The 72,089-nt window shown below is 41.1% G+C and overlaps 3 protein-coding genes across 5 annotated transcripts in view; 1 reads left to right on the top strand and 2 right to left on the bottom strand.

Annotated features, from left to right (window-relative positions):
* Window positions 1-15,695: 15,695 nt before the first annotated feature.
* On the bottom strand, window positions 15,696-53,146 carry disc1 (DISC1 scaffold protein). Of its 2 annotated transcripts, none has more exons than XM_044046054.1 (14): window positions 52,522-53,143; window positions 47,301-48,178; window positions 46,771-46,840; window positions 45,183-45,339; window positions 44,351-44,444; window positions 43,849-44,081; window positions 40,950-41,004; window positions 39,466-39,568; window positions 39,103-39,291; window positions 31,901-31,961; window positions 25,527-25,770; window positions 23,175-23,219; window positions 18,896-19,019; window positions 15,696-16,991 (listed from the first exon to the last, which is right to left on the bottom strand). In XM_044046054.1, exons 1-14 carry the CDS (start codon window positions 52,580-52,582, stop codon window positions 16,765-16,767), a joined length of 2,541 nt encoding a protein of 846 aa, XP_043901989.1. In that variant the 5' UTR covers window positions 52,583-53,143; the 3' UTR covers window positions 15,696-16,764. The 2 variants fall into 2 exon arrangements, 1 of the variants encoding a protein (XP_043901989.1); XR_006361872.1 differs by lacking the exon at window positions 15,696-16,991 and adding an exon at window positions 24,428-24,452 and having other exon boundaries at window positions 19,001-19,019; window positions 52,522-53,146.
* A 2,778-nt stretch (window positions 53,147-55,924) lies between these two features.
* Window positions 55,925-61,124, bottom strand: tsnax (translin-associated factor X). Its single transcript, XM_044046540.1, has 6 exons — window positions 60,785-61,124; window positions 60,074-60,157; window positions 59,867-59,981; window positions 59,321-59,451; window positions 56,933-57,042; window positions 55,925-56,545 (listed from the first exon to the last, which is right to left on the bottom strand). The coding sequence occupies exons 1-6, from the start codon at window positions 60,798-60,800 to the stop codon at window positions 56,174-56,176; spliced, it is 828 nt and encodes a 275-aa protein (XP_043902475.1). The 5' UTR covers window positions 60,801-61,124; the 3' UTR covers window positions 55,925-56,173.
* Window positions 61,125-65,475: 4,351 nt separating this feature from the next.
* Window positions 65,476-72,089, top strand: part of egln1a (egl-9 family hypoxia-inducible factor 1a) — a 17,783-nt gene continuing 11,169 nt past the window's right edge. For both annotated transcript variants that reach the window (XM_044046539.1, XM_044046538.1), the window contains exon 1: window positions 65,476-66,490. In XM_044046539.1, coding sequence (XP_043902474.1) covers window positions 65,786-66,490 — 705 coding nt within the window. In that variant the 5' untranslated portion in view covers window positions 65,476-65,785. The remainder of the gene's footprint in view (window positions 66,491-72,089) is intronic.

Below are 72,089 nucleotides of genomic sequence, written 5' to 3'. Positions count from 1 at the left end.
ACAGGGGTGTTCCAACACCCAGTTTAATCAACAGTGGGTGCTGCTCAATGAACATGTGAGGAGAAGTAAATATGACTGTGGTAACATGGCTGCTCACACTGAGCTTCTGCAAGATGGAGTTCAGGGGACGCCCAAACCAAATATACAAAATGTTCCTTGTTTTCTTTGTCATTACCGCCAGCATGTTGTCCTTTCTTCTTCATCAGGATTACAGCTTACAATGACACACTCACTGATGATGCAACAATTAATAACATTAATTTGGTTGGGAAAGAGCTTTTCAGGTTTTGAACTTGTTTATTTTCAGTGTGAACGTTCCAGCCAGTTCAAAATTCTCTTAAGAAAAGAGTTTTTGTTGGGGTTGAGAATAGCTCTCTTGGATCTGTTGAGCAGACACTGTATACAGCAGATGGGCTCTTTTTTATGGGCCCTCAGGCTCAGTATCCAGCCCATCAGTTTCACATTTGGGGCTCACGTGTACTTTGTCAGCCATTTAATTCAAATATTCCTCCACTGGGCTTTCACTTCTTTCAGTCATAGTACTTAAATTAAATCAGTGGACCCGAGACCAGAACTCGTATGCTTTAAAATACAGCATTTACTCTGAAAATTATTTTTCTAGCATGTAGGTCAGTTTGTGTTTAGTTGGTCTTGTACTTTTTTCTTTTTTTTTTTGGTCCAAGTGCTGCCTTGTTTGAAAATGTGACAGGAGGAGGAGCACTCAAGGGCTACAAGTGGGTCGCCGAGGGAAGCTTTTAGCTCGCTTGTTCCTCCTCTGCCTTTCTCTCCTCTAAAACGCCCCGTCTGTCATCATCCACACCCGAGTGCTTCTTTATGGGTTGGCCTTTAGTGAAATGGTCCATTGTGCATCAGTCTATGAGCTCAAGAGTCCTGTGTGGCCCCTGAGGAAACCTACTGTCCACACCGAAGCAACAGCACAGACTAATATGTCAGTGATCACTGGCTTTTTTGATTTAAGACAATTAATCAATTAAAATGACCTTTGTGTTGAGAATGTGTTCCTCGGCATGCTTTAGACGCACAAAATTGTCCCCATCGTTCACTGTTGCCTCCAAATCCTCCCCCGAGGCTATTTTTCCCCATGAAACCAGTATGTCCACAGGGTACAACACCATATAATTCCCCTCTTCCCAAGGCACCACTAATCACCTCTAAATCAGATGCCTTCAGCAGTTTCACAGGACAATAGTGATACCACTGTGAAGCCCTGAGGCGGAGCGACATACAGGACAGGAACAGGAGGTATCTGAAGCAAAATTTGGAGCACCATATGTTTCTCAAAGGAGTTTTTTTTTAATAATAATTTCCCTGATATGTGAGAAAGAGAGAGAGCTTGGTGTTTGTGATACTGACATTTAAGTCAACTTCACATATGGCTACATTGCGTATGTTTATTCTTCTACATATTCTCTTTTAAGAATAGAATAGTCTTGGAAATTCAAGTTATCCACTTCTACTGAAAATTAACTTTTCGATCATCCAAGATGAAAAAAATTAAAAATAAATCAGGTTCTTAAAGATGATGTAATTATGTTCTCACTCTCACCAGGCAACCCGCTGAGACTGTCGAGTGTGACAGCATATGGCCATGAGGTGGTGAGGCGCAGAACCACTTGTGAAGCCAGAACTTGCTTTTGCACTTCCAGTTTTGAAAAGATTAAATATAATTTGTTATTTTAAGAGATTTAGAAGTGCATTTGCCAAACTTTTGCTTTAGGAACACTTGAGAGGCAGTGTTAGGAACAACTCTCTGCAACTCCAGACAGGAATGCTATCAGCAACACTGAGTTATTGTGTTGATGTGTTCTGACAGTGACAGCAGAGGGAATCAACTGTCACACTGAATGTCTCAGCGCAGCAGAGCAACCAACAGACCAAAAAAAGATTGAAGATATTTTCTCATCCAAAAAAAAATGCATCGTGTAAAAATCAAAGCTTCATTTACATATTTTATTCAATACCAAAAATAAATGATTTATATTGACTTTGGGTGTCTTAGCACAATCAATGCTTCTGCCTTGGCAAGCAGATCTGTGGATCTTTGGATTTGACAGAGAAAGGCGAAGGTCAGAGATTGTGCACACCAGTTCTACTCAGACAATGGCAGCACTGGATTCTGCTGAGGAGGAGCAGAAAGCCTCCAGGATCCCCTTTCAGCAGATGGGTGTGTGTTAACAGGACAGAGGCAATTAGGCCACCTATAATCCTCCATCTGCTTTACACCCTTCCCGTCCCATCAGCCAGTAGCAAGGTTACCCCCAAACCCAGAAGACGACTACCATAGCGAAAAAAGCCCTGACAGAGCATGATGAAACTAAGTAAACTATGTCAGCTGTTTTTCCCTTTTTAATTTCATTCAACCTCCTTTTCCCTGTTTTCCTCGCCTGCACCTGCTTCATTTGCTCAAAAGTTTTGTTCTCTTTCTTCCACAACAGAGCTACAAAATACTTGTATTAAATAGCACAGAATGACAAACATAGCTCAGCTCCACTTTTGTTGGAAACATGCTGGTATTATATACCATTGAGATTATATATATCCAAACCACAGATTTGCTCTATGTAATTAATCTGTCGAGTTCAGTACTCTGGTGGCCTCGGTCGGTCATGTTGCCACAGAACGATAACATGAATTTAGGTGGTAAATCCAGCTGTGATGTGATGTGTCATGGCCAACAGAGAGGAAACATCAACAGCAGATGGGTCTGAGCAGAATAAACAAGCACATCCTGCTATGATTCTCCAAAGTCTGTCCTCCTGATGATAGTCTTTAAGTGTCAGTATGCTTTTTAGGCTGTCAAACCGTATCAGACGTGCTTTTTCAATGTCAGACTGGAGGCCACAGAAAACAACTTTTGTAATTTTCCAAAACTGTCAATCTGACATTGACTTGATTGATTGGTTTCAGGAGTTGAAAGGATTTTGCCATGTTTTGAGGACACTGTTCAGCAGCTGATTATCACATTTATGCAAACAAATGTATTACATATGTCAAACAACTCCAGAAAAATAGGGAGCAGCTGTAACAGTGTGACCAGTTGGTGTACCTCCTGCAACATTTACATAAGTCCTGCTGCAATTATCTCTAGGTCTTTCTGATAAGGCTGTCGATCTCACAGGGCGAAAACTCATTTCTGTCACTGAAATGTCTTTGGGGAAAGAACAAAACGTTTTCCACTTTCTGAAATGTGAAGGAAACTGACTTCTTGATTGGATTAAATTGGTGCTAAACTGACCTTGCCTCTGGGCCTCCATTGTCACTGATGAATGTGCCTGCCACACATTTGCTTCCCTCTGTTAGAATCAGGCTTTTTATTTTCGTCGTTGTTCTGGATGGATAACACTGAGCAGAGAGGAATTCGTGGTGACTGAGCACATATTGAATATTATGAGACAATCTGCCAGATTCCTCTGCCTGTCTGCGAAAAAACGTGACATTTGCTTGTCCTATTGTGCCGTCTGTCACTCTAACTATCCCTTTTACTGTCAACACATCTGTTAATTACTGTTGTGTACATGGATAATGGGAATTATAATGTGCTTTAGCAGTAAAATGATTAAGTCGCTTTTATGGTTAATGGCTGTACAATTAACATGTTGACATTTGTGTTTGTTTTACATGGCAGCTTTAAATTCCCACAATATAGATAGATAGTACATATACTACATTATGGGCCAAACCTGCAGAGCTTTTTGCACAATAGCAGAACCAGGTTCCTTTGTACACACCTACTACCTCACAGACCATGTATAACAACAATATATAATTGTTGCCACTGCTACCACTGGTGCATTGACCTTCTGCAGTGATGTGAGGTCATATGGAGCACAGTTCCTGCCTCAGGACTCATCTTCCGAAGCTAAACGTGTTGTCAAGAGGAGACAGAGAGAACATACCAAGGATTCATGTCAATCAAATGAATTGTCTCTTCACTATTTTTGCGGTATTTATGACCTGGCACCCTGGACAATTATTTATTCAGCTGGAGAAAAAGTGAGTTCTTGAATGTGTAGTCATGTTGCTCTTGTGAAATGGGAATGTTTCCCCCTGTCTGAGCTCTATAGAGGTTTATTCAGATTTCATATCCAACGTCATTAAAAAATGAATTTGGACAACCTTCCGTTATCTTCCAGTTGTGTGTTTTCAGTGTTGTTTGAGCTCTGCCACGGTTTCTCTTACAAGTGTGGCAGGACGAGCCTGACATTTGTAAACAGTCACCTTCCTTTTTATTCCCTTGATTCAACGACTTTATAATCCAGCTTGTGTTTCTTCCAGAGTTAAATGCCATCATGCCTTTGAGCTTGTGTTTCACAGAACTGGTCTTCAAAAAGCATGGGTACAAAATGAGAACACATTCAGGTTACATACACTGCACTGTGTACTGCTAATAACACGTCATTGTGACTGTTGGTTGGTGGATGATTTCACACGGGTGAAATGCAATGTTTAATTGGCAGGATTAACTGAAGTGTGAAAAATGTAGGTGTGAAACACAAGCAACATTCTTCTGAGCATATTGGGAAACTGTGCGTTCTGCGGTCTGTTTTGGTTTCAGTGACCAGTTTATTTTTTACGTGACTGAAAGAAGCTGAATTCCTGTAATTCCACACTATAAGAAGACCAGCTGGCTGATTAATCTCTTTGACCTCCACAAGGTGTTTTTATAAAAATACATGCACAAGTGTGATCATATAGCTGCCTAACTGGCTCCTGCGGGACATATAGACATATAGAGGAGGAGGAGTTAACAAAACCTCCACTGTAGCAGCTAATGTTGCATGGAGATCCCGAGAGACGCCGTGCACAAGGTGTCGTTCATTTCCATTATCGTCGAGAGGGAATGCCAGTAGAGATATCAATCAGTCTGTGGATACTCATGTTGAAGCTGTCATGTGCCACCATGCTGGAGTGAGCTGTGACGGACAAAGATGGATGACACGTCCTGACACAGGGAAAATCTAACGGAAGAATAATTACCCGCTCCTGCACACCTGGAAGGTGCTTGAATTCTTTAAATTCAGTTTGCACTGGAAACTTAATAAAGCTCAGAGATTCATCGGGTAAATGTCCAGACCCAAGGACACCGCCGCAGGCCTGGGTCCACCTGCTACAGAAGAGGTCATGCTGTAGTAGAGTAACACCTGAGCCAACTGGATCATGGTTCTGTCAGTGGAGCTCCACTGCTTTGAAGAAGCAGCGTCAGGTGTCTTTTTAAAAGATTTATAAGTAGAACAAAGCTGCTCCCTGAGCTGCAGATCTGCCTACCTCTCCGTGTCATTAAGCCCAATTGGAGCAGTAATTGCTTATAGCGAGGCAGTCAACCACATGGTTGATGGATGGAACAAGACGAAATGACTATTTTTGGCAAAGCTCGCAGTAACAGGACACCAATACATTGTTGGTTTTTGAGCGACACTTTTAAAATAACTATTGAGCATACAAATGTAAATCAAGTGATCTGAGAAAGATGGGTCCCCTTTTTTTGTCCTCTGCTTCTTCAGCACAACCCTCCAGAAGGTTATTTTTCACCTCACCAACTCACCTGTCCCACAGTCGACTCAGTACCAGTTAAACTCAGTGGCTCTGCGGAGAGCCTTGTGCCTGCAGATGGTACAGTGGTGCTGATGGGGCACTGGTGTATACTGAAGACTGCACAGGGATGTGCAGAGGGGAGGGGCTTACAGAGGGTGAGTAATAGCAACACTATCTGCACTGTGAAATGTCGGGGTGGGGGGGTATGGGGAATGGATGAGTCAGTGCCATGGCAACGGAAACAAAGGGAAAGCAGCCTAGCTAAGAGACCTAAGGCAACTGTTCATGCTTTACCAGGATTTCCCTTATCACCAATAACAAGACGCTCACTGGGTCTGACAGTTCGTGAATGCTGGAGGGTAACATTGATTTCTATGAAATAATTGTAGCTAATTCCTGAATCAAATTCTACTGCAAAATTAATTAGATTCTACCGTGTGTGCGTGTGCGTGTGTGTGTGTGTGTGCGCGCGCATCACCTCCCTAGGACCTTTTCTGGCACAAACACTGACCTTGTCAGGAACAGTAGTCCTCATGGAGAGCAAACCCTCGTCCGACTGAGGAAGAACCTCATTGCAGAGGAAAGGGTTAAGTTTAGGGCTATTTGTGTTTGGGTTAGATTAAGGCTAGAGTTAGGCATTGACTGGTTATGGTTAAGGTCTTTGTTTAGGCTGTCCCAATGAATGGAATTCAATGCAGTATCCTAGGAAGAGTGGCTGTATGATTATGTGTGCTCTGCTGAAATGTTTACACATTTTATAATAGTCCATCTTCTTAATCAATAGTCCTGTCAAGGAAATACAAAGGGGGGAAAAAGGGAAACATACATGGGGAGGGATAGGATGTCCAAATTCTAGACAGCGGTAGTGTTCAATTGTAGTTGTTTCCACCGTGTCCATGACCCCAGAGTCAACAAGAGTCGGGTTCCCTTGGGTGTTAACCTCAACTTCACTGCAGGGTGAATTGCTGCTTCATAAAAGCCCCTGGGAGATGCCGCTCTACCAGCTGTATATTAATAAACATCAGAGGTCTCAATTCTTAGTACATCTGCTGTTTGCTGTTTACTTGTTTTGCCCTTGAAACAGCATTGGCTTTAATTCATGATGTCCTGGACTGGACAAGGACAATTGGGTTTGAGGACGACTGAATGCAGTTTACTTTTTTTATGTGATCTTGGGTTGTTTTTTTGTTTTTTTTTTATTTTGTTTTTAAAGAAAAACTGTTTTTGTAACATGAAGATCTCTGCAGAGCCGCAGCTGCTGGAATCAGTGAGCAGTTTCGGAAGCACAATAAACACATTCAGTAGGACTACAGCTTTTTCAGATCCTTGAAAAGATAAATACAACATAATTACCTCAGTTCTACATTTCTGTGTGTTTTGTTCAACAGATTACCAAACAATAGCATCTAACTATTGAACATTATAACCCAAAATGTGAAAGGATAGCTTACTGAATATAAAATGTATTTTCTTTTATTGGAACAGTAACAGCTGCCTGTGTTTGTTCCCAAAATAAATGCACATCAGTCTGAAATTCATCTGAAACCCCATTCTTACTGGTCAAAAAGAACAGTGGGAATGTATTAAATCAGAATTCACTCCTGGGTCAAGTGGCTCTGCAATGAAAAATGCTGGTTTTTATCTGCCTCGGCACAGATCAGCATGATTGGGAACATAAGACCGCGCAATTGTTTTCTTCATCTGCTCTGTTTTTGTCAGAGGTCAGAGCCATTTCCACTGCAACACTGTGACACACATTCATCTTCTGGCAGTTAGCGTTAATGTTTGTAGCAATCCTTCCTTTCAAAAAACTTAATTAGATTGAATAACTTTCAATCTCATTAATACATGGGTGAAGCAGGGGTTAAAATAAAAACAAAGGGCAGAACAATCACACATAATGGAAATTATGTTAATCCCCCTTTTTACGAAACAGAATGTAGTGCTGCTTTAATAAAAAAGTAAATACAATCAGGCCGGATAGAAAATAAAGGTTTTTTAGTTTTGCCTAGTGCTGTAAAAAATAAAATAAAATACTGGGCCAAAAAATGCTAGAGCTGGTCAAAACAGGACATGGCACATGTGAGCCTTCAAATGAAACTTAAAAATCTATGGGTCGGAGCGACTCTTAGCTGTTTCTGCTCGTACAAATATCTCAAGTCTTAAAATAAATCATGATATATCACAATTAAGTGAATATACTTGATCATGAATACAGTATAGTATAAGTATAGTTTCAATTATATGGTCTTGATAATATGACAGAACAACAATATAAGCATCAGCGGTTTCTCAATCCTGTTCCTGAGGACTCATTGCCCTCCATGTTTTAGATGTTCCCCAGCACCAACACACCTGAAATGAATGGCTCTTTATCAGGCTTCTGCAGCGTTTACTGATCAGCTGACCATTTGAATCAGGTGTGTTGGAGGAGGGCAACATGTAAAAATGCAGGGCACTGGATCAGGATTGAGAAGAAAACCCATGGTTTTATATGTATGTGTGACACAGAATCAGCGTCTAAACCATATGGCACGCAGAGTGCGACCATGATTGAGGTTAAACTGGGGTTAGGCAAAATGAATTGATTCAGGATATGCACTGACATAAGTGGGGATGAATTTGACTTGATCCATTCACGTTATGTGCCACTTTAATCAGTCGATATGCAGCCAGTGATTGAGTGTGAGGAAGCCTTCATCTGCTCCACATTTAACAGATGACCCTAAAAGTCCATGTTTCACTGGCCCTGTGGCTATTTATAGTTTTGAGAAAGTGTAATGTGAAGGGGAGCCACTGCAGGACAAAAGCACTGTTGTGATGATTTAATTAAACAGATAAATTAGGTTAATAAAAAACTGGTTTGAAGCCCCACAGGGCCTACGTTTTGTTTTGTTGAATTCTGGATTGATTTTAGGAGACACGCACATTTTTAACATTTAACATTTGAATTTATATTTTAAAGTTACTTTTGTATCACAGAAAGGCCTTATATAATACATCTCCACACATCCAACAATCCCAGACTAAACACACACACAGTTTTTTTTTTTTAACTTTTCCTTGGTGTCATCGCACAGGATGCAACCTTAATCCACTTTCAAGCTTTGAGATGAATATTAATGTTTCCATTTAAATTTATCTTGTCCCCTTTAGCTGTGAGTCTGCTTATGTAGGTTTACCACTTTCATTTCACATGGATAATTTATGCCGGACGATTGTCACGCAGATGCAGGCAGCTGTAATTCCAAACATTTGTAGCTGTACAATGTGATTAATAATTGACAAACGTAGAGGGGCAAACGTTCCTGTGAAACAGCAAAACATTTCAGAACTACTTTGTGTTGTGTGGTGAAGAAGCGGCGCATATTCCAACAGGCATCTATTCTCTGATGTGTGTTACAGCTTGCATCTTTTATAGATATACATCCTCCCCTACAGGAGTACTCTCGTCGCTCTCTGTTCGCTCCGTCATTCACCATTTCTTCCTCTCTTTTTCACCCGGCTTCCATTTTAAATTCCAAATGGCACTAATGTCCTTGGGCTGCTTTTCATCATCTGTTTGCTCCGTTAGTGCTGAAAAGGATGGGGGAGTTTAAGAGGTTCCACATACTTTAGCTGCTTTTGACACATTAATTAATATATTGCACATCTCATGGCTATGTGTGCTATAAATAGCACGTTAGGCTCTTGTGCAATATGTATACTCAATTTTCCTGTGTGCGTGCGTGCGTGCGTGCGTGCGTGTGTGTGTGTGTGTGTGTGACCTGTGGTTCTGAGTGATTATTATCATCACATAAGCTACTTTTGTAAGTCGCTTTGGATAAAAGCGTCTGCTAAATGACATGTAATAAGCTGGAAGTACGAATATTTTTATTTATATTTCTAGCAACTTTTACTTTTACTCCACATTTCCTCTAACTATCTTTGTTACGCGTTACTACCAAATAAAACCAGAAGAAGAAGAGTTATGTAATGGTCTTTATTTCTATAGAGCTTTTCTAGTCTTGATGAGCTGCTTTACATTATAGTTTTGCCATTCACCCATTCACTGATCTACCATGGCTCAATCCTAACTCCTCACTTTTTTAATACTTTTACTTTTACTTCTAAAACCTATTTTATATCATAAACTCACATTTAATACTTAAGTACAGTAAATGTCATAAACTTTAAGACTTTTACTGAAGTAATAAAAAACTGACTTCAACTTCTACCAAAGCCATTTTCTGGTAAAATACTTGTATTTGTAAGGTATTTTTTAAGGTGCTTTATACAAGAACGGAAAAAAAACAGTTGGTAGCAGTCAAATCAAATTTTCATTCACATACACAGATATATATTGTTACTATCAACTATCTACTAACATTTGAATGCTTCAGTATCAGATTCCAAAGGTCTACACAGTGACCTCTTTCAGCAGGACTCAACAATAGACAATATGTAAACCGAGTCAGATGTCAACCAAAGTGCAAAGCAGTAAGCCATTATGTAAAAAGACCTTATATTGATCACATTCAAAGCAGGTCATGGAGGTCAGCAGGAAATATATCTGCGGGATCTGACAGCATACTCTCACTACCATTAAAGGCTAAAACATTAATAGTCAGATATGTGAATACAAACCAGAGTTCATAAGAGCTGCTTTACCATTTTGCATTTTCAGTGGTGAGCAGCGTGTGGTGGTGAACACGGCCGTCTCACAGAGAGAAGCTGATTCCCTGATTCATATTCTGGTTTGACCTCCTTTCTCTTTGTATGTTTTATGTTCTCCCCATGCATGGCTTTCTCTGTACACATGCAGATTGGTGTTAGGATTACCTGAAAACCAGCATTGTTGCACTGTGTTAACTGTAAAAACAAATTTCATTGATCACTTTTTCTTTCTGCTGCTATAACACAAATAATGAATAACGTGTTATTCTATTCTATTCCGTGTCATTTTCATTCTTTTTGATATATATTTTAACACTATTCTCCTGCTGCAGATCAGTTTACTTCCCATTCCTCCACTGCCTGATTACGTGCCCCGCCTTCATTATTTTCACCTGTGTTCTATTTGCCACACCTGCAGTATTTAGTCTTCCCTCATCAATCATTCTGTGGCAGTCTGTTCATTCATTCACAGGCAGCCTTCGAGCATTTGTTTCCATTTTAGTCTCCAGTGTATGGCTGTTGTTTTTCTTTGATTCTGCCTTTGGCTTTTTTGCACCTTTGCTTATCCTGCCTGCCTTTTTGTTTTGTTTTGTTTTAGTACCAGTAAACAACAGTTGCTCTCTGCAACCATCATCTGAATGCCCTGCTTTTGAGTTCACTTCCTGGTCTAGCTGTTAACACAAACCATTGATAAAAGGACGATCCACTTTTATATCTCTGTCCTGTTCTCCACCAAGTTCTAATTGATATGTTGCTCTTTGGCTCATAAATGCACTTTCAAGTTCATCAGCTTGACTTTCAACCTTTTGTCTGTCTGCTGATTTGTGAGTTTGTGTTTGAGTATTCACTGCAAACTGTTCAAACAAGGCTCATACACATATTAAAAGGAAAGTAGTCTCCTGGTTGCAAAATAAACCAGGTTTTTAAGACCATACATTTCCAATGTCACCTGAAAACACACACCTGCTAGATGATACTATCAGTCAGCCACAGATTGTAACATCATTTACAAAACAGATATGATAATGTATTGAAGAAGACCTGAAACTAGTCTTTGAACCATTCTACACAGGGAAATGTCTCACTGATGTTATAAATCAAATGAGAAGTAGGCTCAATTTCCAATAAAATACCAAAAAGGTTTGGTATCAGACACGTCATTTTCCAATACTCCATGGTTTTCAGACATGTCCTTGCAAAATGTTGGAGATTTAAAGTATGTTTTCAGGATTTTTAAGACTTTTTAAATGATCTACAGTTCGGCATTGTTCACTTTGATTCATGTGTCAGACATCGTGCTCATGACTCCACCAGTGACGACACTCTTGGACCAATCAGTGGCCGGCAGTCTGTCGACGTCACATTTTATTATCCGATCAGCTTGGAAGCTCGTCGGAGCAGATACGTAACAAAGCACCAGGTACTATTGCTAATGGATAAGCAAAATAAAATAAAAAGAGTAGAGTCAAGCCACCATTGCAGTCAAACTGAACTCTTCCTGCAAACAACAGATTCGCCCCCTAGTGGCAAATAAGTATATTCCTATTCGGTTCCAAGGTTAGCTTCAGGAGGAAACAGGAAGACTACCACAATCAAAAGATGTATAATATACTTCAAAAAAGTGACTCTCATCAGCATCAGTGAGTCAGTAAGCATGCACTACCATGCTGCTTGACTAGGTCTATGTTGTGTTTTGAGAGGCTGGTGTTTGTATGAATGAATGTACAGTTATCAATACTGTGTTAAAAATGTTTTAACCAATACTCCTAGACCGGCAGACAAGTGCTGAGAAGCAATATCTCACATTGGCATCTTCCTCTCCAGGACAGGACCTCCTCTATGTCTCATTAGGCCAAACTGGCAACTCAGGCAAAAGGAAGGCGCACCATGTGTCCAGCCTCCCATGGTAAAAATCTCCCCATCACTCCCAGGAGCTCTCATTACTCCTCTCACCTCCCCTTTGTCCCCGAGCAGATCTGCTAAAGGCAGCCAGCTCCATCCATCACATCTATCGATCCCGCCCTCCCCTGGTGTGGTACCTGTCTCTTTTTGAGGCTAAGTGGGAAGGATGGCGGCGCTGCCATGATATTTCAGCTTTCCAAGTGACAGCCATGTCCCCTGGGGATGTTACAAGGTGAACCAGTGACCGGGTCTCTCCCTTGTACATCTAAATAAAGGAGCTCCTCCTGGAGGAATTTGCCAACAATGTGCTTTTACAGCCTGGACATTAAAGCAATAATCAGTTTTCTGCACCCGCTGCTCTTCACACAGTGTTTTTGTCTCTGTAAAAAAAAAATGAAAAAAAAAAGGCTACGCCCATAACTACACACGAGGGAGCAGTTTCAACTGCTTTTTGCTCCAAATGAACTAAAGCAAAAACACTGTCACAACTGTTGCTTAAGATTCAACAGTGATTTCTATTGCAACACAGATTTCATGTTGTGTCGCAGTGACTATAGAGTTGCTATTACTCGGATGGTTTTCAGACAGGGAGGCTAACTTGAGCTTTTAAAACAATTACCTTTCAGTTTTTGTCTGACATGAGTAATTCTAACTGTGTGTGACACCGTGAAATACTAGTCAAAAAAACCTATAACGGCCTTTCATTTATGACAGACCTACTTCTTATTACTTTTGGGTATTTTCCTGATGTTTGAAGTTTTTCTTCTTCGAAGAAGTTCTTCTTCTTCTTATGCTGACCGCCCACTACTTGTGAGGTTTATTTTGAAGTGAAACACATCACTTGTTGCATGTGAGAGTTGTGTGGAGAGCAAAGTACTGTAGGGAAAATGGGATATGAAACATGTGTGATTGGGTGAATCGTGTTTATGATGTATGAAAAAGCTGTAAAGGTTTATTGTCACAGTTTTGCAATAAAAAAAAAGAATTCCCTTCTTCTGTGTTCCCGCTCAGTATTGCAGTCCAGTCCCAGTTGACCACCGTACTAACAAAACATGTTTACCACCACATGCTTGAATAATCAGAGAGCTTAAAATAGGAGATGTGATCTTCTCCGCACGTACAGATCGTGTGCAGGCTGTGCATTAGTCTCCGTTCAGTCTGTATGATTAAATAAAGAGTAATATAATGTGGCTTGTTTCCTGGAGAAGGTCTATCTCGTTTCAGACTCCTGTGCCTTTCGTCTATCATGTCATTTCTGAAGGGCCACTGTGTAAACGAAAATGAAAACAGACACATGCTCTCAGTGCATTTCCTTCAATCATGTCATTTCTCATACAGCCATAAGTGATGGAAATAGGTCTGCTCCTGAGGAGCCGGCAGCTCCCACTGGGGTTTTGTTTATAATTAAGTGTGATTTTCACCATCAGCAGTTATTTTATTTTTGCTCTACTTCACCACATTGAATAGAAAGATGCCGTTTTTTTTGAGTTTGGCCCACTTGCTAAGCAATTATTTAAAATGATTGTTGTTAATTCCACTGGAATTTCCTCCTCGTTTTAAATGATTCAACAGTTGCAGTGCAGTTAAGTGCAGAGTGAACTTTTGATTAAATCTCTGGGAAGGAGTTGGAGTAAAAGCACAAGGTGAGTCGACTTCACTGACTCAGTGAATAGGACTGACAGGCAGTCGATCACACATAACAACACAAGGTGTCAGAAGAAGAGGAGGATACTGAAATCTCTGAGGGTGTTAAAGGCATTCAGTGGTGTTTGTGTTGAAGTGACACTGAGACTGATTACAAGTAATCAGCTCTTTCAGCTCTTATTTCCAAAAAAATAAGAGCTGAGTAAACTCCATCTTTGACACTGAGGTCTGCAGATCAGCTTCTCCTTGTTGAGAGGTGACCGAGCCTTCTCAGTGCTGGCACACAAACTGTGGAACGAGCTACCCGCCCAGCCTGGAAACTTTTAAATCTCATCTCAAAACTCACTTTTACTCCTTGGCTTCTAACCCAGCATGAGAATTGTGTGGTCTATGTCTGTCCTTTGGTGTATTTTAGTGTTTTACTGGATTTTAGTCCAGTTAGTGGATTGGATTGATTAGTACTTTATGTATATTATAATTTATGTATAATCTTAAATCCAAGGCCAGGCATGATTTGTACTAAATTATTGGGAACAATTTACATTACAGTACAATAAAAAAAAAAGTTGGCCTATAGTAATTGTCACTACCAAGCTTTGTAAATAATACTATAATCGCTTATTGTTGCCAAGCTGGAAATTGCATTAGACAAAATTATGGTATTATTTTAATACTACTTCCTTATTATAATAATATAACTGTGAGAGAAAATTCTATAGAAAATTCTTATATCCAGAGCTGGTGTTCAATATAAACAGCCATAACTGAAGATAAGACTCAAACTAGGTGCCTTTCAAGGTTCTCTCACGAGATACAAATGCACCAGACATCTGGACCAGATACACTATCTCAAGGTTTACTAACTGTATGTAACAGACCTGGCACGCTGCTCGCCAGAATCTGCGATGACGCCTCACTGTTCAGATGTCCCAGTTCTGTCTTTAATAAAATCTTTCAACTCATCACTTACCCCAGAAAATCTCCATAACAATAACCATGGTGTTACTACACAACCATGTTCCATTAATGTATACAGTGGATTTCCCTTAAACCAATCAGTCAAACAGCCAGGAAACACATCATGCTTGTTTTTGATAAACCTTTAAATTGATTGGTTAAGTGTGTTGCTGGCGGTTTCTTGGGAGTTGAGAAAAGGGAATCTCTTTGTTGTTGTTGTTGTTGTTGTTGTTGTCGTTGTTGTGCCCAGTTTCCCCCTCACACCTTACTCGAGTATAATCTGCCTGCTGCAGAACCTTTATTCCATGGCCATTTTACGAGCAGAGCTACCACGTGGGGCACAGTATGAGGCGGCCATAGATTCACTTATGAGGTGGGCGTGTTTGGCAGAAAGCGTGGGCTCTGTTTGTAAAACGCCTGAGGCTGATTGATCTGGAGATGTATGGCCTGGCAAGTGGTTTCCAACCTGGCAGTAATGTGAGGAGAAGCTTATTGTGCTGCTGTGAAGGAAAAAAAACAAAACCCTGAGCACTCAGCTGTGTTTACGCCTGGCAGTGTGAGACTGCTGACACGCCCTCTGTGGATCCTTCAATAGCCAACCCTCCAAAAGCACAGGGCAGAATCTGATAGAGACAAGGCGACACCATCCATTTTCCCCCCACCATGTCCTCGGTGACGCTGCCTCCCAATTAGCCGCACAGCCGCTGCCGAGGTGAGATAACAATAGAGGTCCATGTATCCCCTCAAGACCTCACTAGAGAACCTTTTATTACCTTATTGATATCTCCAACATGTCACCACTGCCCTCACTTGCCTGGCAGCATGCCCACACATTTTATATGAGGGGAAGTCACGGTAGGGGTGGTAACTCAATCCAAGAAGAAAACAGCAGGACACAACATTAGGCTGACTATAATTAGTGAGACGCTATAAAAGAATACAAGATGTAATGACCAAAACACAAAAATTCAAGTGACCCGCAGTGGAATGAACAAGTATATTTTTTGAGCTGACATAAAACAAGAAGAAAACATAATATGTGTCAGATTAAAAAATAATTGTACAAAAAAACAAAAACACACAGCAGTTGCAAATACGTATGTGCCTACTTATATTTCATCCTTCAGTTTCTTTCTATATGCATGCGACACAAATGGGACACACGTGTGTGAAAGCACACAGCATTTATCCAGTAATACACTGTTTAAACACAGGAAAGTGGAATTTTCCAAAGCACGGAAATAAAGTGTTCAAGTTAGCTCACGTCCTGTAGCACCACAGTTATTTAATTGACAAAACACTATGTAATTAAAGCCACAATAAATGGAAAACACGTTAAAACTGAGCATTAATTGTATAATTTATGTGCAAGACCGTTTGCAGTAAAAAGGTTCGGGTTGTCCAATTGGCCAAAGAGATAGTTGCAGTGAGAGCAGGCACAGTTTGTTTTTCTGTCCTGCTGTTTAAAAAAATTCATTTATTTGTTAATGCCACTCAATTCCAAGCCTTGTAACTCAATCTTGCATTAATAAATAAAAATAAGTTCAGTGCATTCTAATATAACAGAATGCCTTGGTCTGGTAGGATCAGGCATTTAGCAAACGCTGCTTGTGTCACTGATATTACTGAGCGTGTGGCTTTTCTCGCTGTGTACTGTTACTGTTTTAGGGCTTTTCTGATGTTTGGCAAACCTTTTATGGCTGGTAACGGAACCAGTTTGCAAATGAAGAACAAAAGTTAATGTTGCTTTAAATTTCTGCTGGTAAGATTCAAGAAACTTCTAAAAATCTGCGTAAAATAAAGTGCCTTATATGTTGTGTTTATATCAAAATCCTTCATGTTTGTCCTCCATTCGTTAATAAAATGCTACACAGACTCTGTAAAGCTTTGTACTGGAAACTTTCAGCAGTACCACAGAGGCTGCTCGTAAAGCGCTTTGAGTGAGGATCTGCAGTAAATGGATATGGGGTCACTTCGACTGCAGAGCCAGGGTCACAGTCTCAAAGAGCCAGTGTGTGAGTGAGTGGTCATAAAACACCACAGGCATCGACTTCAAATGTCCCAGCTGTCGCTGAAGTACTGGTCCTCATCATCTTCTTCTTCTTCTTCTTCTTCTTCGTCGTCTTCATCTTCTTCTTCCTCTTCCTCCTCATCAGTCCCATTTTTCATGAGGTCATCATCCTCTTTTAAGTCATTCGCTTCCTCTTCCTCCTCTTTGAGCTGTGCGAGCATGGCTTGCAAAGTGGATTTTACTTCCTGAACTTCTTTCTCTAGAGACTGTGCAGAACGAGTTAGGGAAGACTTCAGTCACAAGTCACGTCAATAAAAGACACACACACACACACACACACAACAGAGAATATCAGAGGAATAACATGACACTTGTGGCCCTCTGTGGTTTATGGTAATAACCTGATGAAGTCATCAGTCTCTGATTTGGCCACCAAACAGATCACTGGGGACCACATCTAGTTCACTATTCATGAGCTCATCTCATCTGTGAGGCTCGGTGACACGTCGGGGACCCAAGCAAACAGACTGGCCACTTAAATAATTTATCAGCCGTCAATGAAATGGGATGGAGGCTGTCGTCGGAGGGAGGGGACTGTTTAACCTGCTTAGAAACTCAAATTAATCGTGGGAGTGTCCGACTTAAGTGGCAAATCAAAGGGATGGCTTTGATGGCAGATGGGGCCTGACGGCTCGTTTTACTGTCTAAATGGACACAGTTTGACCTCATCCATTATTTAATCAGCCATTAAGGAGCTTTTTATGAATCATGCAGTCGGTTTTACAAGACATTGAAGGCAACATGATCCAAATGGGATGAGGATGAGACATAAGTCGAAAAACCGTAAAAACTCACCACAGACTAACAGTTTCCCTATCCCATCTTCTTTTGTCTGTTTTTGTCTATTTGCCTCCTGTGTTGAGAGCCGGGATTCAATTAAGACCCTTCGAGATGAGAGGTTTGATCTACCCGTCACTATGGCAACAGCAGCATCATCCTAAAGTTCTGTTTCGGCTCATTTTCTGCAACACAATAACAAAATTGTTCCCGTCTTCAGTTCACTCGAGTGTCCGTGGTGCTTTTGCATAAAGAGATTGCCTCGACTTCAAAAAGTCGGGATGATTGACGTGTAGGGACATGGAAACAGAGAGATAGAGAGAGGCGGACCAATCTGTGTCCATCTCCAACTGCCGGGATGCCTTGATATCATGCAGCAGTGAAAGAGGCTGCAGTGACCCCTGAAAGCACAGCAGGGGATGGGAATCTCTAATCGGATGTGAAATCAGTGAGTCCGCAATTCAGCAGAGAGTGAAGTATTGGATAAGACACTGCTTTTAGGGATTGTACACTTAAATACACCTTGTCATAATTTTTTGGTCATACTGGGGTTTTGTGTTAAAAGAAAAGAAATGAAGCGCGATGGAAAATAAGTAAAAAAGGTTAGGTGCGTCTGCATCCCTCTGTGGAATTATTGCCTTTTCATCCGTCTTAATAAACCCCAAAGAGTAGAGGGGAAACGTGGAGGGAGAAAAACACACTAATCCATTTCCAATCAGTTTTCTAATTAGCACAGAAAATGATGTATTGTGACCTGTAATCAGCTTCGACAGCTTAATCTGAGTCATTATTATGTATATTGTAATTTCCTCCAAGCCGGTACTAGCGAGTGGAAGAAAGCAGACAGAAAGGAGGAGGAGCGGCAAGGAGAGGAAGGGAGGGTCAGAAGGCGGATGGACATTAAGATAGGATGGGAGCGGAGTCATTACACTGACATTCCTTCATCTGCCCCTGCACAGATTCTGTCTGCCATGTTTAATCTCAACTCATGTGGACTGCCAACCCACATCAACAGCCCTCTAATAACCTTGCTTGGACTTTAACCATTTCATTTTCCAGAAGGTGCATCCAGGCTGTCGAGACAAATCCTGAAAGCCCCAGTTTGTCTTCAGCTTTCTCCTTGAATGGACTCATAATATCAGATGAGACAGGTGTTTTGTTTTTTTCTTGTTTTCCCCTCAAAAGGGAAAGTCACCGAAAACTAAGATCGGCCCAAAGGCAGTGTGGACGCGAAGGCCTGGAGGAAACTAGGACGTTAAGATGGATGAGCAGAGACAGAAACATACAGATAGAGTTTATATAATACATGGGGATTCAGGGACAGTGAAAGGATATGGGTGAGGGCCCGATCCTGGTTTAGTATGGCCATCTGCAATTCATCTTCCAAGGTCATTAGCCTGTCACTGATCAGCTCGCAGCGCTCTGTCAGGTCTGCAGCATCAGCCTCACCACACCCAACCTGGCAGTGAGAGGAAACAAGGCATGAAATAATAGGTACAGAAAAGGGAGTAGGAACAAAGAGAGCTGCAGTGTTTTATATAAATGTGCTATTCAGGAACAAATAAACACAAAGGTTTTTCTTAACCGAGAGAAAAGATGTCAAAAAAATATGGTTTTGACCATATAATAGTGGCTGCAACATGAGAGCGGTACAAAGATGGCTGGCATCACTGTCCTGCGACCAAAGTGACGGCTGATGCAACACATAAATATCACTAATGCAGTGGTTGGATTTTTGCTTGGCTTCACGATTCAGCACTGCAGACAGATGACAGTTTCTTCTTATAATACTGATTCGCAAATATGTAAGTAAGTGTCATCATCATTTACTGTAGTTATCAGACATCAAACTTCATTTTGTAAACAAGTCTACATCCTGTTTACATACAAACTTTTGATTTGCAGGAAGGTGGAAAAGTTTGCGTATCGATATAAGGCGGATGTAAAATGGAACACAAGGACGTTCAGACGAAAACATTCCTCCTACATCCGCCAACAGCTATTGGTGCACTTTATTTACGTCATGATGGTGCGTCTTGTTATCCTTCTGTGGTGACAAACTTTTACTCCAATATTCACTTTACTGCAGTGGACAGAAACACACATAATGCAGATTTTCTTCGACCGAATCTTTGAAAAATCTGTGATGCATTTTAATGGAAAACTAGCTCATACAGTGTGAGAACCTTACACTGTAAGATTAAGATGAAATGTTGATTAAAGTCACAGTGAAGAGGCCTTCTTTAATTAAAGTAATCATGTGCAGGCAAGTCTTGAGTTGTTGTTTTGTCTATTTTTAGCCCTTTTAATATTAATTACAAAGAGAACTGTGAGTCGGGGCTCAACTTGAAGAGTTTATGCCGGAAAGTTCAGCTAATTATGTCAGTTTCAAGAACAGCTGAACATAGAAAAATACATTGTTGGGTAAAGCAGCGCAGTCTTAACGTACACAATGCATATCAGACATCATTTAGCGGCGCACCTGCAGATCACCTGCGGAAGCTGCAGGCCTGAGTGTGTTATTGGAGGCTGGTGCAGGAGCAGAGAGCAGCAGAACACTGCATGGCCATAATTAGAACTGGCCCCTTTGCAGACACTGTGTCCCAGTTTCCTCACACTTATCAAGCAAAGAGGACACACACACACACACACACACACGTGCACAGAACACATTCCGAGCAAATAGACACACACTGGGGCACACACAGACACGGTGCTCTTGTCAAACAACACGCACAAAGTCTAATCTGACTCATAGCTGCAGGTAAGATATATGAACTCCCTGCAGCTCAGAGGTGTCAGAACAATCACTGGGAAGTGTCTGTGTTCTGTCCTGGAATAGCTCCACTTCTCCAGATGATGTAACAGACCAGAATAAATGTACAACAAAACAAGCGTGATGATGATAAGCGCGGGCCATCCCTAATGCAATTAATGAATTAAGTAGAACTCAAAGGCGCACGCTCGTTTTTTTATCGCTTACTGTACATGAACAAGAAAGAGATGCTTGTCTGTCCTCAGGTGTTAACTCGTGTGATGGGAACACGTTCGGCTCACACCGAGAAGAAAGAGAGTCAATGTATGGATTAACTGGGCTCCTTGTTTGTCAAGGTTAGCAGCGTCCTCTGCAGATAAGAGCTCTGTGTTTGTTTGGCTGATTGATTCCATATGTTAAAGCCTCCCGTCAGCTTTTGTTAAGTCAATACAGCCACAAGATAGAAAACAAAAGCTCACAGTGAAGAATCAGTCCCGGTTGAAAAGAGTCCTGACAGTTTGTTCGCAACATACTGTATGTACACAACCCCCTTTAAAAAGCGGTAGAAGAAAGCCATTATTTTTGCTCCGAGTGATGATCGACACGACACAAATGACTTTCTCTGCTGCATATGCCTTTGAAAAAACTGAAAACATAGACAATTTGATTTCAGCTATTTGCTCAGTACAATCCCAGATTATTATTATTAGACTTACAAGTTAAGAAAATGATATGAAATTCATTATTCTGACTCATGCAAGCATGGTTATTTAGAGCAATAATGAGTGAGAGGCAGCAGGTAATTGTCTTCGTTCACACGGGTGTTGTTCGGACGGACACTGCACTGTACAGGAAATATAAAGCAACAATATTATCCTAAAACTAGGAATTAATTGATGGTTCCATAAACAATAAAAAAGATAAAACTAAATTTAAACTCAACGGGAAATGAAGCCGCTTTGATTAATAGTGTCTATTATCACTGATGTCCTGTTGATAATTTAGTGCATAGATCATTCACACATTTTATTGTAACAGGAAGTGACGCACTATTCCACAAGTTTATGTTTTAAAGACTAATACAATAATAAACAAATTGATTTGAACACTCATTGCCTGTAATTAAGTGTAAAAAGAGTGCAAAAAGGGCAATTATCTATTGTCAACAACTAAAGGAAGTGGTTATTACAAACAAAAGTGCCTGATTAACAAAAGTAATCAAAAACCTGATTCTGATACTGATAATAATCCCTCTATTGTTGTTTGGTTCTGCAGGTCAGAGTGAAGAAGGTGGTGTACAGACCACCTAGGATAAAAGGGGATAAAAGAACAATTAGTCAAGATTAGGATTAAATAAAGCAAGCACACGCACACACACACACTAATCAATCTCCATTGTGGTAGCAGGGCAATCACTTGGCAGCAGCTACGAGGAAATCATTTACTTTAAGTCATTAAGAAAAGGATAAGGTGGTCACTGGACGGACACTTTGCAAGGCAGAGAATTACAACTCCTCCACAACACAACAAGATGTCTTCACTGTGTGTGTGAATCTTACAAATATAATTTCTTCATTCAAAATAGTGACTTTTTGTTCACAAAGAAATAATACAATGATCAGTTTGCTGATCACTGACAAAGCTTTGAATTTGAAATGAAGAATTGAATTAGTGGCGAGCACCTGTACAGCTGTCAACAGTCTATTAATAGTTGTGATCTATTTAATTTTCTCTCTTTTGTTGTTGTTCCAACTTGTCATTTAATCTCCCCTTCGATTACAGCACCGGCACTTATTTATAGGACTTATTTATTTATTATTTATCACCATCTTGTGATGTGTGTTCTTATTTCTAATACAAAACCGATTTAGTATCATTTTAATCTGGGTTTTATTGATAGTGTTTGTTTTATGTGTGTGTATTGATCTGCTGCTGATAGTGTAGAGCTGCTTTTCATTGTCTTCCCGTAAGTGATGATAAAAATCAATTTTACTCTATTCAAGCACTGAGTTCACATGTCGAGGAATTCCAACTGTGATAGACGTTTTCAGACTTGAACTCTGAGTAATGTCCACAAATGTGGAATTTGTTAATCACATATAAGGAACGAAGCAGGACATGTTCACATGCACATTTTAAACAAGCTAAGGCCGTAGTCCGGCTAATGAATCACATTATCCAGGTATGTTAGTCCGACTATAGGTCGATTTTAGTTGGACTAACGTGTTTACATTAATTTTTGTCTTTGTCTGACTAAAATCAGACTTTTCAGACTGACTGTTTTTCAGACTGGGGTGAGACCCACTCACAACAGCAGAAGAAATATCCATGTGAGAGCGGAGCATCCACGAATCAGGACACTCACCCATTCACTCACTGATGGGAGAATGTCCACAGAAACATCTGCAGAAGTTTTCATTCTCACATACAACCCAACAATGTCCAGAAAATATTGAGTGGATGTCATGAAGCCGCCATACAACATCAGTTTATTCTGGTTTGAAAACTTGTATGCACACTATCTTAACACATAGGTGCCTTTGAATCATTTGCCCTTCAGGTGGATCAGCATTGATGTATGAATTTAAAACAGGGAGGTGGTGAAGAGAAGAGACACACTCAGCAAAACACTTGCATGAATAAATACAAACCATTGTACACACTCAGACAGTCTGCAACACAACCCAGGCTTCTCATTTAGACCACTATTGATCAGACAGCCAAAGATGTGACAGAGGTCATGTTTGAGTTAAAGCCAACTAATAGATTCTCCCGTGTCCCAGTAGGCCTTACTGTCAATGCACCACTAACACTGAAAACATTCACTTGAACACCACCAACAATGTCAGCGTTACACACCTCTGGGTGACTATCCTCCATGCAGAACAAAAACTCCTCCAGTTTCTGAAACAAAAGGGCAAAAAAACATATGTTGAGGCCTTACGTTCACAAACCTGCTCATGAATAATTGAGGCAGAAACGATGTTGTGTACTGTGTACGATTATGTGTGTGTGCTGCATCATCACAATGGGATGGGGTTATAATTACTCATCACCAAAAATGACAAGGAGAAAACAGATTAACTGGCTCATCTGCACTGCAGGTTTCTTTGTTAGCGCTCAAAGTATATAATTATATATTCTTTACTATGGAAGGAGTTAATTACTGCACCTACTGGAGGAAAACAAACTGCATTGTTTGTGGCTTTAGGGTAAGCACATAAGAAGGCGGAGTGAAAAAATTAATGAAAATCATCATCAACATTTTGAATTTAGTTTTTAATTAAAAATGTATGTATGACATTATTCAGTGTTCTACACGTCTTTAACTGCACCCGATTTGAGATTTTTTAGCCAGTCACGCAAAATCAACAAATCACTTGTCATATGCAGATTTCAGACTTGTGCTGTTGATTTATGCATTTACAGGGTTTGTATTGTTTCCAGCGTGAGTCCTGATGAAAACAGTTGTACAGTTAATATCCTAATCATCCATGAATTATGAGAACAGTTTTCTATTTTTCAACATTTAAGTGTCTTGGGTAGCTTGAACTGCCACAGATACTTGTGAGGAGTTACTCCTGACTTGGAAGGGACAGTCAGCATTGTGAATTCTCAAATAGACGCTTTTGCTTTTATTCTTGATGGGCATCCAATTTTTACTGATATTTTGTGACCCAGTGCAGCACTCTCCATTGTTTATTCAGTGGCAAAATAAAATGCTATATTGAAAGCACACATCTATGAAACTTTTTACAGTAAAACAAAATAAAAATCATCTACAGTTGATGCTCTTTTGTATTGCATAACAAGGTGCTAGGTACTACTTGAGAAATGAATGTTTTGTTCAAATTTAAATTCTGCGATGAGCATTTGCAGGGCATAATGTATTTTTGTGCCTCTTTCCATGCACGTTGGACATTTTAAATGTAAGTAATGTTGAACTATTTCCAGAGAAGTTTCTCGATTGAGCACCTGAAATGTGTCTTTTTGCTAATATCTAAAACAAAAAATTTAAAAAAAAATGTAGTTTTCTAAATTCAGACAACAGAGGCAGACGGAGCAAAGGACTGAGACACAAAAAAGGAAATAAATATGGCTGGCTGCCTCACCTTTTAGTTGTTAGGAGGGGCCGGACTTTAGGAGCAGAGAGAGAAGCAGAGAGAAACAAAGGGAAAGCAGGAAACAGATCCATGCAGGTTGTAGAACGTGTTTAGGCAGAGACAGAATATATCAGTTCAAGGAGGATATGTATGGATGCACAGAGCAAAAGTGACATGTTAAAGTGGCTGGAACAAAAAGGGGAAATTAAATATGACAATAAGATTGACAGCCTCTTATTAGGAAACATGCAAGCATCAGAAAAAATAAATCTACAAACATCTGCTCTTGGCCACAGTCCAGTAAAGCCCTACTGAAATAAGTACAACTATTATCATCAGTGGCTACACAACAGGAAATACTGGTTTAAATCACAATCAGTGACACAAATTAACAAAAATATAGTCTCACAAAAACATATCTGGCATGTTTCCCATTATATTTTACTATTGCTGTCTCTGTTGGCTTTGTTCCTATCTCAGACGAGTGTGTCAGACGATGTGGGCGGAGGAAAGTGTGAGGAGAGGAGAGAACGAGTCGGAATCGGCCCTGAGGCAGTGGACCTCAACTCACTGTGAGCAACACAGAGAACACACACACAATCCCACATCCCCCCCCTAAATGCATGTAATCATGCAGAAACATACCGTCTTAAATCTGCACTCTGTAAAATGAAACTCTTGAAGGGAGCCAAAACGTTTCCAAATGGTTGCCTCCCTCACGCCCACATCTCCCTCATTTAGAGATGCCTTCGAGCGAACGTGTTAATAGACTGCTGCTCATCTCACTGTAATCGACAGACTTTAATAATCCAATAACAGCTGAGCGTACGCGCTGACAATGTCCTCTCCAGTTAAGTGGTATAGGACTGAAAAAGCGGGTGGACGTTATCTGACTGTCACTCTTCACACCGCGGGGACACAAACGAAAACAACACAGTGATTGTGACGACAAGTCGTACACATTTAGAAAAACAAAGATGACTTCCACTAAAGGGAAACCTCAATATTTAACGTTAAGGGTCTCTATAGCTTCAGCACTGTGCGATGCTGAGGAATAATACATTGCATTGGGTTGTGATGTTAACAAGACATACTGCGCTTGCGTTACCTTTGTGAACTCTGAGTTCTGCAAGTTGGCCTCCGGACACCAGCGTCCTCCTAAAGCAGTCAGCATGGCACAGTCTTCTTCTTCTTTGGTGCAAGGCTGGGCCGGAGGGTCAACCGGTGGAGGGGGGAGGTCTTCCACGTCTGCCCCGCCACAGCTAGGGGTCCGCAGCTGGAGCCCGCGCAAGAACAGGTGACACGCTTCCAGGTCAGCTTCCCAGATGCGCTCCAGGCCCGAACAGCTACAACTACAGAGAGAAAGAAATGTACATAATATGTATAATAAACATGACCTGACACGTTTATATTATATTATTAGAGTTTGCATGTTCTCCCCGTGTGTGTGTGGGTTCTCTACGGGTTCTCCGGCTTCCTCCCAAAGTCCAAAAGCATGCAATATGGGGATTAGGTAAATTAGATGCTCTAAATTGGAATGGTTATTGGAATTGAATGGTTGGACGGGCGAACTATCCACGTTGTGACCCCGCCTATCGCCCTATGTCAGCTGAAATTGGCACAGCATCCACCGAGACCCTCCTGTGGAGGATAAAGCGGGAGAAGATGGATGGATGGATTTGCATCCTGATTTGACCTTTGGCTTTTCAGTGAGGACTTTATTTGTTCATCCCCCCTCTCTGTTTCCTCCATGTACTCCCACTTCCTACCACAGTCCAAACACATGCAAACTGGAGTTGGGATAATTGGAGACCCTACATTGACTATAGGTGTGAATGTGAACATTGGTGTGGTTGTCACTATATGTTGGCAAATCAATGGATACACTGGAATATTGTGATATTCCATGGTGTGAGTTTGTACTGAAACGAAATCATTTTTGACCATGTTTTCTCTGACAGAGGTTTTGTGCTGTATTTAAATCTGTGACCACTAGTTGGCAGCAGGCTTTGGGCCGTTTGTCTCTCTCTCTCTCTCTCTCTCTCTCTCTCTCTCTCTCTCTTTCTCCTCCCTGTGCCTGGGCATCTTAAACGGTATCTTAAATTACATCTCTTGTGACATGGAAAAAAATGCACCATCCAAAGATCCACGGTCAAACTGCAATGAGAGTCATTGTCCTCTCTGCTGACTTCTCTTTCCTTCAAAGAGCTTCAGTGTTCATCTCTGCTGGGGTCACTGAGCACAAGTTCAGTGGGAGGATGAGAGGATTTTCTTTTTTTTGTTGTTGTTATTTATCTACTCAGTGAATTACACTCACTCATCCTTTTTTTACCCTCTCCCTGGCCCTCACTTTAGTGATATCTTAAATGTAATCTCTGGTCGTAAAACACAATAATTAAAGTGTATTATTTCGAAAACCAGCAATCCAATTGACTGAAATGAACTGAAAGCTTTATTGTTTCTTCACTGACTACAATGAATGAGTGTCATTCATCTCACCCTGAAAGCTCTAATTTGCATTTCACACTAAAACAGACAGACACTGTGGAAAAATATGCAGTGCAGTCCTCCATGGTGACAACAGTATTGATGTTTGAACTATTACTTTGTTGAACTGTTGAACTAAGACTACTCTCTGGTCTTTCTGGCAATTCCATTTACACTGACCTTTAAAATATTCATATTTATATCAGTATATCATTATTTTCGCTCTTTCTATATTGTCCCCAAATAACCGAGGTCCCAAGTGACATTTCCGGATCTTATTAAAAATTCTACATTTAATACGGGTCAAGTGTCAAATGCTTCACACACAGAAAGGTTCACATGGAAGTGGATGAATACTTAGCAGGAAATATGCTTCCTTAAACTCATCCGGTGCAGGAAACAAACTAAAGCCGACAGGATGCAAGGGCAAAGATGTGGGTTTTTATGCGTACGAAGTGCATCAAACGTCTCACAGCAAGAAGTGTCCTTATCCCGGTGTGCCCTTCACAAAGCCAGGAGGAGACTCACTGTCACAAACACTAATTCTCACACTGAGTGATTCAGAACAATAAACACACATCAATCTCATAGCACATAGTCTAAGCACAAATATTCTTGCATATAAGCCTCCATAAGCCATGTAATTCCACCTCGAGTGTGCGTCCCTGCTGTGACAATTGATTGGAGAAATTGCCGTCTCCCTCACATGTAAACAAACTGAAAAGCAAAATGCAAACAGACAATATTACTTAATCTCCCACTCTGCTCCTTCATCTCTTTCTGAAAATTGATTGTCACTTCTTTTTTAGAAGCCTGAAAAGACTGCCAACCTCTGTGCCCTGCCAACGCGCATCTCTCAGCCGCTCTGTAAACTTCATTTTCCAAACAGACAATAGAAAAATTACTCAGCTCAGACCTGTTGCTCCCGTATTTGCGACTCATCATCGCTGCTTCAGAATTCTGCCAGAGAGGGGATGCACCCAGTGAGCCATGCCATTGTTGTCTGTCTCCTCTGAAGTGAAGAGCAACACAAATACACACATTTGGGCACATTTGTGTTCACTAAAGCTCGGTTTAGACGACCAGAGAGGCTGCACGCACCACAACTGATGTTATCGCTGTGGCACGTTGGGTACAATGTGGCTCCAGAAGTTGTTGCAGCACTGATTTTTTTCTGCAAGCGCAATCGATGCATCCAAGGAGAACCCTGATTATTACGAATATCGTGCCAAAATCCCCACTAGAAACTCAGGACGATCGGACCTTTTCTGTAGCTGAGTTACCCATGTCCCACTGGACACTTATAAAGAGCAACCTCTACTCTTTGGCCTTTATTATGTTACTATTTTACTGTTTTACTTTTAATGTTTTTGTTTACGATTTTACGTTTTATACCTTTCATGTTGCTGTGCCTTTAACTCTGTAAAGCACTTTGGTCAACCTTGGTTGTTTTTAAACGTGCTCTAGAAATAAAGTTGACTTGACTTGACATATCTTTTAGTTTCCAAAGTAATCACTATATGCATTAATATTGTTGACCTCTTATTTATCCAGACTGACTAGTTTCTTTGTACGCCACCTTGTGGATCAGAGCATATTGACACATGTTGTGTGCCGGTCATAAGCTCCTCTGTCACAGAGTATAAACAAGATTTAACACATTTATACACACACCTATAAATCATTCTCTGCGTGGATTCAGAGTTGAGCGATCCCAAATCCGCCTTAAAATGCCAATTGATACTAAATGTCTGTGCCTAAGCTTCCCTGCGACAGTGGCGCCCTACAGCCCGCCTCGGTATGAACTCATCGCCCTCGGGTTAATTGGTGGCAGCCGCTCAGCCCCTGCCATCTGACAGTGGAAGGATGTGGGCGAGCTGCTCCACTGATGGCCTCGTAATATGGAGAAGAGGCAGGCGGGCACACTCCTTCTACTGTCTCTCACCCTCCACCCCACCCTCCCTGTGGGACTGTTGACTGACAGGACTGCTCTTTCTCAACGTATTACGTACGCACAGAAACAGGGATTATAAAGTGTCTGTTGAATGATGGACGTTCTGGTCCTGCTGTTACCCGAGTAAAGAGACATTACTGGTCCAGAAAAATATGTACCACGAACAGTTCATATCCTGAAGCCATGACCAGACTGAAAACACACAACCACTGGTTAAGTGTCTTGCCCAAGGACACATTGACTAACAGAGCCAAGAATCGAACACACAACCTGAAAGACGACTCGCGTTACTGAGCTGCCATCACCCAAACAACCCCTGGTTATCTACAGTCACATATACTGTGTGTGACTTTTGCATGTATCCTGACGCCAGTGCCTCTCATGTTGCCTGTGCTCAGACGCCACAAGCACAAGAAGGATTCATTAGGTTTGGGAAAATGTGTCGTTTTAATTGTGCAGCGACATCTTGAACAGCACCAGTGATCAAGAGGTGCTAATAATATGGTGACATAGAAGGTGTTGACGACTGGATGAGGTGTGATGGCTGGTGAATGGCGTGGACTGTTTGTAAGGTGGGTGGTTCGATGTCTGGTGAGGTTTTCAGAGCAGCCATAAGAGCAAAATGTCTGTCTGCCTCAAGCACTTAACATTTCACTTAGCCGCATTCAGGTGTTTGGAAATTCCAAGTGACTCAGTGGGTCACTTTGTTCTACTCCTTAGATGCTCTCGGTATGTCTTCAATTTTACCTAAGTAGACATGTCTCTTTTGAGCATTTTAATGGCTTCTACATGAATTGCAGTGAATCTATTAAATACAATAGAACATGTCCAAATCTTAACAGGAGACTGTATAAATATAAGAGAAGCACACAAGGAATTTTGCTAATGAACTATCTACATAATGTATTAAACAACTGTGCTGCTAAATGAATAACATGTTTTTGTTCTGGTGACACACTTACAGCATCTTCGCTGCTTTAACATCCTGTTCTTGTCTTTAGCAAGGAAGAGATAATTGGCTTTTTTCAACACCATTCGTCTCCACGGAGACCAGACATCTCACAGGCACTAATCTGCCTCTCGCTACCCCCCGCCTCTCCTCACCTCCGTCACCACAGCAATCCATCAATGGTAATGTACTTTAGAGCTGGCGAATTTACAAGGGATGATGGGTGCATATGTGTGTATGGGTGTACTTGTATTTGATACCTCTTTAGGACCGTTTCTGGCACAAAACTACTGATTACGTGGACCAAAGCCTGGATCCTCATTTCTAAGGATCTGGTTAAGATTTGAATGGTAGTTATGTTAAATTTAGGGTAAGGGCATTAACTGGTTAGGGTTAACGCTTTGGTTTAGGCTGTCCAAATGAATGCGACACAAACCTGTGTGTTTGCAAAACTGCTTATACTTAATGTCCATTCAGTCAAGCCAAATATGTGTCACTGTGCCAAACTGGAGACGGTGGGAGCCAAAGCTGTCTTTGTGATTTGATCTGGACGGCCTCTGGTTATGGAAGATGATCCAAGGCTGCAGAGCCAATCAAATATTAGAGAAAGTGATGAGCAGGTAATTGACTTTGGAGTACTCTGAGGTACAGGTGTCCCTTTAATGTGAGTTTTCTCCCAGTCACAATGTGGTTACATGCATACGATCTGTGTAATGGGCACAATTAAATGATACCGTCACAGAATATAAGAGCAGCATTAAACAGAGAGACACAATTGATATGATAATAATGATAATATTTGCTGTTTGTATTGGAGGTGTTGCATTCTCTAAAGACTTCCCCTTGTGCATGTGTAGCACTCTGCCTTGTGTTTACACTCATTGCTGCTCTTGTAAAATACCCCGACAAAAGGTTTCTTCCAGTAAGTCAATGTTTGTTGCAAAAGTGCTTTTTTTTTTTTTTTTCAAAATTCAATACTCTTGGAGAAATCTAACAAGCACAAACAAAGTAACCATCTGCCCTTTTGACAGTAAATGTCCGAAGGCAAGCTTCCCCGCCAGGCACTGAGATCACAGCCACGTTGCTCCTTGATCATATAGACTCTCAGCCTGTGCAACTGTCAGCAACAAACAGCCCTGCAGTAAGTGACTGTCTCCTGGCTCCATTCCAAGAAGTGACCCTGCCTCTCTAAGGAAGCAAACAGTGAAAGATTCCCCTGCCTCACACTCCACACAAAGAGATATGGGTCAAGTAGATACAGTCTCTGATTTTCCAGGCTCACAGTGCACCCCTGTTCCTGGCCTTCCTTAAAATAAAGAGAGGGAGAGTGGACTCACAGCTCACTCCGTTTCACACAAAGACAACAACTGCATTTATCCGTCTTTAAAACACAAATGGTACAAAAATGTGGCAGAATTCGAGCGGACTGCATCTGCTCAGCCCTGTCTGCTGGAGAGACGAGCAAAGCGGCGCTAATGTTCACAAGGAAGAACAAACAGGTGTGTGGTGTCAACAGTTGACTGGGTTCATCACCCTGTGTTCACAAAGTCAGCCGCTCAGCACGCCGCCGTCCTGTTGTGTAACTGACAGACAGGCTGGGTGAACACCAGCAACAATGGAGACGTTGTCCTCTGTGAGTGAGGTCTGAGGCGCAGAGGGTCAATGAAACAGACGGAAGAATGTTTAATTTTGTGAAAAATGTTTCATAGATGTGGAGGCAGGTATAGAAGATTTCTCTCCATGACCTCTCCACAAACTGCACCATTTATTTGGTACCATGAGGTCTAAGTGGAACACATGATGCATACAATTCTATTAGAATGGAAAGTATTAAATGTGGGGGGGGAAAGGTATAGAGATACAAATAAGAGATGTGGTAAAATGAGAGACAGGGGCTTTGAAAGACAGCAACAAAAGAGTGCACGATGTGGTGGGTGTAGGTGATGCATCAGAGAGACAGTGCTCTGATTGAGGACAACAGAGGTGCGAGGAAATTCCTCTGAGACTGTCGCTCTGGTTGTGTCCTCTTGTGATAATCCTGTTGGAATAGTGAGTGTTCATGTGGAGAACGATGGCACAAAAACCCTCCTACCTGTGCAGTCTGTCCTCCAACAGCTCAATATACTTGGTCGTGTTCTCTTTCAGGCGGCTCTCTGTGTGGAGAGAAAAGCACAGGGGGAACAACAGCCTGTTACTTGCACTACTTTTATTAGCCCCAATGGGGTATCCTAGCAACAAATCACAGCTCTAATGCCATTAAAACTGAGACTTGACATTAGCGATCTTGTACATGGGCTCGATTAGGAAAGGTAGTCATCACAGCTGGCTAAGAGCGCTGTGGTGAGAAAATGAAAGAGCACTGTTAGATACAAAAGCCCAGCTGGTTCTCTCTTCAGACAAAGACACATCTGAAAAAAGAGCATTCCCACTACTCTGAGAGGAGATACAATTAGAGACGGCCTGCAGATAAAAGAAGATTTTATGATGGTATAGGTTCAAATATCGTGCCAGATTTCCTGTGGGGCACAGAGTTAGATGGATAGCTTGTGTCGCTTGCAGCGCCCTTCTGCCACCAGTGAGCTGCGCCTGAGGAGGCAGACGCAGGCTGGCTGAGCGTTAGTCAGGGCGGAGAGGAGGGCAAAGTGAGCATCGTTAACAAGCTCATGTATAAAACATGAGAATAAGACCCCCACAGCAGCAGGTCTTTGAACACAATAGGATGCACTTATATCAAATTGTGTACATATATATGTGCATAGAGCACACGGGCCATTAATATACAACCCTCCTTCTCTGCTTTCTTATGGCGTGTTTCCACTAGCGCAACTCGACTCGCCTCGGCATGGCCAAAGACGGGTATTTTGCTTTTCCATTAGCGATTGTACCCGGAAGTTCTTTTAGTACCTGCTCAGACGAGGCTCCGAGCGAGCTGAGGCGATGTGTGACGTCGTCAGACTGCCGAGATCTGATTGGTCAGAGTGCCGTCACAGTAAGAGTCACAAGAATCAAACCGAACAATGCCAAACTGTAGATCAGTTAAAAAGACTTAACAATCCTGAAATCGTGGTTTCATCTCCAACATTTTGCAAGGAAATGTCTAGAATCTCAACATTGAACAGAGGAGTCGGCGATCGCGAGCCACGTCACAAACCCTGCCACTGTATTCCAGTTCAGTGACTGTGTCAGACTGTGTCTGTGCTCCTGTCATGCAGGAAGCACTGAACTAATCTGTTTAATTAACTGATTATAATGATTCAGTACGTCTAAAACAACTGCTTTACAAGTCACTAGTTTGTCTGTGTCTCAAATGAAGAGTCACAGCAAGTTCATGCAGCCATGCAATGATGACTCTGCCCACGTTGAGAAGGTACTACATTGTAATGGAAAACCAACCAAACCACGCAGAGTCGGCACTATATAGTGAAAAAACGCCATTAAATGGAAGGTCAGTGACACCTAAGAGATTGTGAGACAGACCTGACCAGAATGAATCAAAAAACACACTTTACAACACAAACGTAGTTTTCTTTTAGACATTTCTGCAGTTATAGCTTTTTATTTCAAAGGCTAAGATATTTGTTATCTGTTGAAGTGTGAATGTTTTCAAGTTAAATAATAAAAGAAAGAGGGATTCCAACTTCGCAGGAACAGTTCTACATAGACACTAAAGACCTCTTGTCAACAGCAGTAGAATGTCTTTACAGACACGGATGATGATCAAACATCTCTCAGCATCATAGTGATTAATGGTGTTTCCCAAAAACCCATTACTCTAACAGAGCATATAAAATCCAATAAAAATCTATGATGAAGGATCATATGTATGGGAATTCCTTCGCTTTAGGGAAACAGGAGCCCAAAATAATTTTGAAACTACTCCAGTGTAAAGCTACTTAGCTCACTCACATCAGATTTGGATCACACAGAGAGAACATTCCCTAATTGGCTGTTCTGAATATCACTGAGGTTTGAAATGTGATTTGTATCATTGTCTTGATGGTGGTTATTAGAGAGCTTCAGCTCCAGGGTGAGACAGGCTGGGGGGGTGGGGGACTGGCACAGCAGGGAATCTCTGAGAGAAAAAGAGGAACACACACACACACAAGTTCGCCCAGCTATCCTTTTAGGGATTTACATTGACTTCCATTCATTTGGACAGGCTGACCAAAGCATTATCCCTAACCCTAAACTTAACCTATCCACAATTTAAAACTCTAAACTTAACCAGTTCCTCAGAAATGAGGTTCTGCCTCATTAGGACCAGGTTTTGGTTCCTGTGAGAACTACTGGCCCTGACAAGGTCAGTGTTTATGCCAGAAAAAATGTCGTAAAGGGGTAACAAATACACCTGATTGTCACTTTTAAAACTGCTCCCTCCCAGCACCTATGTCCAGCACCAAATCAGGGATTTAACATCACGGCACTTGTGTACTTGAATTTACCAAAGTAACACAAACGTGGCAAATGAGGCAGCAGTGAACCAGCAGCTCTTGAGACCTTGCAAGCTAAAAACACTGATTTGAGGAAAGGGCTGTCTAACAATGAGATAAGGAGGAGAAAATATTCTTAAGATACTACACACTTGTGCAGGCTTAGTTTTTATTCCGCTAGCATTTTGTTAAGTGGCTGAAATCAAATTTTCTTCATGTCCCTGCTGGCAGCCATGTTTTCAGGTCCCACCTCGTTCTTGGCCACACCGGCACGCTCGGCACAGTCAGTGCTGACAATGTGTCAGTACCTCAAGCAATCACACTTGAAAAACCCTGAACTGAAGATTGAAGATACAGACACAAGTCTATCAACTAAATGTATTTTTTTTTTCACATCGCTAACACCCTCATATGCTGAGGAGAGTCGACGTGCCATCTCGTCACCATGCCAACCGGTGAACTGGTGTGTCTTTCTCAAGCATAACAGATTAAAATCATCTTTTCTTGATAGAGTGGGACAAGACATCCAGCAGCAGAGAGTGGAGGAGCACTGGGAGACTTTATCACTTTGGAAGGTCTGAGGTAAGCTCCTGTCATTGGCAGACAATGTGAATAGAATCCTTATTAAAGATACATAAAGAAGAGAGGCACTCTGGCCAAATAAGTTCAGTAGTATATCTGGTGTTGGGGGAACTTCACAGAAGAAATGAAAGAGTCGACATTGGAAAATAAACGTCACCGATTGTTACCAAGGACGGACCATGGCCAAAATCACAGAAGAGGCCATTCATTCATAATACAGAGCAAGGACTCTATAGAGATGTGAGGGGAAATAACATGATCATTTGCATGAAATACAGGAGGTGAAAGTAGACTAATGAAGAATTAATTACTTCAGCTAAACAGATGTAAAGTAGATAAATAAAAATGATGAATCTAATGATTACCATCAGTGATTAGACGGATAAAGCAAATGGAGCAGAGTTACTATCTCATGCTAATGCACGATTGGTGATAATGAAGTTATGGGCTTTAATGAGCCTGCACAAGTTAACAACGACAAGGTGTTTGGATCTGCTGCAGCATTATAAGCATTTAAACGGCTCACTAATTGAAAGTGAATAATGCAGTCTTTTCTACACGGCACTGTAACAATAAAAGCGGCCAACATCTGTGAGGCCTTCATGTTGTCAAACAAATTAGAGGGCGGCTCTGTGCTAACACAGCACCGCAGATATGTGTGTTCTAAGAGCCTGCGCATAATAAGGCAGAAGAGAAATCGTGTGTCTTTGTAACCGAGTTTAAGGCACTGACTGTGATTAATGGCTTCAGGCTCAGCTTGGGCTGTTGGAGAGTTACAGCGGCGTGGGTAACACAAACACACTGTCAGCATATGTGGGAACTCATATTGTATGAATGCATCTGACCCTAACTGCAGCTCAGCAACATAGCGAATGGAGGGAGAGGGACACGCTGATAACTCATACAGACACTCTATAAGATGTGGTGCGCTAAGGCTGAAGGATCACAAAGCAGTGCAGTACCTAGACTGAAGCCAGCACCGTGTAACATATTGTGGGGCATATGCAGGAAAGGGCTACACAATGAGTAATGTGACAAAAAACATTGGCTGTGTGGAGGAAATCTGTTTCGGGCTATATATTTCAATTGTGGGAGCTAAAATGCTCTGAGATTTTAGACATGTTCAAGTCAAATATCATGAAAAAGAGTTTTGTTGAGAATAGAATACAAACTTATTATTTGCTGAGTACATGTAAGATCCTAAAAGCTTGAAAACACCTCCTCCTTCCTTCTCCCTGGGGCTGGGCTCGGCTGATTGCTCACCTGGCGCTCACTGCACACCTGCGACCAATCTGGCTCATCAACTCCCACCTCCTTCAGTGTATATAAGAGCGGCTGTTCCTCCACACCAGTTTGTCAGGTCACCTTCGCAGTAAACCTGACTTTAGCGACTGTCTTTTGCACTCTACAACCTTGTACCTTGTTTTTTGCTGTGGGTTTACTTTATGTATTTTGCCTTTTTTCCCTGCCTTGTTCCTGTTGTCCAGCCACATTAAGCCCTGCCCTGTTTTTAGCAGTTTTGTGCTCTTCTGGATTTGGGTTAAACCATCTTAAATGTTCAATCCATCAATGAACTCTTGTGTCCCTTTATCTGCAAGCTTAAACTCAACCCTCATGATTTAGCATGTTAGTATTTACCACATAGCACGACATACACACTACAGCTGAGAGTACTAAAATATCACCGGTTTCACCGAAGTGGAGACTTCATGGACCAACATCACAGCACGGCTAGAAACACACATTGAGCTTCTCTAGTTCAAAGTGGAACTAGATAAAACCAAAACTGTGCTCTGATGATTAGTATGGATTTCTTTTGAAAAAAGAAACTGACTGAAGAAGCAGCAGCAGCAGCAGTAGCTACAGTGGTGCCTCGATCAACTTCTCTCTGCTTTACGTGGTGATTCCTGTGTTTGTATGGATGCTATGATGCATCATTAAAAGCAAACACTGGCAAAATGTCAAAGACAAAAACAGGACTAACATTCTCTTGGGTCTATTTAACCACCGCGCTGCACTCACTCAATCATTCCAGCACTCTTTTTAGGAGAAGTCGCACATACCATCAAGTCCTCAACGGAAGCACCTTGAGAGCGACAGAGACATGAATAAGTCATACGTGTCCTCACCTTTAGTCCCTGACACTCCATTAAGAGAAAACTTGCATTTGTCTAATAGCACAGAGTGACGGTATTTTGACATTGGACAGACGCTGTATACACACTTGACATTGACCTGGACTGGCTCCATAAACCTGCACTGAAATGACACTGGAGTGGGACACGTATGACGAGAGAACTGACGGTGGTGATTGTGATAAAGACCGACAAAAGGGCTTAATTAAATGTGTGCAAGTGGAGCAATGAAACACTTGACTGTGTTCATCACAGATAGCCCACTGACCTACAGAATATATAGCACCCTGCAAACTGCATTCAAGGGGTATACACACACACACACACACACACACACACACACGAACACTGCCTCCACTTTTAAAAGTCCCCACTCCTGGGGGTCATTTACTCATCTTACTCAGCTCTTCAATTATTTATTTGTTAATTTAGTATTACTACAGATCTCTCTGGGGGACAAAATTATACTCTCAGCAGGGAATTGGACCACGGGCTATAATAGATTTGGTATTCATCACCACTCTTACCAGTGGCAATTAGGGACACACTGGTTCCCAGGCCAAAAAGCTCCACACCACAAAGTACATGCTCAACAAGCTAATGCTGCTTTTAAGATTGTTTTTTTATAATTTACGGTTTGGGGTCAATAAAATAATTAACTGAGATCATGTCATGGCAGTAGATATTTTCATAAACAAGGAACTGTTGACGCTTACATCATAATGTTCTCAGAAAAATGATGGTCGTCTTAACTTGACTTGAATTAGACAGTAATTTCTAATACCCTCGAGCAACAGAGATGGTAATGTGATGTTTGTGGGCCATCAGTTTAGTTTCCAGCCCCTTGCAACCAAAAAAAAAAGGATGACAATTTAATGAGCCCCTTGCTTAGTGTCAGCGACACATTGTGAAACTGCACTGATGCCATATTATGTGCACCCACTGGAGCATTTGAGCAGACCACACAACCAATCATTAACTTGCTGTATCTTCCCACATGTGTAATGTGATTCCCACCTGACTCTCGTCCCTTTGTTCAGCTGGAGCATTTTGCATGTCATTGGTTTCCAGAGCTGTGTGAGACACTGTATTTAGTTTAAAGAATAGGGATGTGAACTTGAACATGTCTTTGCTGGTTGCCATGTTGTCCCTGGATGTTCATAGCAAGTGACAGGGTTCACAACTCTGCTTCACCAAATAAATATCAGACAGGTGACTGAAATTCTTACATGGGGTGGAATGAAAACAAGTGGTATCTACTAAAGCTTGTTGCAACTCACCATGCTTGAAATGAAAGGGTGCCCCCTAGTGACAGTGAGAGGGCGCATTCAAGACAAGACAATGGCTGGACACGAATGACCACAGTCCTCAATAATACAGTGGAGGCTAAGAGGCTGTATTGCAGAGTTTGAGATTTGCAGCAGCAAATGATGTTTCACATCATCCTCTGACCCTGTTTCTTCAATATTTTCCTTTTCCCCTGTGTGTGTGTGTGTGTGTGTGTGTGTGAGACTGATGGACTGAAGAGAGTGGCACTGTAGGTGGTGCCATCAGAATCCATTTATCACTCTGCCAGCGCCAGGAGGATGAACCAATCCCACCCTGTCAGTCGTTCTCTGAACCCTAAAACACAGGCCCCTCCTTTAAGCAACATTCACATCTCCTTTTAGTTGGAGACTGAGTGCCGCTGATACACCATGTCTGCACTGAGTGGCTTGGAGATAATTGGCTACTTCACACAATCTAAAGCTCGTTTCCCCGACACCCTCCCACCTCCACCACAGCCACCACTTACCCTCCTCCCCGCTCCTCTTATAACAGCTGCCAATCCTACTGGCAAATGATTTGATGCCAGGTCCTCACTGACAGATTTTTCATACTTGCATTGATATTTATATTCAAAGGGAGAGAGGCACCTTTCAAAGATGCAACTAATAAGAAATAGCCTCCTTCACAAAAAACCACGAGGGCAAACATTTGATGCACAAACCTGGGATTCATCAATTTGCAAATGGCGATGGCTTGTACGTTCAGATAAGGGTGCCTTTATTTTTAAACTATAGTCTTTTTACAGTAATGAAGACGATAATCCAGTGTCCCTGTTAAGATTCATGTGATCTTCATGAAGACTGGCGTCAGTGACTCACCGTGCACGGCCTCCCTCTGCTCCAGCTCCTGCCTGAGCTGCTGCCGCTGCTCCTTCATGCCGGCCAGCTCCTGGCTACTCCCCGAGCTGAGGCTGTGTAGCCTCTTGGCCAGAGCCTCCAGCCGGTCCCGCTCCTGGTACACTGCCTTCATCTCAGCCTTCAGCTCCTTAGCACTGCTGAAGTCATTGCCTGCACCATCACACCACAGCAGGACATTAAACTTACACTGCCTATTAATGGGCACCTCAATCATTTTGGCATAATTAAGTGAGGCTAATGACGGGTGAGTCAAGTAAATGAGGTAAATAAAAGACAAGGAATCTGGGCAGCAGTGTGTTGGGGTGTGGTTGAGTGGAAGCGTACCTGAAATGGCTGCCAGTTTGGCCTCATGCAGCGCCAAAAGCTGTGTTTCAGTCTCACTGACTTTCCTCCTTAGGCTGCTTCCCAGCCTCTGACTCATGACCACCTGGGGAAAAGAAGCAGGAGAAGAGGCGGAGGGGGGAGTGGAGGGGGGTTGGTAACTAACAAAACCTTTGCAGACACATGGATCCCACAGGATACATAGCTCATTCTCAATTCCGCTTTCATTTTCTTTTTTCGACATTGGTTCTTATGAGACCTTACAGATTCATTTCCATCCGTGCAGGCTCGTTCTGCATTGAGTACGCAGCAGTGCATCAACGTCTAAGTGTTTCCTTGTCTGTAACCTTTAAAAAAATAAGGAAATATGTCTCTTTTTGAGCGGACAGACGTGTGAAATCTCCATAACTGGTGCCATTAGAATGTCAGAGAGGGAAAAAGGCCCTGAATGTCACGGGCCTGACGGGGTTGCAGCACCGGAGATCTGTAGCATTCACAGGTTTGATGGCTTCAGATAGAGCCTGTCTGGCCCTCATCTGCCCTCAACCTGCCCTTTAAACCTCTGTTCTTTCTAATGTATTCACTTTGAGCCATGGCCAGACACTATCCCCATGATGAGCATCATTCTTTCGAGGAACTATTTTCACTCAAAGGGGTTATGATATGGAGGTGGAATATCTGACACACATTCTTGTTGAATCTGGCACATGGTTTTGTGCAAAGGCTGTCAAATGGCAGAACATCTCCGGGGGAATTTCTTCCCACAGAAAGATAGAAAACGTAATTTTATTGAACCTGAAGTTTCTCCGGAGTTCTTTTCAACCATATAAATTCTCACACGCTGTGATTTGATTTCAAAACATCTGGCCATTTGGAAAAAGTCAAGAGAGAAAGAGAAAGCTCTACTTTCACGGCAAAAATCATTTTGTCACAGCAGGTGTGCCATTTTTCAGGGTAGTTATTTCAGTCAAGAACAAAGCAGTTCATTTCAAAAATAACAATGGACACACCTGTGGAAAGAGTATATGTATTCATATACACAAGTCTACTTTATAAACCGTATATATTCCTATATTCATAGACAAAGTCACAAAAACATTACATTTATACATTTAATAATTTGGTTACTTATTTTTATTTATGAATGCAAAAAAAAAGAATCAAAAAGGTGTATTTTTCCACACTGCTGTATTATTTTTAGGGAGCATTTCGGGGGGAAAGTTATTCAAAATAAAATCTCCTGCTGTTTCCGACTCTTAGTCTACAAGCGTGGAGAGTTCACTGCCTTGTCAAATAGAAATCAGCTCATGAATACAAACCTTAACATTTAGTATGCACATTCAACACAGTGAAGCCCGCACACAACACATACTGTCTGTTTTGCCTCACTACTCATCAGATATTCACACACATTCAATCGTCGTTGGCATGCTGAGGCTCAGCTCAGCTCTTATGAATCAAATTGGGTGAAAGGAACAGTGGCTTACTTTGGCAGTAGCTTCCTTGATGGACATATTCAATGCCTGCTCCTGCTCCTGGAGCCTGGAAAAGATAAAAAAAAAAAAAATGTTACAGTGCAGAGCTAAAACTAATGTCCTCCTTTTACTAGAAGGCCACAGAGTGGTGTGTCCAGCATGAAAATAATGTGTTTCACTTTTGTGAGGGAATATCTACAAAGATCAATAAAGGAGAGAAGAAAGAGGCCTTTTCTTTTGTTTGTGTTGTTTTTTTTTATACGTTTTCATCCTCGCAAAAGACACATCGAGCAGCACCGCACAGACAGAATAAGAGGCTTACAGCGCCACTGTTTGATTACATTTGTGTTTAGGCTGATTGTGATTTGGACAAATCAGACCATTTTTCTGCTCTGATAAAGATATTCTGCGCACAAAAGCAAAACACTACGGCTGCAACTAAGGCATATTTTCCTTTCCATTCCATTGTAAATTTTGGAACTTCAACATGCAATGACCTATAATATTTAATATTAGTAGTGTTAGTACCGCCATTTCAGGGTGAAACGGCGAACACAATCATTAAGATGGAGATTCAAATCTGTTGTCAGCTCAAATCAGGCTGTCGTTTCGTCATGAATGACGACTTTCAAACATTTGAACCCATTCATGACAAAAACATTGATTGATGAAGCTTCAAAGAACCTGCTAACACTATTTTTTGCCACTAAGTAATAAAAAGCTTCATTATTCTTACAATAATGGCAACACCAACAGTGGAAAATATCAATTCAAGTGTTTTCCTTCTATTTAACTGTGTAGATTTGAGCTATCAGGTATAAACGTGGTATAATGATGCTAGTGCCGCATGTAAACATGCAAACAGGACAAACCATTAAGGTCACATTATTTGTTGACAGAGATATAAATCAATTACGAGATGGGAGGAAAAGAGCATCACATCCATTATGCACAACACAGTCACCTTGAGACAGTCCCAGTTGTCTCATGTCATAAAAACAGATTGCCCTTTACATGTTATTCACGCGGCTGTTCATGGCGAGGCAAAGTAAAAAACGCTTTCTCTTAACATCAGTAATACAACATCCCTCTTAAGGGGAATGCAGCTGTTTTGGAAAAGTGTTTCCATGAGAGAATGTGTCTTGATATGAGACAGAGGGAGAACAAAAAGACTCAGTGTTTTTTGGGAAGGGAACTGCAACACCATCATCACATGGTGACCCACAGCAAACCACCTGGAGATGTGAAGCTGAATATCCAATCTCAGCTCGCAGTTTCAATTAGCAGTGAGAATAAATGTGTTCCAGTCAGGGTGAGAGTATGTCAAATATCAAATTATGCCAGTGACGGTGGGTCACACCGCCGAGAAGGCGATAAGTACAATTTACATGTCTTTAACGAGTGGCAAGACAGACGGGCTTTCCACTGCGTCTCCTCACAAGCTATTAACTTCAGTGGAAATGATGCAAAGCAATCTTTTGCATCTGAGAAAAAAAAAAACTATTAAAATTCAAAGCAGGTTGAAGCAGGTGTGAGGGAAAAGAGGATGTGAGGGCACAGGGGAACGCGGGTAAAGAGGTTGCGGCTGTGGCTTCTTGTTTCAACTGTAAGGTACATACAAACATGTCGTTCCTCATTAAGATTACGGATTACGTTCACTTGGGAGACACTTTTTGTCTAAAAATACCGACAGTAAAGTGCAAGAGTTAGATGTCATCAAAGTTAGATGAGCACCTTCCTCTGTGTGTAACACTTTGGGTCATCGACGTAACCATTTGAAATGTTAATTTGGTTGAAACATGGCTCAATTATACTGTAAAGGTGTATATTCTGAATGCCACTGTGTTAACCAGAGGATTAATAAAAGCAAGAAGTTGTGAAACAGAACTTCTGCAATGAGACATCCTCTTCCAAATGAGCAAAGTTAATGATAAGGAAATATGTGACATGATGCTGGGGAAGAACTCCTCATCCTCCCGGCCACTCGCTCTCAGCTCTCCAGTAGCACCATGTGGTGAATAGTGGTACTGCAGGAGTTGTCACACCTGTTCACTGCAGGATACGTTTTAGATGTTTCCCTGCTCCAATACACCTGATTCAAATAAATGAGTCGTTCCTCGGCTTCTGCAGAGCTTGATGACGAGCTGACCGTTTGACTGTGGTGTGTTGGTGCAGGGAAACACCTAAAACATGAAGGGCAGTAGGACCCAGTGCCCTGTCTGTTTTAAAGGTTTCCTTCCTCGATCCAACACACCTGATTCAAATAAATGAGTCGTTATCAGGCTTCTGCAAGGCTTGGACTGGAGTTGGTCCCCAGGACCAGGATTGAGAAAGCCTTGGTTATATAAAAGTTATTTTTTTATGGTGAATAAATTGAGGAAAGTACTGAAAGTCTTAACCTTACATTAAAATTCATACTGTTCTCTGACACTGCTGTGAATTATATATGACCGAGGAGCATCAGGGACTTTATTGTGAAAGTGTCCCTGACCTTAACCACTTCATTTAGTGAGTCCCATGCAACCCATATAGAACACATCATATAAACCATAAAATGTATGATGCATGTATGTAAAAATGTTTATATAATATGTGTGAAGTGGAGGTTTATGTATATGACTGTCACAGTTCAACAGCGTTCAGGTTGAGCCAGTGAGCAAAATGCAAATATATTAAGTGTGAATATGTTTCTTCACAGAACACTCCAGAGTGCAGTTTGACATTTCCATTTTCCACATTCATTTGCACATTCTCTCAGCTGTGCTCAACTCTGCTGAGCACAGAGAGAAATCACTAATTTTGCCCGGAAGCTTCAATAAATGCTTTAGTTTCGTCTGTGGGAATTTGCCTCTCTTCACAGTATGAGTATTTGTTTTGTATTCACTTATTCTGTTAATAAGTAAAGGCTGACCTGAGCATGGAAGGTGGAAGAGAGACAGAAATCTGCATGCGGTTTTCAGAGGCAATGAGGTCCTGCAGGGTCCGACCCATGTCACGGAGCTGAGCCGCGGTGCAGCTCCTCAGCACTGAGCCCTCCAGCTCTTCAACCACCCCCTGCTGCTCCTCCTGATGGATCTGCTGCTCCAGACATCGGCTGCGGTCCTTCAGCTCCGCCAGCCTCTGCTGCAGCCTGGCTATCTCCTCCTGCAACATTATGATCCTGGGGTTCATTTTCAAGTTTCACTCGCAATCTAATTGGAGTATCAGTACACAGTGGGCACCACTAAACTGCATTTATCAGAATATTTAATATTCATAACTTGTTGCAGTGCCAAACTTTACAAAAAGAGATCTGCACACAAAAACCAAGTCTCTATAAATTAAAAGCAATATGTTTTATAATATTATTAATTGACACTTCACTGTGTATTCCTCTCATGACACTCTTATGACACAACACCCTCTGAATTTACCTCCACCGTCCGTTTCTCTTGCATCAGGCGATCTCTTTGATGTGGACCCTGTGACGACTCAGACCTCTCTCCCACATCAGGCTCTGCACCCTCTCTGCAAACCAACAACAATACCTCAACATTTCAACATTTTCCTAACCTTTTAGTTAACATATATAGTGTTTATCCTTTTAAATAACATGAAGTTTAAATTCATTTCCCAAACATATCTTGGAAATAATTCCTACAGATGATGCCGTAAATGAGGGAAATGCAGAGACACAGGTGTGCAGCGACAAACTGAGTAAAAACAGCTTTGCTGTGTGAGCTTTAGGTTAGACTTGTTCAGGATGCGCTCTGATCAGACCACACCTGATTCCCTTCCTGTTTCAAGAGCTATTTTAAACATCCCTCCCTCACTGTTTCGCTGAACAACATTACAATGGAGGGAAGAGAAAGAATGTTTGGCATCCATGTTTTTTGTTTTGCTGTGCAATGAGTTATTTTTTACATTTTTGTTTATAGTTTGTTTTTCTTTGTGATATCTGAGAATATAGGTTAGGGCTTCAATCTAATTATTCTATGTACTAATGGGTATCTGGTGAATTTCTCCCAATGTATGATTACTTTATTGATTATTTATTAATTAGAAGTATCCCATGCATTTAAATACAGTTATCAGATCCCTTTAGGAGAGTAAAAAGAACACTTGAAACAGCCACAGTCACTCAAATTGTACTACAGAATTTGGTGATGTTTTGTTTCTGAGATCAGTGTAAGTTGTGACATCACTGTTGACAAAGCACCACTGTATGTATGGATTCATCATTGCTGTCATTGTGTGGCAACTGACCTGCGATGGCTGCGATCTGCCCTCTGGAGGGCGCTGTGCACCACCTGTCTGAGTCGATCAAGGAAGAGCGCCACGCTGGGCTGTAGGGAGGGTAAACCCAGCTGCAGATCTCCTCGCTCCCTGCACAAATCCTCCAGCTTTTTACCAAAACGTTCGGCTGAAGACAAACACGTACACAAGCTGTTTAGTACGCAGCAACACAGTCAAAAGAAAAACGGAGTAGCAACCAGGATCAAAAAACTAAATACTGTGTCGATCACAACATCCATGTAACCTACATTCAAATAACATACTGACATAGATTATTCCTTATTGAATAATTAAATCACTCCTAACTGGACATAAAGAGGGCAAACTGGCAAGCCAAGAGTCTCCAAGGTTCAAGCTAAAAATAATAGAAATCTGAGCATGGAGAAAAATCTGTCTTATAACCTATTTCATGTTGACGACATTTCGTGAAACACCGGAGAACAGCCTTCCACGAAATACTGTAAACAAGAAATGTGCTGTCAGGTTTTCTGTTTGACTTCTGATAATATGCATCACAGGATCAAAAGACAAGCAGACAAGCTGACAATTCACTCTGACCCCGATAATCATTGGGCAGAAATAGCTCAAGGTCCTCATGAACTCCACTGCAGATGTTGGTGTTTATTTCTGTCAGAAGGGCCAAGAAATGGGTCAGAATATATTCTGTTTTAAAAATAAACTTTCCTGAGGCCAACGGGGGAAGAAATATCTGGGTCAAATGGGATTTGAAGTACATTTTCCTGGACATAATTAGCATAGCATTTGGTAAATGCTAAGGGTGAATGATGAATCAGTGTTCTTAAAGCCCAAGACAGTTTCTCTAATAACATAAAGTGAAATCTTATTTGTTTTGCACTTTAAAGTAAAGACAGAAGATCAGAGCCCATTCAAAACTCCAAGCTTATTACAGACTACAAAACTAATAGTCAAATGTCAAACGTATTGTCAAAGAAGAGAAAATAATCATATTACTTGTTTAATATTTTCGATACTACACACACATAAACCACAATGAATGATTCAAAGATTTAGGTTTCATCATATGTCAAGTAAATATGTGGTCAGTAAACAACAAACCATTTCTTCTGCGCCAATGAATGTGCAGCCTTTTGCCCTCACATGCTTTATCACACGTTTCAGTATGAACCAGAACTAACAGCTAATCAAGTTAGCAAGAAATCTAATAACAGCAAAGGGCTGAATTCCCATAATTCCAACATCAAAACAAAGATTTAATCATGACTGACCCGAATTCTGTGTGCAACCTCAGTATAAATAAGAGCTAGGATGTCCTACTAAGTTGCCATATGTTAATCTGCTACAGGTTTTAGTCTGGTACAAAATGCATTCTCACTTTATCCAAACAAATAACTCTATGATAATTATATAAATGCTCTTGATAATGAGTGGAAGAATTCCAAAGATTAAGTGCGTAATACCAAAGGAGACATTTGAGTTACTGTTGTTCATGTGCTACTCCGCTTCATTTTCACATCATCTGAAAATCGGAAATGACCTACTTATTGAACCAAAAGCTCAGCTGAAAGTCTTAGTTCACCTGCGTCATAGTCATCATCCAAAATGGCCTTCTGCTGGAGTCTCTGCAGCTTCAACATCATGGACTCAATCTGAGCGGGAGACACAATGAACAGAACACAGAACAGATTACCCAACAGTCCAAAGAGCAATGCTCTCTAAACAAAAAGAAACGTGTGGGTGCAATAACCGTCATTTCAAAGTGACAGCGAGGTCAGCAAGTTGAGGACTAGGTCTGCAGTTTAAAACCTCATCATAACCATAACTATATGGGGTTTTTTACCTTTAACATTTGATCATTTTCGAGACTTAACCTGTTTTAGTATGTTAAGGTCTCTCAAATTCAATTTATTTATAGTTCAGTCATAAAAATTACCTTTACACGTCATCAGAGATAACCGTGTTATATTGAAATAGCTTCGATGGCAACAATGCTGCAGCCAGTATTTGAAATGTAATTTAAAGCCTGCACCCTGTTTATGTTTTGAGTTTACATTTTAGTCTGTTTTGCACCCACTGCCAATTTTCCTTGACTGAGGGATTTACACCCACCTTGATGTGAGAACGGCTGTTTTGGAGGCAGTCCTGCAGCACAACCTCGTACTTCTTCACCAGGTTCTCCCAGCCTTGGTCGGACGCAGGTGTGGCGCTCTCATAGCCTGAGGTGACAGAGGAGGCAGAGGCCGTATCTGAGTCCAGAGATCGGGAGTCACAGTCAGGCAGGTCGGACATAACCTCCCTGCCACGCCACGGACATTCGCGCCAAAACCTCCCACCTAACACCGGCTCTTCTCTCTCTGCATGACTAGCTGGAGCAGAGGAGTACGGCGACGGGACAGGAGAGGCATCACGTGAGAAGACAGTTTCTGGTTTTGTTAGCGATAAACCAAGATCTTTCGCTGGCTGATGAGTTAGTTGTGTTTCCTGAGCTGGTGGAGCAGTGGTTGTGTTTGTTCTCAGGCCAGAGTTGAGCGACTGCTGGATGAAACTGAAGCTGGAGTTAAACGAGTCCTGTGGTGAGGACCGTAGTGCTGGACTTGGGCTTGACCTGAGTTTACTCTGTGACAGTGAGGACAGTCCATGATGGCTGGATGTACCATTGACAGCACTGCACTCCATATTAAGAAAGGGATGGGTAAGGGAGAGGATACTCTTTCTGGAGCTACATGTGAGTATATCAGGCTGTTGCTGGTTTATTAAGGACACTTTGACAGCAGGTGTTAGACTTATCCTTTGAGTGCTGGTGGCTTCACTGAGGTCAGTGTGACGTTCAGATTTTGTCCTGCCTTCCTCCTCCTCCTCCTGCTCCTCTTCCTCTTCCTGCCCAGGAGTAGAGCTCTGTAGTCTGGACTGCTCTCCTCTCATGTACCCGGGTCTTCTGTGGAGCCTCTTACGGCCAGAGCTGCCAGCTGCCCCTGATGCTCTGCCACCTGTCAATGCAGAGATTAACCATTAATCTGGACAACACAGTCATGAGGAAGGTAAACAGTGAGCTCATAGAAGTGCACAGGATTATCTGTGTAATCATGAATGCTGTACACAGGAACATGCCCTGCTAAATGAGCTAATTACACAAGAATGTAATACACACTCTCACCCAGTTTCACCCAGTCCAACCACTGCTGTTAAGACGAGCAGCCTAATGCTGACTGAATTAAAAAAAAAACAACTCAGGCAGCTGTGTGACATTTCCCAGGGTTTAGCTCCAGCTGTTGGGAAATACCAAAGCCACACAGTCACAGCTCTCGATGGAGGAGGAGATTTTAACTTCCGCTTGTCTCATCTGAATGCATATTAAAAACAGCTATATGACTGTAAACTCCTACAGTAATCTGCAGTAGTGAAATTAAAGTCGGCGTACATGTTGAAAGCTTAGCTTTTTTTGTTCCAAAATATATTTAAATGTGCAGCAGGTCACAGAACCATCAACAGAGAGCTGAAAGAAGTTTGATGGTCGGTCACTGCAGGGTCACGTGAAGAGGTGGGAATCACTGGTCGATGATACCAATAATGTCACGATACAACGATTCTGTGATAATCGTCTATTGCAAGATAATCATACAGCAGCACATCACCATATCTGTCAAACTGAAGAATACAAAACATCCGTGAAAAGTTAAACGTGCAGGTTTTCTCTGTTTGTTCACAAACAAGGAGACAATGCGCATAAAGTCTATGTATTGAATGAGAATAAGGGCATCTCTGAACGTAGCTTTCTCCACCATTACCCCACTGTAAACTTTTTAACCCCTTTTTTGTCCCGGTGACTTCCGCCCAAGTTTCCCTCAATTGTTTGCCTTCATTTATTAATTAAAATATTAGTATTTGCCCTGGTGTATTGATACTCGTACTGCATGAGGAAGGACGCGGATACAGTATATCACCAAATCGATATTTTGACTCAACCCTAGTCATGTGATAATGGCAATAAGTGACTCCCTTCCCATCTATACATGTTGTCATTTCATTAAATCTTAACACAAGGGTTGAAAAATGCGGCTTTTTGGTCTAGAATTGGGGAAAAATATTCAAGTTGGTCAAGTAAACACATTTTTAGTCCATCTTTCTACAAGATTCAGTGTCAAAATAGCCTCAGTTTATTGTCAGGTTTGAAAATAACTTGCTTCTACTTACTCGGCTGAAACTCACTTTTGATACTGCTAATGGAATAATACACTTAACCGTACAGAGGCATGGCCAACCCAAGCAATCAGAAGTGCTGAGTGTAAACAGTGTTTGGGTCTGAAGAAGAATGATAAGGACCTGTTTGTGCTCAGCGCTGGACACCTGCTGCAGCTCCACATGATTAATACATATAATGTGTAGGATTCAGAAAAAAAGAGACAAGCTGCAATGTGGGGGATCAACAGTCTCTTTGTGTACAGCTGAGCAGCTCCCTTTTTCACTGGCTCTCAGTTTTCTCTTCCCACTCTCTCGCTCTCTTGCTCACATACAAACACACGCATACATTTGTGAGGACGCTCACAGACATGATGCATTCAAACGCTTCGGAACACTAAAACCAAGTCTTAACCCTCAAAACTAGGGAGAGCTAAATACCATTTTTTGTGTCTGATCCCAAAACTGACATCACAGTCTATACTTCAGTATCTACAGATACTGACATCAGTACAATACTCTCCTTTTACAAAACTGCACGTGTCTACTCAACATTCTGATCATGTGACGTCGTGGTGCGTGTGTCTTTGCAGCCTGTGACAAGTGAAGCATTTATGTGATAGTGATAGCATTTAAGTTTTTCCTTTTCCATGACCAGATCCATTGATTTCGACTGTTACCAACGCTGAATATCAGTGCATCCATACTCAAACTGCCCTTTGAAATTGTGAGGATCTGCTAAAATGTCCTCACGGCAACAGTTTTGAGCCAAAATTCATCCTCACAACTCAATAAAGACACATATACACACACATATTTGTTTCTCTACAGTTCACCTTAACCATTTTAACTAAATGACTTCGCCTTCTAACCCTAAATGCAAATCTGACCCCATTGTATTTGTAAGGATTTGATTAAATATCTTCACAATGATTGTTCTGAATCAAAATTGAGTTATTTACACAGAAACTAAGGACAGTTTTACTGTCACTGAAAAACCTTGTTAGATATTATTAGATATTTCAAAATGTAGCAACACAATCAATCATTCACAGAAATCTATACATAAAAACAAGATATTATACTGCTATGATATTCATAGTCATCCTTTACAAATATGTCCAAATCAAGACCGGGACATGGGGCACCATACAAACAATGACCACTACAAAGCCACTACAGCTCAACCCCCCCATGACCCCCCCAATGATGTCATGCCTAGAGCATTCCATGTGACCGGAAAGGAAGACGCATTAAAAACAGCACTTAAGGGAGAGTGGGGATGTTCGGATGATGGGAAAGAGGGATTGTGAGAGTAACATTGGGGGTGTTGCTCTACAAAAAAGGGGCAACAGTCTTTGTGTGCTGAGCAGAGGACAGTCTCCAGTGAAAGTCCTCTCTCTCTCTCTCTCCACTGAGACCACCACACTTAAGATCAGGTTACAGCTCCATTAGTGTTTCTCTGCAGACGTGGTCACTGTTCCATAACCAGTTTTAAGAAACCCAACACTCTCGGTGGGTACAAGTGCACACCGTCCACCACCTGGTGTCGTCAAGATGATACAGTCCGTTCTACAGTAACTGAGAGACGAGTCCAGCAGCTGTAAAGAGAAGGGACTCCATGATAGAAAATGCCACTGTGTCCTCACCATGCTTCATATGCACACAGACAGATCCTCTCAGTTTAGGGGGAAAGGAAATTCCTCAGTTCCATTGAATGTGTGTGTGTGTGTGTCATGAATCATGAGGTATGTCACTTCCTGTCAGGCTTTGTGCTGCAAATAATGAACAGGCCAAGAACCAGTGGTTTAACACAGAGGACCTCACGATCCCACTCGAAACATCAGAACCTTTCACAGTGTAACTCATTGCCAGTGTGATAGAAATGCCGCCCCGAAGACTGAGAGAATCTCAGCCAGAGAGAGAGGGCAAGATTATTTACTTTGCCAGATTAAAGAGACGCCCGCTTTAGGTTCAACACTGCAGCCCATTGGTTGCTTCAAGTGCTACAGAGGAATGCAGAGGGTACCGTTAAAAAACACAAATGTTTGAGGAACAAGCTCACAAATACACATGTGCATGTCAGCAGCCTCCAGAGAGGCACTTCACCAATGTGACTGAGCACAGAGCTAGAAATAGGGAAGTGTTCAGAATAAAAAGGTTTCTTTTTCCTTTTTACATGAAAATGCTAAAAATGTATATTAAAATGCAGGAAACCATCTATGACTGTGAAACTACTTGTCTTTTTTTTAAAAAACTGCCACACATACATTTTGGGGAAAGAACACGTATTAATTCTATCGAAGAACTGACAATAAGTGCATTATGTGTGTCTTATAGAGGGTACGTCTGCCTACAGACAAACTTTACTAGATTCCAAAGAATGTGGAACATGCAGCTTTGTGCAAGATCACCAGACAAAACATGTCAGCATCACTCACACATTCTACATAATATTCAGAGAGGGGGCAAAGTTTTTCATCATATGTATATCACTTTCAGTACATCACTGTATCTCACCACCATAACGGTGCCTGGTGGAAGCCTTTGACCTGTGTGACCTGAGGGCAGGGAACCCTTAAAGATGTTATTCAGCGACACAAAGCAACACAATGCACAGCAGCATGGTACTGTGTGTGTGATACAATAATTAGATCCACTCTGTGTCCGCTGCTCACATGCGAGACCCCCTTGAACAAATTTCCCAATAAGCCATTGTTCTATCATCTACATATTGTCTTTGTATATTCATTTAAATATACAGTTAAAGTACAATACACTACATTTTATAACGCACATTTGGTACCAACACAGGTGTTGGTCTACATATACTGTAGGTCCAAGAGTTTGCCGTTCACCAAATACTGTCAAAAGTGTAAAAATAATCCAAATACAGAGTGAATTTGAACACATAGAGTATAAACATACTTGATATCAGTGTTTTTCAACAGCTGATGTGTAATTCTATAAATCAGGGTTTAGGAATCTCTTGGCATACTTGATTATTTAACATTTGGAGAGTAAAGAATTACTTTTCAACACTACTTCAGTGTGTCTCGGTGTCTGTCTGTAGTTATGGCTCTTTCTGCATCAGACACATAGACACTGGTCGGGTGAATGTGATGTTCTCTCTCACACAGATATCATTATTTACCTTCAGTGACGTGTCGCAGAGGGTTGTTGTGACACTCCAGCCCCATCAGCCCAGCAAACATCTTCCCATCCAAGTGTCAGGAGCCACTTCAAGTCAAAGATGTCAGATCCCGGTGCTTCACTGATTTACATCGACCATGTTTTTAGCAGAAGTGAGGCCATGCAGGCACTGCTGCTGGGGCTGATTTCATTTCCGTGGTGGAAAAGTGAATTCGGGCTGTTGTTTGTTTCCCCCCCGACACCGGCTTTTACGCGCGCGCTCCTTTACGCATACTAAAACGTCTCCTGGTGAAATGAAAAGTTTTAAACTGAATTCGCCAGATTGTCACATCTCTCTCTTACGCAGTGGATAAGGAGCAGCTTCAGATGAGACGGAGACAGTGACGAGAGAAAAGGATGGTCTTCTTCATGGCATGCTCGTGTTTGTTGGAAGAAGTGAGAAAAAAATGGAGTAAAACGAAGAAAGTGTTCGACAGCTGAGAGATAAATCTGTGTCACGTCCAACAGTTGGTCAGTAATCCGTTAGTCGCTGCGCCCTGTGTCGTGCGTCAGCGTGAGGATCGAGCTCCTTCCTACGTGTTCAGGAATTTGACTCCTTCAGGCTCCTTCAGACCGCCTCATAACCACAGCATGCAGTCACTCAGTCAGTCAGTCAGGCACAGTCTGTGTGAATGTGGCTGCTGCTGCTGCTGCTGCTGCTCACTGCAGCACTGACTGCACAGCAAACACATCACTGAAAACCCTGGAACACTGTTCACATGTGATTTCAGCTCTGTTGCTGGATTCATGCACCTTTATAACTGGATAGAAATGAATACTACGTGATGGTAAACGTAACTGTTAAGAAGTAATTTGAACGTTCAACATTTTAAACATAAACATTATTAATTAAAACTAGAACATGTGCTTTTCCACACGAAAGACAGCATAGTAAATAAAGTAAATCCATTGTCAATTGTCCTTAAGTTGTCATAAAATGATTGTGGTAAAATCATAAAAAAAGAGCAAATTGAGGAATAAAAGAAGGCTTTCACCTCTGTGCCAAACATGTCAAATCTCTGTGGGGACTTGCAGTATAAGTATACTCACTGTGGCATCACTCATATTGAATGGATATTCTGAAAGATACATTATGACAATAATATTTGGTGAGATGGTTGGTGATGTTTTATGACAGTTGGTGTCCGTAATGTTTAATTGCTGTCTTCTACTGGATTAAATCATTGATTATCTTTCCTAAATCTGGAAGCAGAATCATTTTAGTTGTGGCTGTGTACATATGAACCCACTGTCTGTGTGTCTGTGCTGGTATACTCAATGATAGTAAGTGTTTGTCTGATTCACCCAACAGAAGGACAGTATATGAAGATATGAAGCCCATTTCTCCAGTTGTCAAACTTCTGACCCAATTATAGACACTGAACCCTGTCATGTTCTGGCAACTTTCAAGCACATTATGTTTGTCATCGGTGTTTATGCTGATTCTGTGGATCAATGATTTGTTTGGTCAGAAATGACAAACTAAAGGCATAAACAATCTGATATACTTTACATTAGGAAAACGTTCCTCAGCACTGTTTCATGTTAGACATCCTGCAACTCATCATTATGTGAATACAAGAGTGTCCCTTTGTTTATGTCGTGAGTAAATGCATGAGAGGAGAGACCCCACAGAGGGCCAGAGTCTTTTCATCCTCCTTCCAAATGCTCCATTCATTCAGCTTGGCCGGGCTGCAGACTGAAGGACAAGCCTCTGTGATGAAAAGCTCAGTTCAGGCAGCAGAACAGAGTGCAGTCCCACTCACTCACTCACTCACTCACTCTCAGGCTCAACTACAGAGGATAAAAGAGCTGCACGGCAGAGGGGATGAGATCCTTTGCCTCACACACACACCACAGACTGAGATCACCTGCCCTTTGTTAAAGATGAGAAACTCTTCATGTACTTTGGCAAACAAATCCACCAACTGCCTGCCAGGGCCGTAGCATGTTTTCCTCATGCTGAACAATGGTGGTTTCCAGGAGAGTCAGAGGCTTTAGGGTTATATTCAGACTGACAATATGGGTCCCGAGCGGGTTTGTCCATGGTTTCAATGGGGGCCCCACCCTTGTTTGCCCGCATGGGGCTTCCCATATGGGACCTGCATAATCTGCCCACTTCAGGTTCATGCCCACTTAGTACCGACTTAAGGGTGCTAAGTGGACATGGGCTTGAAGCGGGCAAACACAGGTGGAGCCACCAAGGAAAACCACATACAAATCCACCTGGGACCCATGTTGTCAGGCCAAATATAACCCATATTGGGCCCATGTGGACATGCTGACTGGGGAGCTGCATGTTTGGTTTTCAGCAGAAGAAATCACAACTGCTGTGATCATTTCAGTCAGAACTTTTTCAGATTGATGTTTGAATATCTGTTGTGAAAAACTGCTGTATTATTTGATGTTGGTTTATGCACAATGGGACTGGTAGGACAATAGTTTCACTGGTGTTCATGTTCCACGATCATTGTATTCTTTTCTCACGTCTCCTCTACTATAGTTCATACCCTGCTTTCGCCACAAGGTGTCAGACTTTATACAGATTTAAGTATTATTTGAACATTCAGGAGGGTTCATTGTACAGTGCCTTGAGATAAAGTATGTTAGATATTCAGTCCATCAGAAATTTATTTTAGTTTAAGTTATGCTCATGTTATTATCTGTTATTCTCCCACTCAGACAAACATAACTGACCACATACAATTAATAAATTAAATTACAAATTAAAATGATAGAGGTTCTAATGAAATGTGTGATTATTATTTACTATACCTGCTTAATTTAAATCAGATCATACAGTCAGATCATTCAGTTTTTTTAAAGCAGTATAACATTATCTCTCCTAGAAGACGAGTGACGCTGTATTTACCACCAGGTGGCGGCAGCTAATAAACAAGTCCGTGTGGAAATGCAGAATAACAAACTTTACACTGCTGGGCAGAATAGACACTGAAAATCTTTGAATCCTCAGGCTCATTAAGTAGCTCTTTGTCTGAGGTAATTTCAGCCAGTAAAAAACATCTTTAAACAAACTAAATTAAGAGTGTCTGTTTCTGATCCACCAGGTGTGGAGGAGGAAACAGTGGGATATAAATTCTCTTCCAAGAATATTCCTCGGCATGAGGACAGTTTCAGGGTGGTAGAACATGAACGTGTATGTGGCAGTGAGTCTGCCAGAGAATAAGCACGTACGAAGTACAAAGGTCACAAGTTCCTCCTCCACACAGAAATGCAATGAGTGTAGGCAGCCAATAGCTGTACCTTAGATTATCTGTGTAACAGAAAGAGCAGGGCAGTGAGAGGACACAAAGAAAAATAAACAGACATTTATCAAAGCAGCTTAGAGACTGGAGATCATGGCATATTTGGCACAAACCCTTTATTCATGCAAAACAACTGAAGTCATTGGATATCCATGAAAGAGGAAAAATCCTTTGTGTAATGTAACACTGTTTTATTGTATGAACAAAATTGAAAATGAACAGGAATGTCACACAACCATCTGACAAATCCCATTAAAATACATACAAACTGTAAAACTGGAGCAAAGCAAAATACGAGACAATGAAAACCATACAAAACATAAACATCGCCGTGCAAACCATGGAGGACTAGACCACTCCTTCCTCAGGATCAATGAGCGCGGTCCTGCTGGAGAACACGTCGGCCAACATGTGTTTGGGGATCTCGGAGCCACGGACGCGCAGCGTGTAGCAAGCGTCCTCCACCTTACCCAGGCTCTGTCGCAGCGTGTGCAGCTTCTTGGAAACCTCATACGGGCCCGTGTTCCCAATGTAGGAGAAACCGTCATGGATCTGCCGCAGGAACTGGCTCAGCTGAAAGGGCGTGTCGATGTCGCCATTGCCCACGCTACTGATGCACATGCGCATCAGCTCTCCCGTCAGGTCAGCCACACCGAGAAGATAGTCTGAGGGCGTCACCTGGAAGGTCAGGACCTGAGCTCCAGCTGATTCAGCTACATCCTGGGACGACAACGTGATGAGAAACAATATTGGATAAAAATATAACAGGCAAAGTGCATGAAATGACATCATGAAATATGAAAATATTTAGAGGCACATGTCTGTATGTGCTATAAACACTACGCTGAAAGAAAATTATGAGTTTTACACAAATCATCAACGTGAAGGTATTAACAATGGACAAAGCCAGGCTTCATGCTCAGCTAAAATATTAAGGGCTGTAGATCCATATTTAGCTTTCAGACATGATCAGCGGTATCAATCAAACTCAAGCAAAAGAAGCAAACATTAACACTAAAAGCACCAAACACGAAAAGACCGACTTTGCGAAATAAAGTGCATGTAGCTCAACTACAAAGCCACCTTTGAGTTTATTTAGGAACCAACCTTCTCTGATCTCATGAACACCAGTCTGGCATTGATCTCCTCCAGGCTGATGAGGCTGCGCTGACGGATGTAGTGCAGGAAAGAGACGGCCTCCACATACTCCTGGATTCCTGATGAGGTGACATTAGAACAGGTGACCACACTGATTATTGAACTTGCACTGGATGGTGGGCACTCTCGTTTTTGCATGTTTTGTTTGTATTTGCATGTTTTTGTTTACTAAAAACTAGTAAAGGCAGTATGCCAAAAATGACAATAGCATACCAATGGCGTGTGTGTAAACAAACACTGCATGCATCTGCACAGTTAAGATCACAGATGCAGATAATGATTCATAAAACCTGTTTCCTGTCAAAGTCTTTTGAATGAACAACAGTGGCCACTTTTTGGTGGAAGGCTGCGATGACCCTGCATTTGTTTTCTGGCCCTGTGTCAACAACAATCAAATAATCACAGGACGGAAGACTTTGTGTCTGAAGTTTAATTTTGGAGCGGCAATTGAACTTCAAAGAGACTCCCACCTCCTTGGAGCTGACCACAGTAGAGAGCGAGAGAGAGAATCTGCTTCATCTCCACTTGATGATGAATAGTTTTCACAGCTGCTATCACAGTTTTTGACCAATCACACCAGTATTTACATAAGCCAAAGCCAGTGATACCACGTCTTCTATCAAACCATCTAACCACACCTATCCTCTATTATCTGCATTATATCTGCACAAAACCTACTGGCATATTTGTGTTTTAAAAAAAGGTTTATGTTTACTTTTTATAACAATGTAACCAAAATAAAAGATATTCATTCATTAATTCAATATTAATCTAATATTTTGGTCTCTCTGCCTCATGATTCAATTGTGAATTTTCAAAGGAGGAAAAACACTTTCAGTTATTTTCACTTATTGTGAACTGTAAATCACGTGCCTAGATGTGTTTACATTTCATTCAAGTAGTAAAACGAATAGGTGGCATATTTCATTGTCTCATTCCAGCTGATTTTCTTTTTTAACCATAACCTTTACAGCTAAAAAAACTAAAAAACTGCCACAAATATCTTAACAATGCCAGGGACTCTACAGCTGTGACATTGGCCGAGAGAGAATGTGACACAATCTGAAGTGGAAAGAATATGAAATGAAAAGGTTGCACTACGCAGAATTAATTTCCTGAGTTTAGTGCCAGTAGCTATTTATGTTATTTACTCAAAAGCAGCAGTCACCTTTGGTCACTGAGACCAAGGTAAAAAAAGAGTTACTGCTGATAATGTCGAAATCATGACTCAGCTGGAGAATATGAAAGGGTTTACTGGCACAGCGGACGGAAAAGTTGAATGTTGGATTTTGTGGGTATGCAGAATGACAAAGCAAACACATGTTGAGAAGGCTGAATATACTGGAGTGTCTTAATGAAACTTTAGATGATCACAAGATTAACTGAGCTAAACGGTGACCACAGAATGCCTAACTGAGTGGCAGGTGAATCCTGTGAAAAGCCCCACCAGTACACTTGCGTTTGCACTTCCTTTTGCCGCTTTAGTTGGCTAAATCTAATCAAAGCGCCGCACTGCCCTAAATTACGTTCAAATTTAGCCAACAATATCTTTCATGGTGCTTATATAAAAAAAAAGCAAACCCATTACACATGCTTGGAGACTCCTTGTCCAGCCAAGATTATCTGAAGGGCCTGTGCAACAAGCCCAGTCTCAATCTAATAAAGACGATAAAAATGGAAAACAAATTAAGGTCTAATTGGTGGGAAGCCCCACTGGTCACGTCGCGAAGGATGCAGCAGTGATTTTTGAGTGACCACAATCTAAAAATGACTTCCCCAGCTGCTAGATAACAGCTAACCCTTGTCCCCGGTAATGTTTTTCTCCAAACTCTGCAGACATTTTGGCTACGCTACCAAAAACTGATTTTGATGCAAACAACTTTATCAGAGGGTGTGTCATCTTTCATAACCAGGCTTCCATCAAGGTCACGCGCTCACACTATCAGTGACTTAGCAATACAACTCAAGCATGAAAATAGAGACCAAGGTTGAGCAGCACAGCAAAGAGAATTCATCCTAAAATTGAATTTGTAATTAATTTGATTATTTGTATTGCTCATTTCACTTTTACATTGCTCAAAATATTTTAAAAACCAGCTACAGATAGTATGGATAGTATAGAAAAAGTGAGAATATTATTCAGTACAGCTCAGCCAGAAAACAAGAGGTGTGATAAAAGGACTTTGAACAACACATATGAATGACTAACAACACGTAGGTAATTCCAAGGAAAATATGATACCATCTATGTTTTATCATTACCATAATATGGCTCTTTTATTGTGGTGTTTGCTTATTTCAATTAACAGTTTTTGTAACAGTTGTATGAACTCTCACCTGGAGTATAAGCTCTGTGAAACTGATAGATGTCCTCTCCCCTGAGCTCTTCAGCAATTTGACCAATTTTCTGCCTGACTCCGTCTAGTTTCGTATCCGCTTCTTTCAGAATCTCCGTTGTATCTGGGACACTTCAAATCCAGGAAAAACACAAGCACGGTTAAGTCAGAAACGCGTGGTTTAAAAGTTACCCATTACTTTAAAATCCTCTCTCTAAAAAAACAGAAAATACATCATGTATTTCCATTTCTTTTACATAGTCAGTTTATACCAACATAGTCTCTCAAGAAACTGGGAAACAAAGCACAAAGATTTAATATTAACATATATTTAGGTGACAGTTTGCTGGCTCAACATTTCTTCATAGCATTCATTGTTAAAATAGCTTTCCTTTAGCCACTTTCTGTTTCTAGAAAAAACAAATACATTTAATTATTGAGTAATAACATAAAAGCAGCATTTTCTCATTAAAAGAAATTAAGAATCAAGAGAATAAATCCAAATTAAACAGCATCAGCATACTTGTCTTTCTTCAGTGGCACATACCTGGTCACTCTATGCAAGAGGAAAATGGTCCTCTTGCTTTCAATGGTGATGTCTCGTGAGAGCTTAACAAGGCGCTCGTATTTATCATGTTTGACGTCAAGCTCCTGCTGGAAAACTTTAAAACAGAACCAAATTTTAGTTGGAACACGATGACGCACGATGATGCTAATAAAATACAGCAATCGTGTAGGCTGTGGATCTGTTTACCTTTGAAAGCAGCCATGACAGGTGAGCATGTGTTGGCACTCTCATCCTGTGCTGCATCAGTATTTTTCCGTGGACATCCTTCACCTGACATGGAGAAAAGGTCAGGTGACAGTGCAGTTTACATTTAATAAGCTGACGTAATATGGATAAAAGAACAAGACGTATAGAGCGTGGATGGATGGATGATGCTGATACAATTATTTTACTTATGTCCCCTAACTTCTTTCAGTGGGCATATTTTAAAACGTTTTTCCATATCTGGATGTCTTAGGGAATGACATTTTTTCAACATACACACGTAGACAAAAGTGGCTTTGTGAGCCCTTGATCTAAAACCTATTGAACATCTGTGGAAAGATCTGTTTTGTTTAGTTTTTCTGATAGTGGACTGCTGGTCAGACATCACCGTTAAAACATGATAAGTTTTAAGAACAATAACACAACCTTCACTCCTAACAAATGCATAAATTTGAGTTTTACATTGTGCGTTTTTTGTATTTCTGTGGTTCTGCTTGGTGTAGGGTTTACTGTGTTTTTACGTGTTGCTTATATTACATCAACCTACCTCGGGACAACAGATGGACTACAGATGATGTTTGTACAATGTCAGCAACTACTTTGAAGCTAAGCTAGTGAGTTACCCCAACGCAGATGACACCTACATTAAAAAATGTATAAAAATGTGAAGCTGAGGCTAAAAACTGGACTTACCTTGTCGTTTATTCATGATGTCTGTCAGTACTGTGATTTATCCTTTTAGTAGGTGTAATTATATAAAACTTGCTTAGTGTTGTGTCTTAAGTCTGTGTGCTGCTGCTAACCACAGCCAGAGAAAGAGAACTTCACTTCAGCCAGAGATGATTTAGCTCAGAAAACACAGCAGCTCCGCTTTAAATGAAAAATCACCACCTCGTGGAAATAATAACAAACACGCTGTCGACGTGTAAAACCTATTTCAGTGCGACAAGAAACGTGTTTTTAATGATAGCCAGGTATCATTCAACACGGCGCTGTTTACACGCGTAGCAGGAAGTTAATGCGGTGCATGCTGGGAGATGTAGTTGCAGGGGAAATTATTGGGCTCATGGAAAAAAAAAATACCACCGTTTTTGGTTCTCTTTCTAAAATATTAAAATATATTTAAAATGAAAACAATATAATGTAAAGGGGTAACGATATTACATAACAATGAAGTAATTTGTAGCATGACATTTTGTACAAATTTATAAAAACAGGACTTATATGCAGTTTTTCTCTAGTGGTGCCTCCATAGATGCTTTGATAAAACATGTCCAATATGCAGAGATGACAGAACACCCACACTGGAGTGTTTCTCACTAAATACTCCCACACTAAACTCTGCGGCTGATTCAAGGGCGAGGCTTTTTTAACAACAGCTTGTTCTCTCGATGAATCATCCTGAGGCCCAAGGATTCAAGCGAGCAGTGCAATCCAATGCTATGTGCAATGAACTTTATTTTGTACTGTACGGTATAAAGTAGCTAAAAGGGATACTTGTACAGTTTGTTGCTATTAAAGTACAAGTATCTTACCAGAAAATGACTTTGGTAAATGTTGAAGTCACTTTTTACAACATAAAAGTATATGACATTTACTGTACTGTACTGTGGATAAAATGTGCTTGTGGTGTTAAAGGTAAAAGTATTAAAAAAAAAGTCAGGGGTAAGGGTTGAGCCATGTTAGTACAGTGGTAGGGTGAGTTGTCTTTCAACTGGAATGTTGTGGGTTCAATTTCTGGCCCTGCTTGTCTATATGTGTCCTTGAGCAAGACACTTAACCCCATGTTGAAGTGAGTGAATAGATGAATGGCAACACGGGGGTGTAAAGCAGCTCATCAAGACTAGAAAAGGTGCTATATAAATACATACCATAACCAACTCTTCTTCCTTTGATTTTATTTGGTAGTAATGAGTACAAAGATAGAGGAAATGTAGTGGAGTAAAAGTAATGTTGCTAGAAAAGAACAGATACGTGAATTTTGTACTTAAGTACAGAAACAACCGATTTGTACTTTGTTACATTACAACACTATTTACTGTTATGTGAAATGTTTTCATGTAATATTACTAGTGCAGTTTTGTGTTCTGGTTTTGTTCTAATTGTGAGGTTTTTCAACTGAATTCCTTTTTTTATCGTCACTGAAATTTTCCTTTGATCATTTTTGAAATGACAGCATCACCAGAGAGATTTCATACATCATTACAGATTCATGTAAATATATAACGGGGGAGAAAACTTGCTTGAACTTACCATAAAGGTAGATAATTAGCGCTCACACAGCAGCGTGAGGACCTATTTGAATTCCTGGGGGGAAAATTATCCCTTTTTGACTAAACTAAAGTGGTACTAAACATTGGTGAAAATGGACACAAATCAGTACTGGGGAAAGTTTTGATAAAATATGGGAAATTCGTAAACGTGGTGTGAAATGGCTCAGTAGCGTCCCCAAAGGTGAAAACCAGTAGGACAAAGCCGCTACTAAGTTGCACCAAAATTCCACGAAACTTGGTGGAAACATGTCACAGCCCAAGACAAAAAAAAAAGTCAACTGGGATCAACTCAACAGGAAGTCGGCCATTTTGAATTTGGCATCCACCTCGTGGATTTGCATGTTTCATAAATGAATGAACTCGTCTGAGCACGTTAATCGTAGCAACATCAAAGAAGAAAAGTTATCCAAAGGTCTTGCAGATTCAAAAGGACGTGGCCACGGCAAGCTTCGGAATTCCGGCGAATTTCAGCCATTCACCATGAAACAGGAAGTGCCCTGTAACTTTGTTGTACATTGATCGATCAGCTAAAAACTTCAGCACATGAAAACTGAGTCAAGAGAATAGCACCACCTCCTGGCAGGGCAGCAGCTGCGAGGGCCCACATAAAATGAGACTTTGCTTTGCAATTGAATTTAATATGATTATAAATAGGGCCACTCGGTTGGTTTAGTGGTTAGCCTCTTCTTCCTGCTTTGCAGGAAGAAGACCCAGGTTTGTGACCAGATTGGACCAAGGCCCTTTTTACACAGAGTATGCATATTCTCCCCGCATGTATGTGTTTTCTCCAGATTCTCTGGTTTCCTCCCACTGTCCAAAAACATGCAATATGGGGATTAGGTAAATTGGACACTCTAAATTGAGTGTGAGAGTGGATGTTGTGGACCTGTGATGGACTGGCGATCTGTCCAGGGTGTGATCCCACCTTTCGCGCTAAGTCAGCTGGGAATGGCACAGCGACCCCTGCAACGCTCATGTGGAGGATAAAGAGGTAGAAGATGGAAGAGACATTTTTGTTTAGAGTAACAGAAAATGTTAGCATCAGACACAAAGCTGAAAGGTAATAACACCTTATCTTTAAGTATTTGTTGTTTTTTTTATCGAAAGTCATATAGTCACTGCAATATTCAACAATGTTATTATTGCACATCAAATGTAAAATAAACCTTATAGGCCTACATTAAATAAATAGCCTCTTAAATATGAGTGTATATATATATATATATATATATATATATATATATATATATATATATATATATATATATACATACATCATACATATATCAGTATTTGATTTATTCTGCACCATTCCTTTTTACTCACGTCCCATGCAACTAAAGTGCTTCTGCCACATGATCATCAGATTATTAAAACCATGTTTTTTCACATTTAAATTCCTGCTTGATAGATGCAGCTGCACGAAAATATTTCCTCAAATACACAATGGTTTTGTTTCTTGTTGTATCTTATTATATAGCGGGGGGAAATGCACTTGGGCTTAAACTTTGATCCCCACATAAATATGCATACACATGCTCAAACACCGAGATTCTTGTAACTTCTTCAGTCGATAATGTGACACGTACCCTACCACTTTCCTTTGCCAGTGAAAATACATGTTGAGTGACCAGACATCTTTGTCATGTGCTGTTGCTATTAAAGTATGTTTCATCTTCTTTCTAACCTTTCTTGATCAGATTACTCTCCTCTCTCCAGTAACCCCTCCTCCAGGGACTCCTGATAAATGCGTACGTGCCACTCGACTGGTGCCTACTGGAACACCGTACAGCGCCCAGCTCCCTCCCTTACATCCAGAGAAGATCTCACATAGTAATGTGATCAGTAATAGACCCCAGCGATGCATATATTTAATATGTCTTATTTATTAAATGAATAAATACAATTAAAACACGTTTACAATCTCTGCATCAAAATAAGTATCTCTCAACTGCAACTACACTCTCATTAAAACAGTACAAATCCATCCACAATATACAAATGCATGCATAAAAACAGCAACAACATGTGTATAGAAAATATTCTTTTGTTGTGTGGAAGGAATTTCACATATGCGAGCCTGGAATGAGGTCAAAACACTGACTTCGACGTTGATTTAGCGGTGATGCGTTCAGGTGCTCGCTTCAAGCTCCGACATTCTAGCTTAATCTGGGTTGTCAACTGCGTTTACATTATCAGTCTGAACTCTATAGAGACTAGTTCCTGATTTCCCCCCCGTTCTTGTGACTCAAATCCGACATAAATCCAATTGTGTTCATTCAGTAAGTAGTCGTACATCAGGTCCACTATATGTGGCCATGCAACATGAGCAAAAACTATCCACGTGCCCATTTGCTGATACACACATGTTTACCGATATCATCAACCTCCATCATCAATGGAGTGCATTTATACTGGATTATATATTTTAAAGGTCCAGTGTGTGAGAATTAGTGACATCCAGTGGTGGGAGTGCAGATTGCAGCAGAAGGATGACGAAAGAATGCCGTTCTTCTTTGTTTGCATTGAAAGCTTCTGTTTGAAAATGCAAAACTAATGCTTTGGTGGTGTGGCTGGTTTTGGGCTGCTGTAGCAACATGACGTTGGTCGACCTCTGTAAAGGAAAGCCCTTGCCTAAAGTATGTAAAAAAGACTCAGTCTAAGGCTTCAAAAAACACATGATTACTATAGTAAAGCAGGGATAGACCTATACAAATATTGTCAGGGCTAGTATAATTAAGTTAGGACAGTTACACCTTATGTTTTACTAAACAGATCAGTCTTAAGCAATAAATCAAAATTTATAATCGTGGAAAGTCATAAAATGGAAATGCCTTAATCAAACACAAAGAAACTTGAGTAAATATGCAATAGTTTCTACCCTCGGCTATAAATTATTGGTAAAAAGTCACTGTAGGTCTGTGACTAGGGCAGACGGATCCAGTCAGCATGACATAAAACGATTATATTGATTGTCCACAGGCAAAGACATGTCAGACTTCCACGTGCTTGGAGCATGGCTTGGAGCCATTTATGAACATCATTTGTCTCATGTTTCGTGAATGCAGCAGCTTGAGGGGCGGTGCTACTGGTGTGACGTCAGAGCGGGTGGGACCTCAGATAGGCTAAGTACACGCTGAGCGGCGCCATGCCGTTCTCTACGCCAACCGCAAATCAGCAAGAATTCAACCGAAACGCGTCTGTAATGTATGGTCCCGGGTTCTCACTTATACAGTATATCTTTCACACAACATGTGAAGAGGGACTCTCTGTGATAAAATGGCGGCGTTTCGACTCTAACTTTTCCGTTTGGCTCGATGTGGCGTGGCAGAAGCTGTGGGCTCGTTTCCAAAGTTGACGGTTAACAGGGCGCGTGTAGGATCGGATTTAAAGGCGCAGTGCACTCACCGTGACTGCAAACATGGAGGAACAGAAGCAACAGCAACAGAGTGACTTGGAGCGAGACCGACAATACTGTGAACTTTGTGGGAAAATGGAGAATCTCCTCAAGTGTGGCAGGTGCCGGAGCTCCTTCTACTGCAGCAAGGAGCACCAGAAACAACACTGGAGGGAGCACAAGCTCATTTGTAAGGAGGCGGACAAGGCTCAGCCTCCCAGTGAGAGACCCGTGCAGGCTCCGCCGCCAAAGGAGGAGGACGACAAGGCAACGGAGGGAGCCGGTGCATCGGACTGTGCATGTTCTCCAGAAACCAGGAGAACAGACGCGCCGGGAGCTGGCGACGGAGTGTTTGATGCCGGCTCTAACAACTCCGCCACACCTAATGGACAGAGCAGCGCATCCCCTCAGAAACTTGCCACGGAGTACTTAGTCCCGTGCATGAACAAGCATGGCATATGTGTGGTGGACAACTTTTTAGGAGCAGACATTGGAATGGGCATTTTGGAAAATGTTAAGGCTTTGCACAAAACGGGCAGGTTCACAGACGGACAGCTGGTCAGTCAAAAAAGCGACTCCACCAAAGACATCCGTGGGGACAAAATCACGTGGATCGAGGGCCGGGAAGCCGGCTGTGAGAAGATCCGCTTCCTCATGGGTCGCATGGACGACCTAATCAGACACTGCAACGGTAAACTGGGAAACTACACGATAAATGGAAGGACGAAAGTGAGTATGGTCTAAACCTGTTGTAATTTTCGTGGCTGAAAAGTTGGTGCTTGGTTTCCCTCCACAGTCCTACTGTTCTCCTCAATGACACCTGTCTCACTGACTGATCGAATACTATTTTGGTAATCGACTAATCAATTTAATTGAGTGTTTTTTTTCATTAGGAAGTAAACTGATTTAAGCTTCTTAAATCTGAACATATTCTGTTTTTTTTCCTCCTCTTTGACACTTAACTGAAGCTCTTTAAATTTTGCACAAAGCATTTGAATAAACAACATTTTCCACCAATCGACCGAATAATAGATTATGAAAAAAATTTAAGTTGCAGCCCTAATCACTACCTGTTAAAATAAAAAAATATGTAATGATCCAGGTCTATGTAGGACAAATGTATGGTCATTTGGATTTTTTTTTTTGCCATATGTTGTAAAGAACAAATATGCAAATTACAAGCAATCATACCTATTTTCACTGAGCATATAGTACAATCTCTAACTAAAAAAGGAACATGCTGAAGCCCAAAAGTGTGTTTTTGCCTTTTAGGTGATGTCAATCAGCAATATGAAAAAGCAAAAAAGAGAAACTAGTGCAAACATTACTCCACATTATACCTCAAGTTTATTTTCCATTTTAAAGTTTTTGTGAAACTCAACAGAGATGCACACAATTTCAATTCATTAGCTAGTGAAACTCATCTGTAGTTGACATTGGTTTTCACTTTACATGTTTCATTTACATTATTCCTCCCCCAACTTAAAAAACAAAATGCTGAAACAACTAGAAAGAAAGGCAATTTAATCTTAACTTGGTAAAAAGTATTTTCACTTTTCTTTAAATATGTTGAGGTAGACCCAATAAATTAAAGATTTGGCCCTCCCAGCTCTGTCAGACTCATGCCATCATAAAGGGAGCATTACATTCAACATCTGTTGTGTTTTTTTTTTCTTTTGCATGTTTTACTGACTTAGCATGTAAGAGGCGAGTAAGTCCACTCTAACTCCAGGTTAAAGCATGGCTAATGCCCAGAGTCAGAAGAGTGGATTATTTCCTTAACATAACATTTTCAGGGTGATTACATCAGGGCTGAACACATTTTAATTTTTTTTTGTTTTGTTTTTTAGTGAAAAAAATGTGCCAACACTTTTTCCAATAATACTGAGACAAATAGATGCTGTGAAGTCATTTAAAACCGAAAGCTTATTTTAACAACATGACTTTTAACCATGGCAGCCAACCTCTGCAAGTTCAATATATCAAAGCACACGGCAGCCTCTTGACTCTGACCTACAGTAGGGAAGTGGAAGAAAAAAGGCATTATTACAGACACAAGTGGTAAGACAAAACATTCCTTTTTGTTGAGACCTGAATACCTCCAAGGTTGCCACTGTGTAAGAGGAAATTGTGGCCAGTCTCTGTGAGGTGTTTTCTCTAAGACACTGTTTTAAACTTGTGTCGTGTTGCTGATTCTTTCCAGACAATAATGCTGCGTTTACACTGCATGGCACAAGTGGATGCAAATCAGATATGAACCATGAAGGTGTAAACGGGAAAATACTCATGTGCATATGGATATCCCCAGCTCGGCTTGAACAGAGCTGATATTACGTTCTCAATGGCAAATAACGTAAACACGTGGACCCTATACATGATGATGTGACTCTATTTGGTGCAATGAAGGAGGAGGGCTCAAGCCAGTCCACTCATGCTTAGGATTCATGCCTTTTTAAGCCTTTGGGTGAGGATTTCAAAAATAATGCCAATTCCACATCTGTTTTAGGCAGAAGTGGGTTATCTCCCCAAGTGTTAAACCGTGTAAATGCAGCCTAAAGATATGTCCTTGTTGACTTGTGACCTTGTTGGTCATTTCCAACAGTTGTCTGTAACTCGTATCTGGCTTTTAAAAAAAGCAACTTATGGCTACCCTGCTGCTGCAGCTGTCTGGCCACATGTGATGCCCCTCTCCTCTTTTATCTAGACCTAGTCAATATGACCTTATCACCTGAGAGTGATCCAGGAGTAGATTTGCTGTCAGCCTGTCCACTCTTATTCCTTTCATGGGGAGAGGGACATGCTCTGAACTAGATTGTCACTGTCTCAGTGAATAGAAATTAGGCTCAGTTCCCTTTTCAGTAGACCTTGTCAAATGTGAGCCAGTATAACAACTAATTGCACTTTAATATAGTAGCCCTGCAATAAATCAGTTATTCCTGAATAGTGTAGAGATCTGTTTTTGTAGAATATAAATGTATGATCATTTGGAGTCTTGCTTCATGTACTTGGTTTTCTGACACAGAGCTATGGTTGCTGTGTATTGTTGTCTTTCAGATTACGCCAGGATTTTGTTCTCAGTTATCTATTTGTCTTTAGAGACATGAACATTTTGTGCATAATTTCAGGTTGTGCTGTTGATCATCGCTGCTGGCCACTCAGTCAAAAGCTGTTGAGAACTTGATTTCCTCACCCACCGTCCTGGTTGTCTTGGCAAACACGGCAGTATCGTTGGCTCAAGGTATAAATCACAATTACATTAGGAAAGCGGGAAGACGATACAGTCTAATAAGTTTTTTAATGTCATTGTTCATTTCCACCGCTTTCGTGTGATAACATTGTGAGAAGTTGCGAGTAGCAGGACTTTTCTCTGTAGCTTCAGCATTTTGAATGCTGTCCGATGCCATTACAGAATTATCAGGGAATATAAAAAAGCTTGCACCAGGATTGTCACCGACTCACTGTTTCCCTCTGAGTGTTGGTACGTCCAGCATGTTAACATGTTGGCTGAATTAGCCAAGGTTGCATTGCAACGGTTTGTGTGCACAGCTTGCATTTAGACAGTTTATGTTGTACACAAAACGTGATACCTCTGTGTAGTACTATATTTGGATGTAATATGGTATGGTCCTTTACGGACTTGACTCTTTAAGTTAAACTCAAGCTAATGTCATAACACTACACGTCTTTAGATGTCACCTGCATTACTGTGGTGAGGATATTTAGCCATTGATGAAATCATAAAGCCCACCTATAGTAAATATTAAGATGTATATTGTTTTGTGTAATTTGGCCAGATAATCTCATACTTAATTCAATTTAAATTGTGGGAAAGAAACACATAGTATATGCCTACCACTCATGAAACGCATGTAGAGCTGAAACAGGATTTATGTAGTGGCATAACTACCAAGATTTTTTAAAGATGTCACCTTGTGCTTCACAAAATTTCTGGTTGTCACTTTTCAGTGCATTTTATGACCCAACAATTAATGGATTAATTGAGATTATTGTCCACAGAAGAGTTGCTAACAGCAATAACTGTGTTACATCCCCAAATGCAGCAGAGGGATGCATGTTTGGGTACGGTACTGCAATTTTATTTTGCACAAGTGGGTCATTCAACGTTGAGGGAAAAGTTAAAAAAAAACTATCTCCGTTCAAAACCCCATTTATGGTTGTCCTACCGTTGTCATAAAATCCTGTTGTCCCATAATTTCACAAGTTTTAATGTATTGGCCGAAGCAAGTCTATCCTTTTCATTGAAAACTGCTGACAGATGCCAAAAAGCAGTTTTAACTTATAGCGATTTAGAACTAAAAACGAATAATGTCAGAGGTCATCTCACCAGTCCTTCAAACTGCAAATGCTGTGGTCGATACTGAGTTTTTCTAGTGTTGAATGTTGTGTAACTTTGTTGTCATTGGTGTAATCTCACAACGCGACTGAATGTGTGTGCTGTCATGGGGAAGGTGACCGTTGACCTACATTTTAAAGCTTAAAGAGTTGGTAGGCGAGAGGAAGTCATGTGATCGTGTCTTGGTGCCGACTCTGCGTTATGCTATATGTTGCATGAGCTGCTCGTTCTTTCTGCCTGCAGTACCAGCATGCACTTTACTATTGCATGCCACCTTTTTCCTGCCTATTGTTTCCCCATCATACAGCAAAACAGTACACGATCAAGTATGAGCTAATGTTGTATGATTGATAAACCCTAAAAGAGATTAATGAAGCCAGGAAGTTGAACATGACATTCTGTATTTAGGGCCTGATGATATACAGTCTGACGATGAAACATCTATTGTTTGGCATTTTTCTTGTTTATTCCTTTGTGTTGCAAATCAGTCATTATGGCAGTGTTTGTTGGGGTTTGGACGCTTAACGTTCGTTTTTTCACACAACACAGATGCAGGCAGGAGATTAGCATGAAGGCAACACAAACACACATGGAGGATCGTGAAGCATTTGCCTGCAACACGCCACACCACGGAGAATCATAAAGATGAACGCTGATTGCTCCCATTGCTGTGAATCAGTAGGTTGAGCAGGTTGTCTTTTAAACTTACAGTCAGCAGCTCAAACCCTAGCTCCTCTAGTGTGCATGCTGAAATGTCTTTTGGGCAAGACTCACCATGACCTCACGGTGCTCATGGCAGATGTGCCGACAGCATGTGAAATAGAGGGCAGAGTGCAGTGATTATAAAATCCTGCTGCATATGTGTAGATTAAGTGTATGAATGAGTGTGTGAATGGTCATCAAGATGAGGGTTATATGAAAATATATACAGACCATTTACTTTTGCAGCGACAAGGCCTCACCTCACACAGCTATGATAGTGCTTCTCGTTACTAATACTTATTATCTGACTGGATAAGAAAGGACATACTGTGTTTTATATATTATGAATGGGGTTTTTTATGAAGCATTAACGGGGTTTAGAGCAAATCCAAGTTTGAGTTGATCTCTGTTTACAATGCTGCAGCTGTTTGAACATCAGATTCATTTTGATGAAAGGAGCATGACATCCAATTTTACGGATAAAAAAAATCTGTTGATAGATTTGTTGGGATTTTTTTTTTGAATATAAATGCAATTGCATTTGAAAGAGAACATTTATTTATATCAACAATTAATCAATTAAGTAATTATTATTTATTTAACTATTTTGATCTTTTTTTGTTTTTTTCTCTCAAACCTTAAGCTTCTGAAATGTGTATGTTCTCTGGTTTTCTTTGCTCCCCTTTACCAACTAAAGCAGAAAAACTTTGGTTTGTCAAAAAAAATCCCATCTGAAGATGTCATAATTTTGAGGTTTAGAAAACCTCAATCGCTTTTTTTTTTTTTTGGAAGACTTTTTTTTTCTTCAAACTGATTAATCAAGTACATAACTTACAAATTAATAATCAATAGTTTTTGTTTGTTCTCATTCTGTATAGAGGCTGGAGTACAGTGCAAGAAGGAGGCTATAATCCTCTGAGCTTTTACTCTTTCTAAAAAAAAAAAAAATTATTTTGAACACTGATTTAAGTCATCTCGTCATATTTTGTGCTGCGGTCACTCTGCTACCACTGGCAAGGGGAAAGTATCAGTGACCGATCCAAGTACAGAATGTGCTCACTTGGCTCTCACACTGGCACCAATAGAGCCATTCAGTCAGACTTAGCAGTCACACAACAACTTGCTGTGCTAAACGGACTTAGCACCAATGGCACTGCTCTCCGCTCTTGTCATCAATGAGTGACATCCCCTTCATGCTGACTCCAGGCCAGTTTTCATCATGAACTGATGTGTGCTGATTTTGTCGGGTTATTGCATCCCAGTATATGATGT

The sequence above is a fragment of the Solea senegalensis genome, linkage group LG15 (genome assembly GCF_019176455.1).
Source record: "Solea senegalensis isolate Sse05_10M linkage group LG15, IFAPA_SoseM_1, whole genome shotgun sequence".
NCBI lineage: Eukaryota > Metazoa > Chordata > Actinopteri > Pleuronectiformes > Soleidae > Solea > Solea senegalensis.
This window is presented reverse-complemented; position numbering and strand designations above follow the sequence as displayed.

Coding starts and splice junctions, on each gene's coding strand:
- disc1 (XM_044046054.1), bottom strand. CDS start 52,582: ATGTTTGCTGGGCTGATGGGGCTGGAGTGTCACAACAACCCTCTGCGA. Junction 31,962..39,102: donor GCAGAGGGAGGCCGTGCACG/GTGAGTCACTGA, acceptor CTCTCCACACAG/AGAGCCGCCTGAAAGAGAAC. Junction 25,771..31,900: donor TTGGAGGACAGACTGCACAG/GTAGGAGGGTTT, acceptor TTCTCTCTGTAG/TTGTAGCTGTTCGGGCCTGG.
- tsnax (XM_044046540.1), bottom strand. Junction 59,982..60,073: donor TGTCATGGCTGCTTTCAAAG/GTAAACAGATCC, acceptor TCTGTTTTAAAG/TTTTCCAGCAGGAGCTTGAC. Junction 57,043..59,320: donor TCACAGAGCTTATACTCCAG/GTGAGAGTTCAT, acceptor TCACCTCATCAG/GAATCCAGGAGTATGTGGAG.